Source organism: Erythrolamprus reginae, chromosome 1, assembly GCF_031021105.1.
Source record: "Erythrolamprus reginae isolate rEryReg1 chromosome 1, rEryReg1.hap1, whole genome shotgun sequence".
Classification (NCBI taxonomy): Eukaryota; Metazoa; Chordata; class Lepidosauria; order Squamata; family Dipsadidae; genus Erythrolamprus; species Erythrolamprus reginae.
Genome location: NC_091950.1, coordinates 210,915,959 through 210,988,047, shown reverse-complemented (window position 1 = coordinate 210,988,047; position 72,089 = coordinate 210,915,959). Strand labels below are relative to the sequence as shown.

Sequence of the window (72,089 nt, the reverse complement as noted above, 5' to 3'; positions counted from 1 at the left end):
CCATTGTCAGTGGGGCACTTGGTACAATTGCCAAGAATTTTACAAAATACATCAAGAAATTACAGCTTCCTGCAATAACACCAGTGGAACTGCAAAAATCTGTGCTACTCAGAACATCATACATCTTAAGAAGATGCTTGGTTGATACCTATGATGCTGGCAGCAACCAGTATCAACCATCAGCACCAGTATCTAGGACACATTAATGTTCATTTGACTGAGTTTCATATTTAATGAGGAGGAGGAGGGGAGGAGGAAGAGGAGGAGGAAGAGGAGGAGGAAGAGGAGAAGAAGAAAAAGAAGAAGAAAGCCAAGGTTGAAGAAAAATAATTGAAAAAAAAACCCCCAAAATATTGCAACCTGGCCATCAAAACTACAAGATTATGATGAAACATGTAACAGTTATAGCCATTGTCAACCATTAGCACCAGTCAATGGTATTTGTGATGCATTTTTAAATGTTTAGTTGACTGAGTTTCATATTTAATGAATAAAAGAAATAACAACAACAACAACAACAACAACAACAACAATACTAAATTTTCCTCTTGTCATCTTAGTATCTTCTGGCCTTGAGAAACTCTTTAAATGTCTGCTTTGCCTCTCCCTGAGTTTTCCTTGATGGATCTAGGAATATTTTATATCCATAAAACATATAATCAATTAACATAAGCTACAGTCATTTAACAAAAATGTCTCCCTGCAGAATTTAAATATGTTAATGAGTACCCATAATAAATAGTCAAATCTTAACCTGAATTAGTCAACAGAGAATGATTCTTTTTACTTAGAATGGCCTTTTAAAAAAGCCTTGCCAACTAATTGCTTATCATAATATATCTGTATTTTATTTGGGTGGTTTTACATTTGCGACAGACACCGAATGACACACGGACACATAAGCTGGGTAAAAGGGTCACTTTATTAAGACAAAACCATAAAGATTTGCAGAGGTAGCTAGATCGGGCGGAAAACCCTATGATTAACATACTTGGGCAACTAAATGGGCATAACTCTTTGCCTGGGCAGTGCGAGGCTATCCAAAGCCTATGTCCAGCCCTGAAAGCCACGCCCAGCGTGTGTGAGGGCTCACCCCCATAACCCGGAACTGGAAATGACGTGAGTGAGCCCCAAGGGCATCCCCTCTCTACCGCTCTGGTTGTATATGGCAGCTTGAGTTGTGAAAAAAGGGAAGCCAATCATCTTGCATAAGATGCCCCAGGGAGAACACACAGTTGCTACTGATACCCTTTTCTGCCCCGTTACTGCCTATTTAAAAACTTTAGATACCCAATAACCCTGAAATCACTTCTCCAACCCCTCCAGGGTGGAGTAGGCAAAAAACCCAATCACGAATAAAAGTGTGCAGTGATTGCAAAAAAATCCTACTCAGCCCCCCGATTGAGTGACCCTTTTAACACCCTGGATTGAGCTGAGGGTGGGTGGGTGTCTGCTCTCCTTCGCAGCAAGCAGGAAAAACGGAGGAGCTGGGCAGCAGCAAGCCTTTAAAAATCCCGCTCGCCCCGCCCAGCTGGCTTCCTGATCTCGGGACTGCATAGGAATGCCAGTAAAACAGGAAGTCAGTGCGGTGCTATCAGCGCCGTTGCAAATGTCACCCCGGTGCTGAAAAGCACCCGGTCTCTCAATTCTGTTGGCTGCAAAATATGTAGAAGATGCATGATCATATTTTTTTTTTAAAAAATGCACCATTCCTAAGAGGGCTTGCCACTACTTCATTCTATAGTCAATTATTCACGTCTGGCAGTTTTTTATACTTTCATTAAACCTCATTAACCTAATTCTATTGTATCTCTCCTAAATAGAATAATCATCAAGTCCTTCCCAGTTCAGTTTTTTTAAAAAAATAGCAATACAATTTGGGGTTGGAAGTCAAAATCATAATTTTTGAACAATGTTATTATTAGATCAGTCAATGATGTTCAAGCTAAGAATGCCACTAAGCTTCCATAGGCAAAATGACCCCAACTATATAAAAGAGTGTGGTGTCAGCAAAGCTTCAAGGAAAGAATAATGTTATAAAATCCTTAATATTGATAGAATCCAAATGCACCAAATTAAGATGGAACTGATTTAATATTCTAAAAAAAATCAGGAAAAAATATGCATGGAAGGGGAAGGGTAACTGGAACATTTTAAAAGACAGCACTGCTGCCCAAGGAGACAATAATCCAGGAGCATTCTATATTTTGTTATAAATCTGTCCACAGTATTTATTCCCCTTCTTTAAAAAAAAGAAAGAAAATCTTCTCTTTTTTTAGATTTGCTTCATTCTATGATCTAACTTTTTATCTTGAAAGTATTTGAATCTCAGTAAAGGTGAAATCCAAAAAATGATCCTAAATAATAAGATAGTGACTCAACAAAGCTGAATATTTTTGGGGGGGAGAGGGAGGTTTATTTTGGAAATCATCAAATGACTTGCTACTCAGTAAATAGCTCATTTTCAGTTTTTAGAAAGTGGTCAGCAAAAAAAAAGTTCCATGCCATGAATGACCTCATCTTCAGTCATGGCCCATGAGGTTCAGTTAACAAGAGTAAGTGCCCAATTGTCATTGTAAATCAAACAAATTGTGTGAAGATCTAGTTCTCTGGAGAAAATGTCAAAGATGGGAAAGGTGGCATGGAAAAGAACAGGATGACTAACATCTAGGTAGATATACTCAAACTGGCAGTAGGTTCTTCATTTGAAGACTTGTAACATCAAGTTTGGGGCATGTCATCATGGAGACAATCTATGTGATTGCCAAGAATTGACAATGACTTGAAGGTACGTAATAAATCAGTTAGTAAATCAATCATTATATAAGGAAAACTATGTTAGTCTGTGGCAGCCAAAAATCAGGAAAAGTCTAGTAACATCTTTTCAGACTAACAAATGTTATTAGAAAGCACACGCTTTTGATGTATCTGCTGAAGTGAGCTATAGTTCACAAAAGCTGAAGTCTTCAATAAAATCTGCTGGAGTGAAAAGGTGCCCAGTAGTGTGTGACCTCCTAAGTGAAGGCTTATGAGCAACAAAATACAATGCCCTTGAGCATCTAAGGGAACCAATAGTGAGACAACTGGATTCAACAGACATATTGCCTATGAACAAAAATTCCCTTTACAAATGCTGTCAATAAGATAGACAGGCTTAATTCATCTTTTTACCCATTACTTACTTTCTTGCAATGTTAAATTTTGCTCTTTTTGCTTTCTGACTAAATTAAGGATAGAAGATATAGATAGATAGATGATAGATGATAGATATAGATAGATAGATAGATAGATAGATAGATAGATAGATAGATAGATAGATGATAGATAGATAGATAGATAGATAGATAGATAGATAGATAGATAGATAGATAGATAGATAGATAGATAGATAGATAGATAGATAGATAGATAGATAGATAGATGAGAGAGGTGGGGGGAGAGGGGGAGAAATGAAATTAAAAGGGATGGGAAGGAATCAACATAACTGTTCAGTTTGGATTCTCTGTAACTGGTATATATTCCTTTCAATGTTCCTGTTTCTGTTGTTGATTCTACTACCAGAATAGACAATAACCACAGTTCTCTCACAATGAGCAACATAAGACTAATCTACAAATACTGAGGGTGTGAAAATGTGCCAATAAACAGCTTTCAACACACACCCAATTAATTTTTACAGATCCCCAGTTGTGCATAATAGCTCTGAATCAATAAAATGAGCAAACAAATTATTCTTCCTAGACAATCCTATGAGTTCACAGCAACTCTAAGGGCCAATTCATGGAATTGTTTCATTCTTTTGTAACAGAGTTAAAATCATAAGATTCTGTCATCGGCCAAATTAGGTTTTTGACACGCCACCTTCCTATGGATTCATCTCTTATCTGAACACACAATGAAGCTGCAAGACCATGCACACTGACTTTCTAATCCCATACATATCCACGCCAAAATACCACTTGAAATTAAGTTGTAAACCTAACAACAGCAACCCTAATTTAGCTCAGTAGAATAGATTCCCTTACACAGATTGGGCTTCATGGGAGTTGAAGGAAACGTACATATCCAATTGTGTCACGCGAGGGGGTTCAAAAAGCAAGCTTGCCTTTTCCTTAAATACGGAGCAAAACAAACAATGAAATTGATGGGCCATTCACGTTACAAAATAGATTGATAGAAAAAATATTTAAAATCATCCTTTTCTTATGGTTCACAGCCAGTAGCTTTGCAAAGGGTTTCTATCTCTATTTAAACCTTGGCAGAGATAACGGAAAACACAACCATAATAATACCCCAAGGGATTTCTCAAGTACCTCATTAAAGGCTGCTAAAAGAGCATGAATCAAAGCAGGTGGTAATTTGGCAGGGAGTAAGTGCACTTTTCCCCCAGATCTCAAGACCTTTCAAGCCCATTTTCCTGTCAGACTCTCTCACTCCCACCTTCACCCTTCACTTGTTACATTTTTCCCGTCAGTCATCCTTGTCAGGTCCTTTGAATGAGCAGGCATATTCAGAGGCTGATAGCTAATGCCAGGTAGGCATTTGACTTTTTAAAAAAATCCGAGATTTGTTTTTGTCTGCCTGCATTTTCCTACCCTGACAGTGATGAAGTTTCATGGATGGAGAAGTTTGGAAAATGGAAACTGTTAGGTCAAATTGCCCCCTTGTGGTGGCAAATATCTTAAACAAACCTTTCTTCCAGGATCCCAATAGCATTCTATGAATCATGCCAAGCATTTCTCAGCCCACTGAATTCTATGAAAAATATATACAGCATTTGCCTCCTCATCTTATGAAAGGTAAAGCTCTGAGGGAAATCCTTCTAGGATCTTTGTTGACATTTATTTATAATATTTTATATCACTGTTCAGTGTAAATGCTGGAACCGGCAGCGACCCAGGTCTACCACATCCTCCAACTGGCTCTCTCAGCAGCACCTATAGTGCAGCCATCTTGTTTTTTGTTTCTGCGCATGAGCAGAAGCTGTGTTTTTAGCATTGCACATGCGTGCATGTAGCGCACCACTGAGCGAACTGGCAGTGATGAAAACTGGAACCCATTCCTTGAGGGAAGAAGAGAAGTGATCTTGCTGTTAGAATTACAATTAAAGAAGGAATGAGAAGCAATAAGAGAAGAAGATGACAGAAAAAGGAGGGTGGGTGGGAAACCACCAGTCCTTAAATCTAATTTCCTAATGATTGAGTTAGAAACATAGCAGATACCATGGGTATAATTTGATGGACTTTAATTCCTATATGAACCTATCTAATATGCCTTTGCTAAATCTATAGGTGAAACAGAACAGAAATGTGTAATAAAATACACATTTTTCAAAAGAATTTAATGAAGTTGGAAATGTAAAAAATTGCAAATAAAATCCATATATGTTGAAAATATGACCCAAATATATTATGCTGTATAAACCTCTGAAACAACTTCAGATAGTAGGAAAAAAATGCATGCAAAAATATTGCCTGTATGTATGTATGTATGTATGTATGTATGTATGTATGTATGTATTATTATTATTATTATTATTATTATTATTATTATTATTATTATTATTATTATTATTATTTATTGGATTTGTATGCCGCCCCTCTCCACAGACTCGGGGCGGCTAACAACATTGGTAAAACAACATGAACAATCCAATTAATAAAAACAACTAAAAAACCCTTATTATAAAAAACCAAACATACACACAAACATACCATGCATAACTTGTAATAGCCTAGGATGAAAGGATAACTTAACTCCCCCATGCCTGGCGTCAAAGGTGGGTCTTAAGTAATTTGTGAAAGACAAGGAGGGTGGGGGCCGTTCTAATCTCTGGGGGGAGTTGGTTCCAGAGGGCCGGGGCCGCCACAGAGAAGGCTCTTCCCCTGGGGCCTGCCAAACGACATTGTTTGGTCGACGGGACTCGGAGAAGGCCAACTCTGTGAGACCTTATCGGCCGCTGGGATTCGTGCGGTAGAAGGCGGTTCCGGATGTATTCTGGCCCAATGCCATGTAGGGCTTTAAAGGTCATTACCAACACTTAGAATAGTGACCGGAAACCGATCGGCAGCCAGTGCAGGCCGCGGAATGTTGCAGAAAAGTGGGCGAATCTAGGAAGCCCCACGATGGCTCTTGCGGCCGCATTCTGCACAATCTGAAGTTTCCAAACACTTTTCAAAGGTAGCCCCATGTAGAGAACATTGCAGTAATCGAACCTCGAGGTGATGAGGGCATGAGTGACTGTGAGCAGTGACTCCATGTCCAAATAGGGCCACAACTGGTGCACCAGGCGAACCTGGGTAAACGCCCCCCCCCCTCACCACATTGTTTTATGACAGTGTGCCGAGAGATTCAATGGTATGACAAGTTTAATTGATGAAGTAATTACAGTGGTACCTCGGTTCTCGAATGCCTTGGTTGTCGTACATTTCAGATATCGAACAAAATTTTCAGCAAAAATTTCCTTCAGCATCCGAACAAAAATTCAGATACCGAACAGCCACAGAAAATTTTGTTAATTATCTGAAATGTTACCGGTGGGGGCGGCTGTAATACCGGCAGCTTTGGTGGGGGGCTCCTTTCCTCAGTGCTTCATCTTCTACCTGTAGGCAGCTGCACCAACTTTCTCCTTCCTGGCGGCGGCAACGGCAGCGGCTTCCTTTCAAGGAGCAACAGCGCTGGGAACGTCACATAATGAAGGGAAGCTGCTGGAGTGGCGGCAACTGCTGAGATGGCTCCAGCGGCTTCCCTTCATCACGTGACGTTCCCGGCGCTGTTGCTCTCGAAGGGAAGCCGCCGCCATTGCCGCCGCCAGGAAGGATAAAGTTGGTGCAGCTGCCTACAGGTAGAAGACGAAGCACTGAGGAAAGGAGCCCCCCGAAGCTGCCGGTATTGCAGCCGCCCCCACCCTTCCTGCAGCTTGGAGTGCTTAGACTATAGCACTCCTCAGATTTTTTTATCCCATATAAAATAAAGAAAATAGATTTAATTGGTTCCCAGCGAGTCAACAGGGGCTGGGAACCAATTAAATCCATTTCCATTATTTCCTATGGGATAAATTAATTCGGTACTCGACCAAATTGGTTCTCGACCACACTTCTGGAATGAATTGTGGTTGAGAACCAAGGTACCACTGTAATTAATTGTAAATGCAGGTATTTTTAATTGAAATTTGCAAATTAATGCAGAAACACAGTCAAAATGTGCCCAGCAATTTCACTTTAGGTTCCCATCATGGTTGACAATTACTGACCCATCTATAACCTATTTGGGGGAAGGCAGGATCACATAGCTATGAGTATCATAAGTACTCCTGTTCCAGAAGGAAGCAGATTATCCAGAATCACATTGATCAAGACCCATGCCTTAATTTAATACTGAAATGCTTTTGTACTGAGAATTAAATGAGGGGGTGGGTACACTACTGTAAGATCTGTGGACCTTCACAACAAGTTGGAAAAGATGGAGCTGGGGGCCTCATCTTACAGGGGTTCAGATTTTACGTCATTGGTGAAACATCTCTCAAAAAGATCCATTCTTCTTATTTATTGATTTGATTTGATTTGATATTTCATTTGATTTGTATGCCGCCTTTCTCCTCAGACTCGGGGCGGCTAACAACAATGATAAAAAACAACATGTAACAATCCAATTTAATAAAGCAACTAAAAACTCTTATTATAAAAACCAAACATACACACAAACAAACATACCATACATAACTTGTAATGGCCCAGGGGAAGGAATATCCTAACTCCCCCATGCCTGGCGACAAAGGTGGGTCTTGAGTAATTTGCTATTATTGAGTAATTATGCTATTCAATGTTAGCAGCCTATCTTTGATTATGACTTTGATGAAGAATATCTGGTGCTGATATATCTGCCCAAGAGACGGAAGCAGTAAGACCGTTCAAGTGAAGATATAAAGAGTGTCTGACATTAAGAGCAGCCAGAATCAAAGCTTCTCTGGCAGAGGCATAGAGAAGTTTGAGAACAAGTTATCAAATCCCATAAATCCAGGCAACTGGATATATATATGGTAGCATCCACAGGGAGGTCAGATCAGCAAGGTAGCAGATTAAGATTTGTGATGCATGCCAGTCTCTTTGGACTATGGCTGCAATGTTCACACATACAGAAAAGGAGGTGTGCTTGAGTTGTGATATTCCAGAAACTAACTTACTAATTTTGACAATATTGTAACAAAAAAAACCCAACCCATTTCTATTTTATTAACTGAATCTCATCTAGCTCCTGTTCTCATTGTTTTTATGGTAGACATTTATTTTCTCTCCACCCTCCACTCTCGGCTATTGCCAGCTTTATTTAGTCAATCTTCTCACCTTTCTGACAATGTTGTAAATACTTTCAATGAAAGTCTCTTTAAAGTGTGATTTTAGATTCTGGTTTTAATCACTTGTTTAGCTGCTTGGAGTAAGTTAAAAAAAAATGTTGACTGGGAGATGGGGAGGAGAAAAATGAGTAAAACCATAATCAGCTTTGCATCTCTAGTTTGCTTTGAGTTTTGCAGCCTGATGGAACTGCTGTTGCTTTGTTATTTTTACGAGTCTCTCATTTGCAAAAAATACTTTGCAATATTGCTACAAACTGAATCTGTACTCTAATGCTGAGTTCATGTTATTTTGGGGTGCAGGGGATACATAATATGCTTTCTGTAGAGCTTTCTCCCCTTCGTCTTTTTGCCCTTTCATGATGCATGTCGACTTCATTTTCCTCTGAGCTTGATGATTATACTGGTGAAAAGCCAGGCAGAAATTATTTCAAATTGTATAGGCTTTTTCTGCTCCAATGTATTCAGGATGTTCTACCTCCACCGCATAAATGTTGAGTTTCCTCTTCTCTAAAAATAGCATGGTAATTGGAAAAAAGATGAGCTTGTCTAACCTAACTTTAGTACTTTATGGTCACATAATATGTTTAAAAAGCAGGGCTGTCTCAGTGATTTTACTCACTGTAATTCTGTGTGCCTTTCTGACAAGGTTTAGTCTCCATTTTCACAAATGCAAAATTACAGCTTCAGAAACTATACATTTGCCAAACAAAGCAAAAATCAAATTTTATTCCTAGGAGTTTCAAGAAGTGTCCAAAGATTAGGCCCAGCCACTTTCTAACTGATATACCTAAATTACATTCCAAGACGGCCCAATTTGTATTTGCTAAAATTGTTTCAAACTGATATATACTTATGATACAGTCAAGGATTAAAGGCTAAATAAAATAAAAAAAACCACAGTCTCTTGACTTGGCTTTTGCAGATTGAAGAGGAAAGCAGAGATGAGAATATTTAGCTTCAGAAAAAATGGCTTTTGTGTGTATCTTCCAAAAAAATGCTTGCCCCATTCTTAAAGAGCCTGCAATGAAGTGAACGTGCTAAAAATAACACCATCCTTGGTATTTATGAATTAATCATCCCCACTCGAATTCTTAGTGTCTAAGAATTCCAGTATTGTTTTTCAGCATTCCTTCTGCAGAGAGAGCCTCCTCATAAAGTATACATAAAGTAGATGTTATGTCCTGAAAAAATTGGGAAGTTTTCACTCCAGTCCAATAGGGAAGTAAAGTAGGAAAATTCTGATTGGTTCCCTGACAGATTGGCTCCCTGTTTAAGCCCCCTGCCTTTTGTATACTGCTGCTGGACATTACTCCCCGTAACCTAATAAAGAGCTGAAGTCACTCCACCAGGTTTCTGTCTCTTCAGTATCAGAACCAGTGGTGGGTTGTTAAGGTGGAACGGTGATGTGTGCTCGCCCCTGTGGCTCTGAGTGCTAGTGGAATCCAGTGCAATTCTTCTACTGCACCTATACAGGTAGCAGAATTGCATGGGAAGATGCAGGTGTGCCTGTGTTTTTGTGCTTTTTTTGCTTCTATGTTACAAGTTGACTGAGAACTGCAATGATGGCAGAATGTCTGTTTATGACCAAAAGGTTGCCAAGTCGATAACAAATGTCTCAAACCCCCAAGGTTTGTAAAGATGGCTCCAAACTGGGCGGCAGCAAAGCTACTCACTCTATTGTTCAAGAGCTACAGTCTTTCGAAACACAAGTGTCCGAAAACTGGGTTCTTTTAGAGACAAAACTCCAGGTCTGTTTCTTGTTCTCTGTTAACCACAAACAATAACTCCTGCAAAGAACCTCCCACAAAATGTCCCCTTTTAAACCTGCTGCAGCATTCCATAATTACTCCAAGCTGTGATTAGGATCTTCTTCTGCGTCTGCGCAGATGCTTCTGTCGTCCCATCATCCTTCACAGCCAGACATTGAGAATGGAGTCATTAATCACCCCCTCCTCATCTGACCCAGATGAGGCTCTAACTGGGGGTTCCACAGGCACTGCAGGGGCATCCATTTCTACCTCTCCAGCACCTTCAGCTTCCATCTCTCTTTCCCACACTGTCTGAACCCTCCAATGCTCCGACAGAGCTCATACAGTCTTTTATTCTATCCAATATTCGATATAAGATATTCTAACACTTGCTGAATCTGGGCTGGGGTTTGTAGCTCTAATCACTATAAAAAAAGCAACATTAAGAATATATAATTAAATTAGTGGAAGGAATGTTCAGTGCTTATTCTTTTGTCACGAAGTATAAGATTCCCATGACTATAATTTATGCAGGTCAAATTATTTGATCTATATTAGGAGTGTCAAACTCGATTTCATCAAGGGATGCATTCAGGTTGTGTTTGACCTTGGGGGGAGGGGTGGCCATGGCTAATTTGACATCATTCATGTCGTGGACACCTGTGGTGGCCAAGTGCTAAGACCCTCAGACCCTCCCTCACTCTCATTATAACTTCCTTCCTTCCTTCTCTTCTCTCTTCATTCTTGACTTTTTTTTTACAGCCTCAGTGAACACCTCTGCTGTAATATGAGCACAACTTCCCTTTCCCCCCAAAATAAAACATCCCCTGATAATAAACCCAATCAGGCTTTCACATGCATGGCAATAAGGCTAAATACTTATTTCAGGGTTCAAAAAAGTATAAGACGGAATCTTATTTTGAGGAAAACATGGTAAGTTTGCAACAATATATTATTATTACATTGTCATTCATACTAGAATGACTTCTTTTTGGCTTCTTCTATTTTATCTGAACCACATTATGAATTATTTACCTAAGCATGTGTCAAAACTTTAAAGGTGTACAATCACAAAAGGGGTGAAAGAGTATAATCTTTTAATGAAGGCAGAAGGCAAGTGTACTCACAGTATTGCAGTGAAAATGATGACTTTATTTGGAAGAATTTATTAAGAAGGATTTTGCTAATAATGACTGCATATTTGCAAATATGTACATTCTATTTTGTTGTTGTGAGCCGCCCCGAATCTTCGGAAAGGGGCGGCATACAAATCTAATAAATCAGTGTTAGTATTAGTATTAGTATTACCATATTTTCCGGCGTATAAGATGACTTTTTAACCCCTGAAAATCTTTTCCAAAGTGGGGGGTCGTCTTATACGCTGGATACTGCGCCCATTCGGTGCCGAAGTCATTCATACGCAGCAGCCACAGCCGTGGGCGGGAGGAGGCCGGGAGCGGGATTGAGGAGAGGGGGGAGCGGACCCGCGCTCACTTTCGGCTCCGGGGACTGCGGGTGGCTATGGCGCCGAAAGGAAAAAGAAGTTGCTGAGCGTCCCTTCGTCGTAAACCCAACGGGAGGCAATGCCGCAAGATGCCGTCTCCTCGAGCGCTCCCTTGCCAGCCAAAAGCTCCCCGAACTCCCGCCTGTGAAGAGAAACCAAAGGGGGAAATAAAAAAACAAGGCGTCTGGCGAGCACCAACCGATTCCGGAGCTCCCTCGCCGGCTTCATCGACGTGCTGCTGCTGCTGCTGTCGCTGCCGCCTGAGGCGGCGGCACTCGAATCTGGCGTGGTGGAAAATCTTTGCCTGCCTCCAGATTTTCCACCATGCCAGATTCGAGTGCCGCCGCCTCAGGCGGCAGTGACAGCAGCACGTCGATGAAGCCGGTGAGGGAGCTCCGGAATCGGTTGGCGCTCGCCTGACGCCTTGTTTTTTTATTTCCCCCTTTGGTTTCTCTTCACAGGCGGGAGTTCGGGAGGCAAGGGAGCGCTCGAGGAGACAGCGTCTTGCGGCATCGCCTCCCGTCGGGTTTACGATGAAGGGACGCTCAGCAACTTCTTTTTCCTTTCGGCGCCGTAGCCACCCGCAGTCCCCGGAGCCGAAAGTGAGCGCAGGTCCGCTCCGCCCGCCCAGTTTGCAAGCGGCGGAGATCCCGGGCTGCTTGGCCGAGCGGGGCTTCCATTCAGGATGGGGGCAGGAGGGAGGGAGGGAAGGGAAACGCAGCCCTTTGCCTCAGCCCGCCGGCTCCACCAACACCCCGTTGATCGCTCACTCGTTCGTTCGTTCCTCCCCCCCTTCCTTTCCCTTGCCGCCGCAGCACAGAAGGGGAGAGAAGGCATGTGCGTCAGAAGAGGGCTGCTTGGCCGAGCGGGGCTTCCATTCAGGACGGGGGCAGGAGGGAGGGAGGGAAGGGAAATGCAGCCCTTTGCCTCAGCCCGCCGGCTCCACCAACACCCCGTTTCTCGCTCGCTCGCTCATTCCTCCCCCCCTTCCTTTCCCTCGCCGCCGCAGCACAGAAGGGGAGCGAAGGCATGTGCGTCAGAAGAGGGGTAGTCTTATACGGCCAGTATATCTCAAATTCTATATTTTAACCAGAAAAGTTAGGGGGTCGTCTTATACACCCAGTCGTCTTATACGCTGGAAAATACGGTAGTATTAGTATTAGTATTAGTATTAGTATTAGTATTAGTATTAGTATTAGTATTAGTATTAGTATTAGTATTAGTATTAGTATTAGTATTAGTATTAGTATTAGTATTAGTATTAGTATTAGTATTAGTATTAGTATTAGTATTAGTATTAGTATTAGTATTAGTATTAGTATTAGTATTAGTTTAGGAGAAACTGATGCTTAATAATATCTCAATGTTTAACTTATTTCAGTGTTCTCATTCATATTTAATCCAATGGTATAGCAGCATTTTGTCATTCCCAAAAGGCATACAGAGAAAGTCACTGGGTGAAGACTTGATTTCAGAATTGGCTTGTAAGAGTCCCAGAGGTACCTTTTCAATAGGCAATCGAACATTTTGCTTCTCGTGAGCTGAAGAAGCTTCTTGGATGAGAAGTGAAATGTCTTCAAATAAAAACCAGAAATTACAATTGCCTCTTGAAAAAGCATCTTTGGCACAACTGTGAACTGGATAACTGAGAATCGCCATAGACATTTAGATGGTAAGTAGGTTTTTTTACCTACTTGTAAAGCACAGTCTTGGCTATGCTATTATTTTCTGTGTCTGGAAAGTGAGCAGAGTGACCCAGCTCTGTTAAACTTGCCTTTGGAAATTTCTGTCAATTGTTAGAGTTCAAGTTAAGATGCTACCACCGATCGTCCTTTTTTCTCCTCTTTCATTTTCATGCTATGTTATTCTTCTTGTCCAGGGGTGGGCCACATGAGAAATTGGGATGGTTTTAGAGGTCCGGACTAATATAATTACAGTGATCTCTCGGTTAGCGCGGGGGTTACGTTCCAAGACCTCCCGCGCTAACCGATTTCCGCGTTATATTGGATGCGGAAGTAAAACCACCATCTGCGCATGTGCGCCATTTTTTTTCATGGCCGCACATGCGCAGATGGTGGAGTTTGCGTGTGGGCGGCGGGGAAGACCAAGGGAAGATTCCTTCAGCCGCCCAACACCTGATCCGCTCCGCGGCTGAAGGAACCTTCCCTTGGTCTTCCCGCTTGCCGCTTGGGCGGCTGAAGGAACCTTCCCTTGGTCTTCCCGCTTGCCGCTTGCCAGTCCACACACGCCCCCCTGGATGAGCCGGCCACAGGGGCGAGGGGTGGGGATGAAGGGGCAGGACTTCCCGGGCGGAAGGCATGCTCGGCTCTGCCGCTCCAGCCCCTTTCGGCCGAGCCTCCCCGGCCAAGCAGCCAGGGAAGTCGAGCCAGGCGTGGCGGCGGCAGCGCTGCTTCTCCGGTCGCCCGGTCCTCTCCTGCCTCCTGCGCCGATGTTCCCCGCTGCGACGGAAGGCAGTTGCTTGGCTAGGGAGGCTCGGCCGAAAGGGGCTGGAGCGGCAGAGCCGAGCACGCCTTCCGCCCGGGAAGTCCTGCCCCTTCATCCCCACCCCTCGCCCCTGTGGTCGGCGGGGATGAAAGGGCAGGACTCCCTGGGTGGAAGGCGTGCTCGGCTCTGCCGCTCCAGCCCCTTTCGGCCGAGCCTCCCTAGCCAAGCGACTGCCTTCCGTCGCAGCGGGGAACATCGGCGCAGGAGGCAGGAGAGGACCGGGCGACCGGAGAAGCAGCGCTGCCACCGCCACGCCTGGCTCGACTTCCCTGGCTGCTTGGCCGGGGAGGCTTGGCCGAAAGGGGCTGGAGCGGCAGAGCCGAGCACGCCTTCCACCCAGGGAGTCCTGCCCTTTCATCCCCGCCGACCACAGGGGCGAGGGGTGGGGATGAAGGGGCAGGACTTCCCGGGCGGAAGGCGTGCTCGGCTCTGCCGCTCCAGCCCCTTTCGGCCGAGCCTCCCCGGCCAAGCGGCAGCCTTCCACCGGGAGGCTCAGCATTCCGTCAGTCGTAGCGCTGGCTGTCAACTTTTCTTTTTAGCACTGGGGAGGCAAGTCAGCTCCTGCCCAGTTTTAAAAAGAAAAGTTGACAGCCAGCGATTGTTCCGCTGCCGCCAGCATGGCCTGGCTGGCAGCGGAAGATGTAACGGAGCCCACGGGGGATTCGCCTTCCTCCCACCCGCAGCCGAGACTGATTGTGGGCTCCTTCGCAACCTCGGAGAGCTTCCGGGGCATGAAAGCTCACGAAAACCAGGAAGCTCTCCGAGGTTGCGAAGGAGCCCACGATCAGTCGGCTGCCGGCGGGAGGAAAGCGAATGCCACGGGGCTGGGCTCGGCTCCCCCCTCGGCTCCCCCCCTTACCAGCCCCGCCGCGGAAGGCTCCATTCTGTTCCCTGCCGGCCCGATTGAGCGGCCGGCGGTCTCCATTCAGGGAACAGAATAAAAAAAAAATATTTTTTAATATTTTATTTTTTTAAATAATATTTTTTGAAAAACCGCGTTGCGGCGTTTCGCGCTAATCGAGAACGCGCAAGTCGAGGGACCACTGTAGTCTATATTAGTTCTACCCAATACTGTATACATATGCTATCTTTTCATAAGCAAACAGTATGTTTACCTAACGTTTAAAGTTTAACATTAACTTTAGCCGACATATTTAAGGGCTAATAGCTAACCTTGGCTAATTCTTCTGATGGGAGTCCTGATTCTCTGCCCGAGTGTCAGAAGAACAGAGCACTAGTAGCTGCTGCAGGGGACAGGGGAGAAAGCACGTGGTATCTGTGTACCACTCCTGTACTTCTCGCAGTTAGGGGATTTTTTGGGCGATGATTACTCTAAAGCAGCGGTCCCCAAACTACGGCCCGGGGGCCGGATGTGGCCCGCTGAGGCAATTTATCCGGCCCGCGGCAGCCCACGAGATTTTATCAATAGATATAATAAGCTCCCGAATCTCCTGTCAACTCACCGTGGTCTGCTGCTGAGTGAGGAGGCGGTACAGAGGCAAGGGGCAGGGAGGATAGGAGGGAGATAGAGAGGGAGGGAGAGAGAGAAAGAGGGAGAGACACAAAGAGGGAGAGATAAAGAGAATGAGTGAGAGAAAGAAAGAGAGAGAGAAAGAGGGAGAGAGAGAGGGAGAGAGAAAGGGGGATAGATGGAAAGAGTGAGAGAGAGAGAGAAAAGAGAAAAATGAGAAAATGATGGAGAGAAAACGAGGGAGAGGAAAATGAAACAAATGAGAGAGAAGGAAGAAAAGAGAGAGGGAAGAGAGAAATGGAGAAGAGGGAGGGAGGGAAGGAAGGAAGGAGAAATGGAGGGAGTTTGTTGATTTAAGTTTAAATTTACTTGTTAATAAAGAAGTATAAATTGCTTTATTACTTAATTATTTAATTACTTCTTTATTTTAAATATTGTATTTGTTCCCATTTTGTTTTTTACTTTAAATAAGATTTGTGCAGTGTGCATAGGGATTTGTTCATTGTTTTTTTTTTATAGTCCGGCCCTCAAACAGTCTGAGGGACAGTAAACTGGCCCCCTGTGTAAAACGTTTGGGGACCCCTGCTCTAAAGACCCAGACCCTGGCCTGACCTAAACACCCAGACCCACAATACCGGCCCCAAATTGTTTGCTTTCCGGCAACACGGTGCACCACAGTCACTGCACTGGAGTGTTTGCATGGTTTCTGTGCTTGGCCGCTCTCGGTAGGAGGTCGGGGTCCGCTCTAGTGCGAGGATGAAAGACCTGATTCGCATCTGTCGGGACTCCTCCGGTTCCTGCTTTCCTCATGATTCAATTCCAGAAGCAATAATTTGAAAGATGGGAGGTATCATACAAAAAATTAATTAGCATTTTGTTTCATTTAAATGAAATGTAGTTAAACGTAGATGCAAAACTGTTAATATAATTATCTCATGTCAACACTAACATTTACAGTGATAGAACAGTGTTGAACTGAGCTCCAATGGAGTCCTTTGCTTTTTTAAAATCCATTTAATGAGCTCTATATAATGTTAACAAAATGCTCTTGAGATAAAATGGGCAGAATAAAATATATTGTGTGTATTTAAATTTGCTATACCGAAGATTTGCCCTACTACATTGTAAATGGCTAACAATTTTATCATTTCAAGATGTAGCAACATTTCAATGAATAACTTAAGAATCTGATACTCTATTTTTATGATGATGATGTATGGGCAATATGTATTGAGGTTTTTGAATATACAGTGGTACTGCTACTTAAGAACGCCTCTACTTAAGAACTTTTCTAGATAAGAACCAGGTGTTCAAGATTTTTTTGCCTCTAATTAAGAACCATTTTCTACTTAAGAACCCAAGGCAAGAAAAATTTCCCAGGAAATTTGAGAGCGGCACGAAGGCCTGGCCAATTTCCTGCCATTCCCCCTTTAATCCCAGCCATCTCGGGCTTTTCTGGGCTGCCAAAGGAGCCTTTCAGTGGCACTTAAGGAGGCTTTGGCAGCCCAGAGCAAATGAAGCATTTTCCATTCTCTGGGCACTTGGAGAGGGAATAAACCACTTCGCTGTAGTGACTCCCTAATGCTGCCTCCCAAACACCCGGTATGAGGTTGCCTCCCAGAGGGTCTGGGTGCGGAAAGGCAAAAGGGGGGGTTGGCCCCTGGCAGACAGTGTTCCCTCTAGGGCGGGCAGCACGCTACATGTTCTGCCGGTGCGTTTCAACCACCCATAATTACAGGGTAATTAGTCAAGGAAGACACACACCACATGATTTTTAAAAAACCCAAAAGTTTTTATAAACAGAAAACCAGAAACAGCTCCCTTTTTAAATGTCAAAGGGATTTTCTGGTACACACAAGGCACAGGTGAAATGCAATCCAATTGCTCACCCAATAACTGGGAAATTGAGTCCAATTCAAAAGTCCAGAGAGTCCACACACACAATCCTGAACAGCAAAAAACCACAATCTTGACGAAACAATGAATCAGATAAACTGCCATGAGGCTAACACACCAGGCTGCATTTTTATCTGTAGCACTAATTACAGCAGCCCCACCCAACCACAGGTGGCCTCATTTTCTCTTGTAATAATCCTTCAGTTGTTGTCTCCTATGCACAGTTATATCCTATGCACAGTTGTTGTCTCCTATGCACAGTTATCCACAGCTAACATTAGAAAACCATCTTTCAGCTGTGGCAAGGGGGCACAGTCACTCATGCCCTCATCAGGTCGAGGCTCGACTACTGTAACGCTCTCTACATGGGGCTACCTTTGAAGAGTGTTCGGAAACTTCAGATTGTGCAACATGCAGATGCGAGAGCAATCATGGGCTTCCCTAGGTCTGCCCATGTTCCACCAACACTCCACAGTCTGCATTGGCTGCCGATCAGTTTCCGGTCACAATTCAAAGTGTTGGTTATGACCTATAAATCCCTTCATGGCATCAGCCCAAAATATCTCCAAGACCGCCTTCTGCCACACGAATCCCAGTGACCGGTTAGGTCCCACAGAGTTGGCCTTCTCCAGGTCCTGTCGACTAAACAATGTCATCTGGCAAGACCCAGGGGAAGAGCCTTCTCTGTGGCGGCCCCTACCCCATGGAATCAGCTCCCCCTGGAGATTAGAATTGCCCCCACCCTCCTTGTCTTTCGTAAACTTCTTAAAACTCACCTCTGCCGCCCTGAGTCTACAGAAAGGGGTGGCATACAAATCTAATAAATAATAATAATAATAAATAATAATAACACCAGTGCAGATTTAAGTCCCAGTGAGGGTATGGCTAGCTGATGAGGCCAAAATAAGGCTGAAATAGATCTATCCTAGTCTCCCTTAATTTTCAAATTCAGCAAAAACATGTCACACCCACACACACACACACACACACACACACACACACACATATACATATACATATACATATACATATACATATACATATACATATACATATACATATATATATATATATATATATATATATATATATATTTGTTTTCGTAAATTTTCACGGGTATATGTATGTAGATTGTTCTGAGTTCGGGTTTTGCCCTGTGTAATGTTTTGCATGTCTATGCGACGTTTCGGTGAAATCACATTCACCATCATCAGGCTGGAGTTCCAATCTTTGTGTTTTTGCAAATGAATATTAGCAACTGACATTTCTTCTTAGCATGTAGTGTGGGGGTGGAGATTTGCTTTGAATGTAGCAAATAGATTGGGTGACTATGCTTCCGCGATCTGATTGGTTGGTGTAATCATGGTTATAGAAGGAATGGCATGAAGATTATGAAGTGTTTTGTTTAAGTCTGATTTCCAAATATAAAATTCTAAAATCATAATAATTAAAGGATTGACATATTGATTATAATGAAGTGTTTATTTTGTTTACTGTTCTGTTCGGGTCGTATGCGACCCGAAGCCAAGTTTGAGTCCCTGTAAAAAATTTTCCCTGCATATCTGAAACTTGAAATTTCATGCTGGTTCATCATTTCAGGGGTTCTCTCTATGAGAATTTTTTTTGGGGGGTGGGGGGCTTAGTTTTTGCTGGGCAAAAAAAGTTACAAATCTTCTGTTCGGGTCACATACGACCCGGACCGAAAACTCTTCATTTGAAGTGCTTATGTTTGGTCAATTTGAAAACTTTTTTCACTTGGAAAGTAGTCTGAACATTTCTGCACACAATGATATGAAAATTGAAATGAAAAAAGTAAATCTTATTGGTTTATTTTGCGGATATAATGCACGCCCCCCCGTTTTTGTGATTTTTTTTTCAATTTATGGATAGTTTTGCTTGCAAAATGCATTCTATTTTACTAAAGTTGGTGTGGGATTGGTAGCTTGAACATTTCTGAATATAAGAAAAATATAAAGGAACTGAAAAAAATGATTCTTATTGGTTTTTTAATATCAGAAATAAGGCCTCCCCCCCCCCTCGGCTGCTTGCAACCATTTTCACTTTTTATTTTTTTATCCTCCAAATCCGAAATATTCTTTAAAATCTTAGGCATTCATTTACTCAATTTAACAATGCTGATCATCAAAAAATATTTTTGGGGTGGTGGCTAATTGTTTTCTGGGCAAAAAAAAATCATAACTTCGAGTCTGTTTCTGTTCGTATATGACCGGACCAAAAATAATTTTTTTAGGTACTTGAATTTGATCTTTTTGAAAACTTTTTCAACTGGAAAACTAGTTTGAACATTTATGAACATAATGATATGAAAATTGAACTGGAAAAATTGAGACTTATATTTTTATTTTGATCAAAAAGCCCCTCCCCCCCCATCCTTTTTTAATTTCGTGTCAATTTCTATTTTTTTAAGGCTACAAATCCCTAAGGAATTTCCCCCCAAAAGGTTTGATATACTAAATTGAACATTTCTGAATATAAGAAAAATATAAATGAACTGAAAAAAATGGTTCTTATTGGTTTATTTTTGCCACAAAAAGGCCACCCCCCACCCCCGGCCTTGCTATGTGCCATTATTGTCACTGTTTATACATATTTGTCTAGAAATATTTGGAATATCCTTTTGAAAATCAACCACATTGTAGCCAGAGGACTAATTTTATGAAACAAATCCATTTTACTAAAAAAAAGTATGTAAGTTTGAAATTAACAGCATAATTTTTATATAAATTGAAATAATTGAACACGGGGGGAGGCATACATTTATGTGCAAAATAAACCAATATGCATCAATTTTTCCAGTTCAATTTTCATATCATTATGTTCAGAAATGTTCAAGCTACCAATCCCACACAAACTTTAGTAAAATAGAATGTATTTTGCTAGCAAAACTATCCATAAAGTGAAGACTATTTTAAAAAAACGGGGGGGGCATGCATTTCATCAACAAAATAAACCAATATGCATCAATTTTTCAAGTTCAATTTTCATATCATTATGTTCAGAAATGTTCAAGCTACCAATCCCATACCAACTTTAGTAAAATAGAATGCATTTTGCAAGCAAAACTATCCATAAATTGAAAAAAATTTCACAAAAATGGGGGGGGGCGTGCATTATATCCGCAAAATAAACCAATAAGATTTACTTTTTTCATTTCAATTTTCATATCATTGTGTGCAGAAATGTTCAGACTACTTTCCAAGTGAAAAAAGCTTTCAAAAAGACCAAACATAAGCACTGCAAATGAAGAGTTTTCGGTCCGGGTCAGGGTGACCCGGGAACAGAAGATTTGTTACTTTTCTTAAACAGAACAGCAGGGTTAAGGCTGGTTTCCAAATCTCTCTCTCTATATATATATTATATATATACACACACACACACAAATACACACACACACATATATACAAACATACATACATATACATATATAGAATTATCCTAAAAATGTGAGTTCCAGGTATAGTTATAGATAAAGAATAAAAATATTTAAAAGTTCCAGAGATCATGATGTCTATCATTTCTTCATATATATTCTATTTTAATACATATTTTTATATCTTCTAGATTTTTATAATTTGGTTAGACTCTGATGTATATATCTTCTATGCTTTTAAACTGACTGTACCCCATCTTCCTTATGCTGGTCTATCACTACAATAAACATTTGATTTGATTTGTATCTATCTTTGCAGATACTGAAGTATTGTATACATACAATTAAGTTAAAACTCAATGCATAAAATTGATATAAATAACATCAGTTTTTCCCTCTAAGGATGTAGATGGCGGTGGGCAGTGGGGTTACTCTTATATAATTCCTTTGCCACTCCTCAATGATCCCAAGATTGCTATTTTGCGTTCCTCATTTCAAAGGTGTGGTTTTGTCAATTTTCTTTGGAGGAAACTGGACAGTTTGTAAAAGTAGGAATAAAAATTATCATATTTCCACCCTTAAGATAAGGTGAATGGATTTTAACATAGGTAAAGCAGGACACCATTGACGAGGGGAGGTCTTAATTAAAAATGTTGTCTATATGGAACAACAAAAATTTGCTTGCTCGCTTGCCTTCGCCTTTCCCTCCCCCTTTTTCAGGCCTGTGCATTTGGTGCCATCTGATGTCCCAATACTTCCTGGGTGCAGAAAGAAGAGGTTGCCGGTAGAGAGAAAAATAAGACCCTCCACGCATGCTTGCCTTGTTGCAGAACTCTGAAGACTATCCGTCGCCTTCCATTTCCAACTCTTCCCCTCCAGGAAACAAGGGTGGGAGATTCCCGTACAACATCATACACCCGGCTTTCCACCTATACGCATCAATGTAGACTTTATGGGTTCCAGAAGGGAAGGAAAAGTGATTATTCTTTGTTCTCTTGCCTATGAAGAACAGTGCTGTGGTAAAATGACTAAATATTAACTTTTTATTTGGATTGCATCATTTGGCAATAAAAATGTGGCTGCTCACTTTACGATATCAATGAAACCATAGTCATTCAAAGAAAATATTGGAGCAGGGGAGGCTAAAAGGCAATGCTCCCAAAGCTACAGCTTCAACCAGACCTGATCTATTCATGGCTACTTTTGCAAAGAGGAAAAAAGAGTTAATGATCAAGTTAAGTGCATATCAGGTACTGATTGCTTTCTAAAGGCCACTTGTCAATCCAAAGACACTTCAGTGTTCTTGAAGAACCTTGTAAAGACATGAGTAAGATCTGCACCAAATCAAACAACAAGCAAACGGCATAAAACAAAACACTGCAGTTATAAATCTCTTTCTCTCATCCTATAATTCCTTATTTGGTCTCATGGGCAATCAAAATAGCATCCCCAAACCTATTCTATAAGCCAACATTTTTCCTGTAATAATTATACTGTTTATTATCCTGTTGTCAAAGTAGGTCTCCCACTTTCTCAGACCCAGAAAAAAGTCCAAGAGCAAATAGAAAACAGAAGGTGGAGGAGGAGAGGTAATGGATAAGAAAGCCCCTGGGTTTACATGGAGGTGAGGCTGGAGAACCTCTTTTCCTGCCAAATCAATGGAACAAGCCCTGGACCTTTGGTTTTCCCCTTCAGGGCATTGCAGCCAGTCCAAAAGGGGAAAAAACAAAAGCAGTTGGGAAGGTTTGGATGCAAAGCGTCTGATAATTGCCCTTCCCCACTTTATAATTTATGCATGCAAAAGGAACTAGAATGACACACAGAGGGGCAAAGGAAGAGGAGAGAGAGAGAGAGAAAGAGAGAGAGAGAGGATACCAGTCTTCTGAAAGTGGGTTTACTCCCAAAGAATATGTGTGGGGGGAAAACCCCACCACCAAGACAAACAAATGCCTCCTTCCCAGCCAAGTCACCCAACCAGTAAGTGGTCCCATGCATGAACAATGCAAGCTGCCATCTTTCCTTTCTGCTCTGGAAAAACCACTGCAGGAGGCCGAGCAATAAAAGGGACTGGCAGATCTATCAGCCTGCACACTTTGAGAGCAAAACGCACCACCTGAGAGAAGAACCAGGTTGGTACAAGAGGGCGCATTTCCAGCCCTTTAGAAAGCTCAATCAGTAACAGCTGCTAAAGTTTGAGGTTCTGAGGCTTGTTCCTCAAGAGGTGGAAAATGGTAGAGAGAAGAAAATTGGTTTGGGGTTGCAGAGACTACATTGTGAGTTTATGGTGTGTAGTGTATTCCCTGTTGGCTAGGCAAAACTCCTGTGATCACCAACTGCCAAACCCCCTTAGCAGGATCCCAATTTTTCTGGCCCAACTGCTCTGATACATATAATGAGCTGGAGAAGGCTGCATAATTTTGTTGCCTTTTTTTATTTCTTGGTCCCCCCCTTTAAATACCCAAAAGGTTGGAATTTGGGTCCGTCTTTAAGATTGAACTTCTCAGACTGCAATCCTACACAGGGTTTCCTTAGAAACAATTCCCATTGAAACCAATGGGCAAACTCGCTTTCTCTAAAAGGAGTGTGTTGCCCATGATTCTCCCTGCCAGGAGCAACCTGCATGGCTTCTTAGGCTACCTGGTGTGATACCCGTTTGCATGTCACCTGAGCGAAGCAGAATCGATCCCACCAGCCTCTCGTCCTCCCCATTCAAAGTTGAATTACCTGGAGGAAAGTTGACTAAAGCAAAACCTCCAACATTCTCCCATCCCTCCTCACTCCCCAATTCCCCTCGATACAATGAATGGGAATGGTCGTGTAGCTGCGGCTTCCCCTTCTCCCAACTTACCTGCTGCCCATGGCTGCCACTCACAGCCTCCTTCCCAGAGCCGGGAAGAAAGTGCCACCTCCACGGAGCCCTTCGGGGTCACCTCGGTCCAGAAGCCATAGCCATTCAAAGAATATATTGGGGAAGGGGAGGCTAAAAGGCAATGCTCCCAAAGTGTGATCAGTGCTTCACCATTCTTCGCCTCCACGGAAAAAGAAATCAGGACTTTAAACACCATGGGATGTGGGACAAATTGTTCAAAAGCGGGACATCTGGTCACCTTACCTTAAGAACCCAGCAAAACCATAAGATAAGCCAAAAGAAAAACTCTGACCCTTCCAATAATGTTTCTACTTTCTAAAGAAATGTTGTTCCTCCTTCCTTTAAAGTCCCAAAGGTGCTTTTTCAAGAAGCAACTGGACTTTCTGATATATTTTTTTAAGACATTAAGCTTTTCATCCAAAAGCTTCTTCAGCTCGAAGCTTCCTTGAAAGATTTCATTTATATGCTTAGGATAAGATATTATGCTTTAATATTTTCACAAATGAATGAAAGATAATAAAGTGTTGCCTTTTTGGAGGCTTCTCCTCCATTTTAGAAGACTTACCAATTAACAAAAATAGTCAGCTGTTTATTAGTTATAATGAAGGAAATGTGCATCACTAGATGAAAGAAAGCTGAAAGGAACAGGAGCAGGTTGCTATGCTGACATTTTAAACTGAAATAAAATGCAGGGAAAGGAAGCATACATGTACCATTTAATCATGAGAAGATTAGACCTGTATAGAAACATAGAAATGATTTGTCCAATCAGCCTATCCTGAATATTTTTTGAGATCAGGCAGGAACAATATCATATTACAAATATAAATTTATATAGACTTTTGTAAAGCCTTTGATTCAGTAGTACATGACAAACTACTTTGAAAACTAAAATCTTATCGCATGTCTGGCCCCCTTCATGACCAATACTATTTATTCTAGTGATCATATTATAAGTAACTGTGTTGCTGAGAATGTTAAACTATTCAACACCACAAACAATATTTCTACCCTTCAAAAAGGCCTGGACTATGTATCACAATGGTCTGATAACTGGCAACTTTGAATCTCAACCAATAAATGCTCTGTCTTACACATTGGCAAAAAGAATCAGAACACAAAATACAAACTTAGAGAACACAACCTTGTAGATGACCCTCAATCTATTAATGACCTTGGAGTACTCATATCTAATGATCTAAGTGGCAGAGCCCATTGTAACAATATTTCCAAAACAGCACTAAGAGTTGTTAACTTAATCTTGCATAACTTCTTCTCTGGCTTTCTCTGGCAATAACCAGAGCATACAAAATATTTGCCAGACCAATCCTCAAATACAGCTACCCGTCTGGAACTCGCATTGCATATCGGACATTAATACAATTGAGAGAGTCCAGAAATATTTCACAAGAAGAGTCCTCTACTCCTCTGGTCGCAGCAAAATACCTTATTCCACCAGGCTTGAAATTTTGGGGTCAGAAAACCTAGAGCTACATTGACTTTGATCTGATCTAAATGTAGTTCATAAAATCATCTACTAAAATGTCCTACTGGCCAATGAATATTTCTCCTTCAACCGCAACAACAAACATGCACAAAATAGATTCAAACTCAATGTAAACCAAGTGCAGAAAACATGACTTCAGCAACAGAATGGTCAATGTATGGAATGCACTACCTGACTCTGTGGTTTCTTCCCCAAACCCCAAAAACTTTAACTTTAGATTGTCTACAGTCAACCTCACCAACTCCTAAGAGGTCTGTAAGGGGCGTGCATAAGCACATCATTGTGTCTACTGTGCTTGTCCTACTGTCCTATTGTCCAAATTTACCTATATACCTACTTTGCTTTTGTTTATGTTTATACCAAACCTATTATCCTGTACACATTTTGACAAATAAATAAATAAAAATAAATCATTTTATCTGTATCCAGGAAATCATCCCTGCCATTTTCTGCTCTCTATTAAAAATGGCATTTATTGGCCACTTCATTCCTAGCTAATTTAGGTATGAGTCAAAGCAGTCAATACTGTAAGAAGGAAAAGCTCATAATCAGGACTCATTGTATCAACATTTTGCCCTTCCTCTACTTCTAAAGTAATTTTAAACATTAAAAAAAAACCTTGACAAAATTTCACCTTGGCTATCAAAATAGATTGATTATTTTATCTCATCTTATTAAAAACCGTGTGAGTACACAACATAATTAAGAAGAGCTTTGTGACTTATAAGGTTGGCTTCTCCAGAGAAGATTATTATTTGTTCAGAGGATCAAGAAGTTTAGCTGTTGAAATTAAAGACATTTCTTCATCTAAAAAAAAGTAATCTTTGTGTTACATATACAGCTGGGAATGAAAAAATAATTGGATGGTGAATGGTGAGTGTAGAAAAAATAACTTCATGTACTATAAATGTCCCTCAAATTGGCATTCTTTAGCTAGCATTAATCCTAGCTAGAAAGTCAAAGGTGGCTGGAGTCTGTTATTTCTCTTATCCAACTTATCTAAGAAGTATTGTTTTAAAGAGAGATGCTCTATTTATGTACTGTTTCTTATTAAAGACCTTCAAATATAATAATGCAGATAATGACCACAGACTCCATGTGTTTAAGTATCCATGAAAAAATAATTATTCAGAATGACTCAGCACTAGCTGTGGATCAAGTCCTTCCTTTGATATTTAAATGCAGTATTTTTTGCTACTTCATTTGGTTTCAAATTGTTTGAAATAAATCTCCATAAATAATGCTTAGTAGCAGTTGCAATTTTAAAAAATTACATTCGGATTTGGATTTAAAAGGTAAACGCAGTTCCTTAGATTCTGAAGCCATGATGTTTTTCTTCTGCCTGGACCTCATTTGCCCTCATTCTTTCCTTGGAGGATTCAATGAAGTATGCCATATTTTTCTGGGTGTTGCATCACATGTCCAAAATATTCTAACTTTTGCTTGTTTATGGTTCATACGACATGGAATCTATTTGTCTTCTATTGCTCAGAGGACTAGGTTAAAACTAATGGGTGGAATTCTTAGAGAAGCAGATTTTGAATAAATTCCTAATGATCTTAAACAGTGGTGGCGAACCTATGGCACAGGTACCACAGGTGGCACGTGGAGCCATATCTGCTGGCACGTGAGCAGTTGCCCTAGCTCAAGGTGATTTTTGGCTTGCACAGAGGCTCTAAGAGGGCATTTTTGGCTTCCAGAGAGCCTCCAGGAGGATGGGAGAGGGAATTTTTGCCCTCCCCCAGCTCCATGGAAGCCATTGGAACCTGGGGAGGGTGAAACACAAGTCTACTAGGCCCACCATAAATTGGGAAACAGGGCATTTTCAGCCTCCAGAAGGCATCCAGAGGGCCTCCAGGGGCAGGGAAGCTGTTTTCGCCCTCCCCAGTCATTGAATTATGGGTGTGAGCACTCGTGCATCCACAATAGCACTTCCCATGCTATTTCGGCACCCCAGGAAAAAAGGGTTCGCCATCACTGATCTAAAATCTTCAAAAGTAGAACAGACTGTAGATGTTTAAGCAGAGGCTGGATGGCAATTTTAAGGATGTATAGCTACATTGTGAGATGAAGGTTTTGCACTGAGCAGACTTTGGGCTGCATTGATTGCATAATCTGCTTTTGGCCTTAAAAGTATCCTGTGATCTACTCAGGCAAACCATTTTAGCCTAAGACCCAAACAGTGATAGAAAACTATGAAAATTAGGAAATAGTTTTTAAAAAATGTAAACCTCAGTGAAATATAAGTTTCTCTGACATTTTTAATTACATCCACCCAGTTTGTTCATAAAAAGTCTCTGCTTACATAACAATAGAAGTTTGATCTATAAGAATTCATTATCTGGACTGGTGCGGTAGCCAGGGTTAAAAAGATGTGAGTTATGATATTTAATTATACTCTTTTTTCCTAATGTGTGCAGAGGTCAACAAGGATGAAAAACTATTCAATTAGTAAAGCAGAGTAAATGTGTTCAGAAGTTACAAGAATATACTCATGTTTTATGGATGGAAAATTGGCAATTAAAAGCTCTGGAGGTGCTGATATTTTCCTCTATTATCATTTGATACATTTCATTTAAAGTTGTAGAATTACAATTATTTAGCCTGTCCCACAATCTTCTGAAAGAAATTGAGTTGAAAGACAGAGACTTTCTTTCCCAAGACAAATATATTTTTCAGCAAATTAAGAGCTAGCAGCAGTCTAAACTATCATTTAAACCTGAAAATATATTGGTGGGCACAGAAAGAAAGTGTAGATTAGATTTATTCACTATGTAAGCGTTGGAAGGAAAATCCATCTGGTTCAGTCCCAAGCTGGGAGAAAGATGCTGGAAAGCAATGGAGGCTGGAGGCTGATTGGAAAGAAGGTCAATTTACCGGTGAACAGAATCATCAGGGTTTGTGGTTCTAGGAAGCTGACAAAATGTAATTGAGAGTGGATGGGTTTTTAGACCTTCTGAATTTCTATGGAGTCATGTAGGCATCATAGCTGGCTCTATAGGCAAAAGGGGAAATGCAAATCCTAGGTTTTCGTCTGAACTAACTTTGTCAACTTTTTGTTTGTTGCTTATCTGAGTTTCTATCTTGACCCAGTCTTTCTGAATGGATTACCAGATCTGCATTTCTGCTTGAGGCAGGGAAACTGGGGTAGGTTTCTGCCTCCCTTAAGATTTGTTTTTATTTCTCCTCTGGGAAAATATTTTATCCTGCCTTTTTTAAATATATCCCAAAATATTTCATTCTTTGTGTAGGGAGGCGTCCCACATTACTTTACAGAAGAAAGCAGGCCATACTGCATTTAATATTTGTAAGTAAATATGCAAAGCTTTTCCCTGTTAGATTATATTGGATTAAGTACCTTCCTTCTTGGATCCTTCTTTCTTTTTCATTTCCCACAATGATCTTAACAGTACATTGGTGTTGTGTGCCCTTTAATAGTAGCTATTATTAATACTAACTGGTAGGACATATATACCAACACTTTAAATAGGCCTGAAATGACCACTGTGTAAGCATTTAACATGTGAAATACAAGCACAAGTTAAAATAACTGAGGAGAGGTGCAAGAAATTTAAGGAAAAGAAAAAGTGAGAAAGGAGCTAGGAAATACATCCTCCCCAGCTTAATCTTGACCCTTAAATATTAGTCTTAGAGCAAATTGCTTGAGCAAATATGCTCTTCAACTTGATAGTTTCCATTTTTCTGTTTAAAATGTGTGCATGTGTGTTTTACTGACAAGCAGAGGAACACAGATGTTGTTCAGAAATGTCTCTCATGGTATTTACTTTTATTTATATTGAACCATTCAGTGTACACGAAGCAGAATGTTTATTGCCCAGATATACAATAGGTAATGAACTCACCAAAACAAAGCAGGTTTTGTAAAATGTGTGTTATCTTCTCAATGAAGTGAATAACAAGCTACAATGGAGACTTATAAAAGCTCTCCATGACCATTCAGTATCATTCTCCAAGTTTCACTCAATTCTACTTGGAGATTTTATTACTCTACCTGAGATGTCAAACCGCCAGGCATAGACTGAAGGTTGAAACAATAAAAACAGAAACAGGCTCCCCCTTAGCTTTTCCTCAGACATTTCACCTTTTGTAAGAACTATTATCCTTGAACATCAGTCTGATCACCCCATATCTGGCAATGTTTCCATAGAATGATGTCCATTAGAGAAAATATATAAATAATGGCAAACTCTTCTAATAAAACTTTATGGACTAGAGGTATTACAAGATAGCTTTTCTATTTTGAAGGAACCCATTCTGCATTAAATTGTACCCTTAGGAATTTAAAAAAAACCTCAACCACTGATAAGTCACTGTATGAAGGAAAGAGATATACTATTAAGACCCAGCACGGCAAAGCAAGATCTCTGACCAATGGATGCTCACTAAATTAGGTTCTGTAAAAATATAAAAATTTAGAGGGAAGAATACTAATTGTAGAAATTCAAAAAAATCAAGAGGCAATAACCTTGGTTAATGTATATACACCCAATGAAGCCCAAGAAAATTTTTATAAAAAATTACATAACAAAGTTAGGGAATTCCCAAATGAGAATTTATGTCTGATGGGAGATTTCAATTGAATAATTAGTAGAGAATATGACTACAAAAATGGGGGGCTACAAAAACAAAGGAAAAAAATCTTACCAAAAGCCTTCTTTGAAATAATTAAAGAATTTAAGCTAAAACACGCTTGGAGAGAGAGGAACCCCCAAACCAAAAAATTTACTTACTATTCTAATAGTCAAAAATCTTGATCAAGGCTAGATAGAAATAAATACTCAAATAGCTAATATAGAGATAGAAACTAATCTTGCTTCGGACCCTAACGCATTAAAACTATCCTGGACATGCAAAAAGTCAATTCTAAAACAAGAAACCTTCAAACAAAAATTAGGAAAATAACTAAAATTTTACTTTTAAGAAAACAAAAAAAAATAGGTTCTGTAAAAGCCATAATACAGTGGAACCCCGACATACGAGCAGCTCTACTTACGAGCTACTCGAGATACGAGCTGGGAGAGTAGAGAAATTTTTGCTCGACTCACGAGCTTCCATTCGGGATACGAGCCGAGAAGAGCCGGGCTGGCTTGCTTTGCTTCCGAGCTGATGCAGAGCCGAATAAAGCGTCACGCCCCTCTGACGCTTTCGGCGGCTTCCGAAGCGATGCTGGGCTCTTTTGCCGCCAAAAGCGTCAGGGGGGCGTGACGCTTTATTCGGCTCTGCATCAGCTCGGAAGCAAAGCAAACCAGCCCGGCTCTTCTCAGTATCCAGCTCTTGGTGAGTCCTTGGCTTCTGCTGGGGGTGGAGAAGCGGGTGGTGGGGGTGGCAAAAAAACTGCCCGGACAAGCACTCGCTGCGAGAGGCGGGCGGGGGGGGGTGGCAAAAAAAAACGCCCGGACAAGCACTCGCTGTGAGAGGCGGGCGGGGGGGGTGGCAAAAAAAAACGCCCGGACAAGCACTCGCTGCGAGAGGCGGGCGGGGGGGGTGGCAAAAAAAACGCCCGGACAAGCACTCGCTACGAGAGGCGGGCGGGGGGGTGGCAAAAAAAAACGCCCGGGAGGCGGGCGGGGGGGGCAAAAAAAAACGCCCGGACAAGCACTCGCTGCGAGAGGCGGGCGGGGGGGGGTGGCAAAAAAAAACGCCCGGACAAGCACTCGCTGTGAGAGGCGGGCGGGGGGGGGTGGCAAAAAAAAACGCCCGGACAAGCACTCGCTGCGAGAGGCGGGCGGGGGGGTGGCAAAAAAAACGCCCGGACAAGCACTCGCTACGAGAGGCGGGCGGGGGGGGTGGCAAAAAAAACGCCCGGGAGGCGGGCGGGGGGGGGCAAAAAAAACGCCCGGACAAGCACTCGCTGCGAGAGGCGGGCGGGGGGGGGGGTGGCAAAAAAACATCCGGACAAGCACTCGCTGCGAGAGGCGGGCGGGGGGGGGGGGCAAAAAAACCGGGGCACTTTCGCTGCGAGAGGCGGGAAAAAATAAGCAAGAAAAAATAAGCAAGAAAAAATAAGCAAAAAAACCCGGGGCACTTTCGCTGCGAGAGGCGGGAAAAAATAAGCAAGAAAAAATAAGCAAGAAAAAATAAGCAAGAAAAAATAAGCAAGAAAAAATAAGCAAGAAAAAATAAGCAAAAAAACCCGGGGCACTTTCGCTGCGAGAGGCGGGAAAAAATAAGCAAGAAAAAATAAGCAAGAAAAAATAAGCAAAAAAACCCGGGGCACTTTCGCTGCGAGAGGCGGGAAAAAATAAGCAAGAAAAGATAAGCAAAAAAACCGGGGCACTTTCGCTGCGAGAGGCGGGAAAAAATAAGCAAGAAAAAATAAGCAAAAAAACCCGGGGCACTTTCGCTGCGAGACGCGGGGGGGGAAGCAAAAAAACCCTTCTTCTAGCGGCCCCCGCGCGCGTTCGTGCCCGCGCTCGTCCCTTCAGCAGCAAGGGAGGGAAGTCAGAGGGCGAGGGATGGAGAGAGAGAAAGAAGGGAAGGAAGGAAGAGAAAGAGGGAGGGAAAGGGAGAGGGGGGAGAGAAAGCGAGAGAGAGTGAGAGATGCTCAGTGAGCCTTTCTTTGAAGTTGCCTTTCTTTCTCTCTTTATTCATTCTTCTTTCTTTCTCTTTCATTCTTCTTTCTTTATCTTTCATTCTTCTTTCTTTATCTTTCATTCTTCTTTCTTTCTCTTTCATTCTTCTTTTTCTCTCTTTCTCTTTAATTCTTTCTTTCTCTTTCATTCTTCTTTCTTTTGCTTTCTTTCTTTCTCTCTTTCTTTTTCTCTCTTTCATTCTTCTTTCTTTCTCTCTTTCTTTTTCTCTCTTGCTCTTTCATTCTTCTTTCTTTCTCCTTCTTTCTTTCTTTCTCTCTTTCTTTTTCTCTCTTTCATTCTTCTTTCTTTCTCTTTCATTCTTCTTTTTCTCTCTTTCATTCTTCTTTCATTCTTCTTTCTTTTTCTCTCTTGCTCTTTCATTCTTCTTTCTTTCTCTTTCATTCTTCTTTCTTTATCTTTCATTCTTTCTTTCTCTTTCATTCTTCTTTCTTTTGCTTTCTTTCTTTCTCTCTTTCTTTTTCTCTCTTGCTCTTTCATTCTTCTTTCTTTCTCCTTCTTTCTTTCTTTCTCTCTTTCTTTTTCTCTCTTGCTCTTTCATTCTTCTTTCTTTCTCCTTTCTTTCTTTCTCTCTTTCTTTTTCTCTCTTTCATTCTTCTTTCTTTCTCTTGCTTTCTTCTTTCTTTCTCTTTCTTTCTTTCTTTCTCTCTTTCTTTTTCTCTCTTGCTCTTTCATTCTTCTTTCTTTCTCTTGCTTTCTTTCTTTCTCTTTCTTTCTCTCCTTCCTTCCTTCCTTTCCTCCCTCCATTTCTTGCTTTCCTTTTCCTTTCTCCCTTCTTTCCTCCCTCATTCCCTTCTTTCACTCCTTCCTCTCTTACTCTCCCCTTTCATAAGTTTCCTTGCTTCCTTCCTCTGTTCCTGTCCCTTCCCTCTTTCCTTCCTTCCTTCCCACCCACCCTCCGTCCATTCATTCACCCATTCCTCTCTTGATCGCCCCTTTTACGGCGCCACTGACAGCTAGCTCCCCACCACCACCGGGCCATGGAAAACTGGTCTAGCTTAAAGCCGGTCCCTGGTGCAAAAAAGGTTGGGGACCTCTGTCCTACAGGATTGGGTGGCAGAGAAGTTGAAAGTTTGCCATGTTGATTGTTTTGGGTAAAAAGAGGAAGGGAAGGGAAGCTCTCAGCTTATCATCTTATTAAGTTCTTGTAATGTCTACATTTCCTGACTTGGCCTAGCAAGGTCAGAAGAAACATCAGCTTTAATGATTTATTCATTCTGCACTCCATTTCTGAGACCATAGAATAAATAGGATTTCTACATCCACTTTCTCTAATTCTAGTCCTATCAAAGGATGGTCAGAGGCTTCCCCCAGAAGGAGCAAATAGGCTTGTGGGCCAAAGTGCTGACCAATAGGACCTTCTAAGTGTTGGCATTAAAACTTTCTTACTTGGCTGATTTTAATTTTTCTGGTTGCAGGCAAATTCGGGATAGGAGCCGAACTTCCTAGTTGGCTTCCAGTTGTCTCGGTGGTGTCAGTGTTTAGAGCGAGGATGGCTCCAAAAAAGGCCGCTGAGAAGAAGAAGAAGATGATGATATCCATAGAAGCGAAGCAGGAGATCATTAATTTGCACGAAAAAGGGACTCGTGTTGTTGACCTTGCGAGGAAGTTCCAACGCAGCACATCCACCATCTGTACAATCCTGAAGCAGAAGGACATCCTTAAAGGTGTTAAACCAGCAAAAGGAGCGACAATAATTTCCGAACTCAGGACGTCTGTTCATGAAGAGATGGAGAGGTTATTGCTAATTTGGATAAAAGAAAAGGAGCTGGCCGGAGATACAATAACAGAGGCGGTCATCAGCGAGAAGGCTCGTGCGATATTCGCCGATCTGAAGAGCAATGAACCATCCTCGTCGGGAGATCCAGATGAGTTCAAGGCAAGCCATGGGTGGTTTGACAGGTTCAGAAAAAGAAGTGGCATTCACTCAGTGGTTCGGCATGGGGAGGCAGCGAGTGCAGACATCAAGGCAGCGGAGGAGTTTGTTGTGCATTTTGCTAGCCTGGTTGAACAAGAAGGCTATGTCTCTCAACAGATCTTTAACTGTGATGAGACTGGGCTGTTTTGGAAGAAAATGCCCCGTAGGACTTTCATTACTGCCGAGGAAAAGAGCCTGCCAGGACATAAGCCCATGAAGGACCGTCTAACCCTTGCATTGTGTGCAAACGCGTCGGGTGACTGTAAAGTGAAGCCACTTCTCGTGTACCATTCAGAGAATCTTCGCGCGTTCAAGACGCACAAAATCCTAAAGGAAAGACTCCATGTCCTGTGGCGCTCCAATGCAAGGGCATGGGTAATGAGGCAGTTCTTTGTGGACTGGGTAAATCTTGCTTTTGGTCCTACGGTGAAGGAATATCTTCTGGCTAATGAACTCCCCCTACAAGCCTTACTGCTGCTCGACAATGCTCCAGGCCACCCACCTGCTCTTCAAGACGACATCCTTGAAGAATTTCAATTTGTGAAGGTTGTCTTTCTCCCACCCAACACGACTTCAATCCTGCAACCAATGGATCAGCAGGTCATAGCTAACTTCAAGAAACTGTACACGAAGCATCTGTTCCGCCGATGTTTCGATGTAACAGAGAACACCAACTTGACACTGCGTGAGTTTTGGAAGGATCATTTTAACATCGTTTCTTGCCTTAACATCATTGACCTTGCCTGGCAAGAAGTGTCAAGGCGAAACCTGAACTCGGCGTGGAAGAAGTTGTGGCCTGCTGCTGTTGCACCAAGGGACTCTGCTGAGCCCGAGGGTGAGACCGAGGACATCACCGAGACTGACACCCCATTGGAGGAGATTGTGTCACTCGGTAAGTGTATGGGTCTGGAGGTAGACGAGGGTGACATCAATGAGCTTGTCGAAGAGCATGAAGAACCGCTCTCTACAGAGGACCTGAAGGCGCTCCATGAGATGCAACAGACGGATCTGACCCAAGAGATGAGCAGCAGTGAGGAAGAGATGCAGGAACCACAGAAAGCCATTCCTACCAGTGAGATAAAAGCGATGCTAGCGCAATGGGAGAACGTTGTCAGTTTTGTGGAAAAAAATCACCCAGAGAAAGTAGCCACGAGTCGTAGAGCAGCACTTTTCAATGACACCTCATTGACTCACTTTCGCAACATTTTGAAAAGCAGGCAAAAGCAGATGTCATTGGACACATTTTTTACAAAAAGAGCTGCTCCAAGTGAAAGTGCAGCCAAAAAGGCAAAAACAGATGATTAGGCTACTGTGTACATATGTAAATTTAAAAGTTTAAGAAAGTTTACAAGTTTCTTCATTAAAAACATGTATTTTTGCATAATTTAGACTAACTTTGTGAATTTTTTGAGGGCTGGAACCAATTAAAATTATTTACATTAATTCCTATGGGGAAAAGTCGTTCGAGATAAGAGCTGCTCGACTTAAGAGCACAGGTCCGGAACGAATTAAACTCATATCTCGAGGTACCACTGTATAAATTCTCTAGGCAGCACAGAGACATTTTGACTGACTAATTTAAATAAACATTGTGTTGGGCAAAATATGACAGACATGTCTGGGGGAGTAGTTTCTGCATTGGGTTTTATCCTTATAAGCTATTTGGAGTCACCGAGACTGAATTGGGCGCCCATATAAATTTTCTTAAAGAATACCTGCCGATGACTTCATCCCTGGCTCGTTTTGCGGCAGGGCCAGGGAGACACGGCCCTCGGCACCGCGGCCATCTTGAAAGGCCGAGATCTCGCGAGATTTCGCGAGATCTTGGCCAACTTCGGGTGGCTTCGGCCTACCCGATGACATGTCCAGGGCGGAGCCTGCCAGCCCTATAAAAGGGCTGGGCAGGCTCCAGGGCCTCCTTTTCGCCCTGGACACATCAAAGTGAACACCCACCCACCCTCCCTATCTTTCAGTGTGCCACCGAGGGTCGCCCTTAGGGGGCTGAATAGGAATTTTTGGCAGTCTCGGCACTTGCTGTGACCGTTTTTTCGCCTATTCCACACTGCGGCAATGGATAGGCAGTTAGGGGGTGCTTCGCCCCTGTTTAGGCTAATTGACTTACCTCTGGTCATTTGGGTAGGCAGGTTAGGGGCGGAAAACTGGGTGGTGGTTTAGCAACTGCGTGTTCTCCGTTGGGCATCTTTGGGGATGATTGACAGGTTCTCTCCAAAGGCTCATGGTGGAAGCGACCTGAGCAATTGGGGGGAACCTGTCTTTGGGTCCTGCCCATTTCCTTCCCCTTGTAGGGGTTAGAAGGTGGGACCTCCCACATGCAGGTGCATGGCAGTGACTCAGGTGAGGGCGTGGCCCCTCACCTGGATCAGCATGGAGCTACACCCATAAGTTGCCCCGGAAGTTTTTCTGACGTCATTTTCCACCCCGGAAGCAATTGTTTGACCCTGCGGGTCCTTGTTAGGGTTATAGTTAATTTATGCTAATTTATGCTAATTTATCTTACTAAATTATGCAAATTTAATTAATAAAAATGACCCAGTTTAAATCCAGCTCTTGTGTCCGTGTCGTTACTCCGCCTCTGCTGCAAATGAATATTTGTCACAAGTGCACACAGAGAGAAACTACAGTACTATGATTTCCAATGTGTATATCAGGAAAGATACATATAATTGCCTGTTTTTCTTGATACTTCTGTACACTTCATAGGGGAAAACAAAATAAGTTACCCAGGTGTGGGTTCTAACTTACCTCGCCACCAGTTGACTTCTTCCCCCACATTGTGAGAGGGTGAAAGTGCTGAAAACCTGATTCTGCGCATGAGCAGAAGCAAACAACAGCTTCTGTACATGTACAGAAGCCAAAACCAGGTTGGTGGCGCCTACAATGCTACTGAGCCAGTTTGGAGGCGAGGCCAGCTGGCTCTATATACAGGAGCAACCCACCTCTGAAGTAAACCCACCATAGCTGAAAATGGATACTTGCTGATTCAATTTATATTTATATTGTTAATAATAGCATTAGAACTCTAAAAAAAAATGAAGAATCCATTTGTTCTTACTGCCTTGAATTATTATTTGCTGCATAGGCTTTGTGAAACAATTTGAGACAAAAAATAGCAACTTTTAAAAAATGAAATGGAGTGTGTGAACTTCAAAATATTGTAAAGATCTTTTGACTAGTAAATGGAGAAAAGTCTGCTATGAAAGAACTTGGAGAGAATAATCTTCACCCATCGTGCTTTGATTATCAAGCCAACTTTCAATACCACAGTTGGTTTCTCCAGATGTTCAGAAGGATGAAAAGCCTTAATGGTAATTGTTTTTGTTTTGTTTTTCAATAACAGCAAGTGAATGAATGAATTTCATCTGAAACATGTTTGGTTCAAACAAAAAGGAAGTTTGCAAACTAGGCTCAGTTAACTAGCCCCCAAGTATATAGCTAACAGTACGGAAATAATCAGGGGAGGGCCACATCTTATCAAAGAAAAATCTATTTGCCAATCTAGACATGTCCCTTTATGTTACTGTTAAGACAATCACCATCCAGTACTGACATTTTAAAAGAACAGCTTTCTTTTTTAGAAGAAGAGAAATCTTTGCAGTTTTATGCTTCTGTTATTTTAATCCCTAAGGAGAGGTCCCCTAAATGAATAGCTGCAGGGATACGTATCAGTAATTGCTAGTTATCCTTCTTTTTCACCTTACATTGTTAATGTTGAACCTTTCCTTGGTGCTGATAAGATCACAAGAAGCTGGCTTCCAAAGGCACGAAAGAATGTTAAATATTAAGAAAAATTGCTAGTGTGCACCAATTAAAAATAAACCCTCCTAACTCCTTATGTGGGATTTAAATTTCCAAAATTCTACTGCCAGCTTTTTCCCACTTCTGTATTTTTCTTTATTAAACCTATTTGTTTTCTGAAACTATCTGCCATTCTATCAGATCTCATAGGATAGGCACCCTCCAGGCAGGATTTTCCCGGATCACTTGTGCCAGAGAGCCAGTCGTGAAGGAAGCATGAGGCTCCGCCCACCTGCCCAGACACCACTATTTGGGGTCTTTTACCCTCTGCAGATGCGCAAAGCATTCCTGGCATGTGCAGAGGGTAAAAGAATCCAAATGGTGACGTCCTGGTGGATGGACAGAGCCTCATGCTCCTTTCGCAACCAGCTTTCTGATGACTGATAGGCATGGGCGAACCAGGAGCATTTCATCTCTGCATCCAGATCTATTCCCTGAAATCTTGCCAACTAGTGGGAGCTCAGAAGAATTTCAGCCTTTTGGAAGGGCATCAAAACTTGGTTTTCACCCAGACTCTGGAATAGAATGGAAATAGCTGGAGTTGCTTGTGGGGGCATCCTAAACTGATGATTTCAGATGCCGTGCTTTTGCTTATGATTCAATAGTTCTTTGGTTTATAATTTTACAGTTATTTGTTTTATTGTTGTGAGTACCCAAAGTTGAGTTAAAGATGGGTGGCCATACAGATTCTTTTAAATCAACCTATCACCTTGCTTATTTTCACAGGAGTGGAAAAGTTGGGTACATTGTAAATAGTACCACTCAGAATTTCTTATCAACTTGGCTGTAGGCCCTGCTGACTCGGGGAATTCAAAGACAGCTGGAAGACACAAGGTTGGCAAAACCTGCTCTCAGCTAAGCATGTATATGAGGAGTCAATCCTATTAGAAACAGATATTACCTCTTCTGGGCCTGTCAAATGCCCTGCCTGATAGATCCAGCAAACAAATCAGTCTCAATGACTTATGCTAGCAAGCACATTCTATTGTGATCAAGCCACCATACAAAGGTTTACTTTGGTTGAAATATGAAGGATTTTCCCCCTTAGAATCCCAGAATTAAATTTCATTGAAAGGAAAACATTTGGGAGAGCCGAGGTGGTGCAGTGGGTAGAGCGCAGTACTGCAGGCCACAAAAGCTGACTCCTAGATCTGCAGGTCAGCAGTTCAAATCTCATCACCGGCTCAAGGTTGATTCAGCCTTCCATTCTTCCAAGGTGGGTAAAATGAGGACCCGGATTTTGGGGGCAATATGCTGTCTCTGTTAAAAAGTACTATTACTAACATGTTGTAAGCCGCCCTGAGTCTAAGGAGAAGGGCGGCATAAAAAAATCAAACAAACAAATAAATAAATAAATAAATTTGTCACAGAAAGTAAATGCAACAAATAAATGAAAAAGTTTGCAAAGATCAGTGCAACATTAATATGTTACTATGGTAGGAGTTGACAATCAAATATGAATCAGATCTTATGTCATATAGCTCCTGTACTACAAACCAATAGCTGTGATGGTTAAGGTTGAGGTTGGAAATCATAGTTTAGCATATCTGGGGAACAGTGGGGTGGCAACGTCTTCATTATAGGATTAATTTTGTGACTGTGAAAAAAATGCAATATGCAAATAAAAATTCAAAAAATGTAAATATCTGGGATAGTAGAAATAAAATAAGAAAATTCCAAGTATTAACAGGCTTCTTAACTGACAAAGGATTCCCAAGGCTGCGTTTCTATTTTGTTTTTGTTACGTATTTCATATATCAAAGTTTAGGGAATGTGAAATTATTGGCTTAGTTACAAAGAGAAGTTTTCAGATGTCAGAGTCTTTCAGGTTTTCATGATAGCCATGCTGAGAGCACAGTATTTTCCTATTTTAAAATTTTTTAATCCAATATAATTATAATAATTTAGTGTTAATGGCTAGATTGGTTATTTCCAATGACAACCCAGCATTAATACTGTCATTTTAATGACAGCCTTAAACAAATATTTCTGCTTAATTTTGCATTTAGTGGTTTGATGGTGGCCTCTTTAGAACCTATAAGCTAGCATATTCTTTCTAAATGAGCTATGAGTTTTACTTGTATTATATTTTATGGTTTTAAGGATGGGATGAAGTGAACCTGGCACATAAAAGGCCCTAATTTCTTCTCAAATAACTTGATCTTAAAAGAGCTTAGGAGTTTGGAAAACCATCATTAGTCATTACTGGAAAACACCCCTGCTTTCTTCCATAGTCCCATTCTCTCTTTACCTCTTTTTAAGACTGTTGCAATACCTTCCACACATCTTCCTTCTACATCTATGCCAAATGCGTGAGGGATATAGAGAAAAAGAATGGCTGCTGAGAATACAGAAGTACAAAAGATAGAAACTGAACTATGGAGGCTTAGCTTCCTTCTGATGCTAGTCCCAGTGATGCCAGAGTTGAATTGGCTAGATCACCTTCTCTGAAAGGGCATTGAGGAGGAGATACTAGTGGTACTTAAATAAATGATTGTGTGAGTGCAGCAAGGCTCGTAAAGCAATTCTCCCAAGAACTGTTTGGACAGTGACACTATGGAGAAACTCTGTTTCATGGGCAAAAGCAAAAGTATAAGAAAGATCCAGGGGCCTTTAAATGATATTATGAAAAAGAGAATGAACAGGAAGAATTTTCTGACATTGTGGACTGGGTACAGGGGTGGGCTACTGCCCGGACAGCGGGGAATGCAGTGCAGTAGCAAAAATGGAGCTCCACCCCAGAGCACCCAATTTGCACTGAAATATGTTGAAAGAAAATGCAGGGGGTCCTGCATAAGCCATGCCCACAGTGTGGTAGTAAAAATTTTGGTAACCCTTCACTGACTGGGTACCCAAATTATTAAGAGTTACAGGTAAATAAGAACTTTCTCCAAATCAATAACATTTAAAGCTGGTCTTTATAAACTTCAGAACGTTTGGAGATCCTACTGTCAAAATTCAGTGATAAACTACCAAATCACAAACATTTAATTTCTGAATAATTTTTGAAAGAAATGCAGAAGAAACTAAATAAAACTTAAAATTCAAAGAAGATCCACCTAATCATAATATATAAAGTACGCCCAGAGTCACACATTCCTTTTAATGTCAATATGATAGTGTAGAAAGTTAGCATACACCCCTCTCCTAAAAGAATAAAATGTTTTGAGAAATATTAAAAAGGCAGAATATGGCATTCCAGGACATAATGTGATTAACCCACTAAGACACAGAACTCACTACATTGCACAATTTCTTAAGAACATTACATCAGGGTCCAAACTTCAACTAAACCTGAGAGCTCAGACTACCTACAGAGCCAGCTATGACCCCTACAACAACTAATAGAACATTTGTTCTTGCACAGGAACAGGAAGTTCAATTACAAAGCCCAAGTTAAGTATAAATACCCCCCCCTCTCAACTCCATGTGGTCAGCTATCCAGAACCCATGTGGTTCTGTTTCATCATTAAACCATCTTTCCAATCAGGCTCCAGGTTTCCAGTGTTTTTCTCCTGGCTTGAAACGGAACCAGGTGGACATTTCTTCTGACAATTCAGTCCCAATTATTTTAGCTTTTAGGCCTGTCCAAAGCTCCAAAATCAAGATATGTGAGTGAGTGAGTGAGTGAGTGAGTGAGTGAGTGAGTGAGTGAGTAAGTGTTTGTTACAGGGGGGTTGAAAACACACACAGGTACAAATATAAAGTTCATTTGCACACAACTGCTCATCCACTCTCTTAGAATTCCTTCATTTTCTTCACAATTCTTCTAGATCATTTCAATGTTGGAAACACAACCCTTCTCAAGGCAACTTGCACAATTCATAAAACATCAGTAAAGCCCAAATAAAAGGCAAGTTTAATGAAAGAAATTCAGACAAGAGAACAAAGCTGAACAAATGCAAATGTTTAAGTCAACAGCACACTTCAATTGTGAATTGGGAGTCAGTAATAAACTAGCTTCCCTGAAAGCAACCTGAAATAGCATTCACTAAATAACACAAAAGGGTTTCTGTTGAATTTCTCTCCAGGAATCAGATTTTCTTCCATGCATCTCACTGTGGAAAAAGACAATATGTGTGCCTGTTAGAGGCTACTGTCTTTTTCCATTAGGGGATCTTTTCTGGTACATTTAAAGCCTCAGTACTTTGAACCACCTATTATCTGATACTCCTAGAAAGAGAACAGGATGGCATTCATTAAGTAGAATAAGAGGGAGGCTTAGCAATTTTATGGTAAAAAAAATAATAATTATCAGGAACTAAATTAATCCTCCTCCTCTTCTTGGTTGAACTTCAATTATTTATTTAAAAAATCATAGTTGTCCTTCTGTAAATTTAATATGGACTGAAAGCAATGATGGGCTCCTATGGGTATGGTCAGGTATGCAGTACCGGTAGCAAAATTTTGATTCCCCCCCCCCCCCCTTCTGGGCTCTGGGTATGTTTTTCCTATCACAGTAAATGAGGTTGAATGTGTATAATTTTAGAAGAGCTGTGCGTGCGTGTGAGTACATACACTTTATATAGTAGATAATCGGGTGGGCTACTGCCCGGATGGGGGGGGGGGGAAACACAGTGAGATAGAGAAAATGGAGCTCCACCCCATAGCATCCAATTTGCACTGAAAGATGTTGAAACAAAATGCATAAGCCATGCCCACAGTGTGGTAGTAAAAATTGTGGTAGCCCATCACTGACTGAAAGGTAGTAGACAGGAGATGTAGTTAAAACATATCTGCTTTTCCTCCAGGAACTTATCTTGGCATCCACCGTTTTCCGACAGTTGTTTTTTTTTATCCTCACAATAGCTCTGTGAGATCTGTAAGCTTGAGAAATAAGGTGAAATAAGGTGAAATGACCCAAAGTTGTTCAGTAAACTTTATGGCTCAATGGGGATTTAAATCTGAGTAACTCCATTTCTTTTACAAATGCTCAAATCACTATATCCCACTGGTACCATGTTGAGAAAGGAATTACCTGCTGTATTTTACTGCTGACTTTGTGGCTCTAGGGCCTTACCAAAAAGTAGTGTGTATTGTGTACTGATCATGGTTGTAGAAAAGAAAAACAAAACAAAGCCAAGAGCCATGTCCACAAACACACAAAAAGTGTTTTTCCATATGTTTCAAATTCTGGTAAATCCTCCAATTTCCTTTATCAAAATTTATTGAAGTTCAGTTTGGATTTGTAGCCAGGCTACCCTCCTTCAGGTTAGCTATTAAAGATTAAGAGATCGCAGCTAAAAATCACATTCTGATCTTGCCTATTGCATTTTGTACTCTCTGGTCACTGAGCTTCTGATTTGAAACATGGAGATGAATTATTTATTTTATTTCCCTGTTGATGATTGTCATGAGTGGGGGGGGAAGCAATGGGCTGAATGGTTAACCAAAATAATAGAGATTATTTGCCTTAATCTTGATTGTACCAATAATCTGCATGCCTTTATAAGAATTATATAAGATGGCTTCTTTTAGGACAAACCTTTGCTTGAAATTGTTGTGCTTTGCTCTTTGCCTCCTGGTCTTTTTTTCCAAAGCCAGACTATACTAAATTCCAGTGCCAAAGGGTACCTGGATTCTTTGATATTTTTTTTAATGTAGTTATATTTCCTCTGTTAGCCCAGAAACATGATTTCAAGCATGAAAAAAAATCAGTTTTTTACTAAGAAAACTAAAACAAAATTCTACCTTTACAAATATAAATTCAACTTTCAAATACCACAATGTATTTTCTCAGAATATTTTAATTATCTTCAAAGAAACAGCAGCCTTAAGCCTTACAAATTCCTCTGGTTAAGACTCAAAGCCAGTTTTTTCACCAGTAAAATTAATAAAGTTAACAATTCTCAGAAAGCCATTTCCTGCTTCCTCTTCAACCCAAAGATAGTATCATTCTTATCTGCTTGGGAAAAACATTGGCAAAATCCCACTCCATCTCAATTTCATCTTCAGCAAATAAATAGAAGTACATTGAAGGTTCTTTCCCCCCCCCCCCCTTTTGGTCTTATTTTAATTGGTGAAATATGATGGTGAAAATCCTGCAGAAAACCAACTCAAAGAAAATTGCATAGTGTCAGCTGTGCAGTGATATCATCATGCTAACGCCACCAGAACACCCTTGCGCCTGGTGTCTGGCTAGCGAACAAGTCATACCATTAGCATATCACCCAGTTAAATTTGCCCACTTCTTGCTCCTCTTGTGGGTATCCCTTCCATTATCCTTTCCTCTAAAAAAAGCATGGTGGATCTTTTGTTTAATTCATCTATTTTGCATTCTGGAGGTAGATGATAATTGATTGATTTATTAGATTTGTATGCCGCCCCTCTCCATAGATTCGGGGTGGCTAACAACAATAATAAAACAGCATATGACAAATCTAATATTTAAAATAGTTAAAAAACCCTTATTAAAAACCAAACATACACACAAACATACCATGCATAAATTGTATAGGCCTAGGGGGAAAGGAATATCTCAATTCCCCCATGCCTGACGACAGAGGTGGGTTTTAAGGAGCTTACGAAAGGCGAGGAGGGTGGGGGCAATTCTGATCTCTGGGGGGAAGCTAGTTCCAGAGGGTTGGGGCTGCCACAGAGAAGGCTCTTCCCCTGGGTCCCGCCAAACGACATTGTTTAGTCGACAGGACCCGAAGAAGGCCAACTCTGTGGGACCTAACTGGTTGCTGGGATTCATGCGGCAGAAGGCAGTCACGAAGATATAATATCTAGATATAATGTCTGAACCTAGAATCTTAAATTTGGCATGAATTTCAAAGGTGATTTCTTCATCATTGACTCTGAACAGAGGTGTATTTCCTCAGACTGAGCTGGTGTGCAATTCCTGGATTCTCCTGACCTTCTGGTTCCTGCTTAAGTAGCAAGTTGCAACCATGGCTAGAGGCACCTTTGCACAGATTTGTCTAGTGTGTTAATTGCACCCATTCCAGGACCAGAAGACCTTGTTCACAGTCACTCATGAATTCATCCAGTTTGGATGCACTCTACTTGGAGCTGCCCTTCAAGGCAACACAAAAACTTCAACTGATCCAGAATTTCTGTCCTCTCTCCCTTCCTTCCTTCCTTCCTTCCTCCCTCCCTCCCTCCCTCCCTCCCTCCCTCCCTCCTTCCTTCCTTCCTTCCTTCCTTCCTTCAATTTATATTCAGTATCTTGCTACCCAAAGTAACTGTGTGCACTAACCACGTGCACAGTAATAGGGGCCCTTAGGTTTGCCCACATAGCATCTCTGTGGGACAAATTGTTCTATCTTCCTGGATTTTTTTCAGGCACTGTAGCTCATAACTTTAAAAGCCCTTATGGGACACAGGGTCAGATTATCTTTGGGACTGCCTTTCCCTAAGAAAATCTATCTGTCCTATCAAGTCAGATAGGATGGGCACACTCCTAGTCCTGTCCCCTATTATTACAATCTGATGGGAGCTAGCAAGGTGCTTTTTCTGTGGCATCCGCTGCCCTATGGAACAATCTGTCCCCTGAGGCTTGGCAGAACTCTAGCCTCTTAAAACTTTGAAGGCCTGGCTTTTCCCCCAACATCAGGATAAGAGATTATATGGCTTGATGCCAGGTATTAATTTTGTTATAGTTTTTTTTTCTTTTTATTGGGAGCCACACAGATTTAGTTATAAGATGGTTGATATATAAATATTGTAAATAAATACATGTTGATTTTAATCTTAAACTGCTTTTGGTAAGCAAATATGCCTGAACCAAAAACCTGAAGTCTAATTACCTAAGAACCTGAAAACAGTTCTGCATTCTCTAGGCTTATGTTAATAGACCTAATCAAACAAAATAATGGTGAGGCCCAGCAAACATGAGGAGAAATAGTCTATTCTTGGGCAGAGTTGAGCACTAAATTCCAATACAAATAACAGCAGTAAAGCACAAGATCACACTGTGCTGGACTTAACAGTGCAGGATAGTGACAAAGAAAATGCATTTTTTTCTGCTGATTTGTTTGCTTTACAAACTCTTTGGAATAAGACCATGTTAGTAAAATTCTTAGTGACAAAGTAAGCTGTGCTTGCATTTCTCTAGCTACCAAGTAGACAAGAAGAATGAGGGAATGTCACGCCTTTCAGCGGTATGCAGTGTGTAGTCTTGAGTTTCTTAAAATTCAAACATATCCTGTGAGAGATGGTGCCTACAGAGCGGGAGCTGGTGTAATGGACTATAACAAAGGGGGCAGTTTCACAGAAGGGAAAGCATAGTCCAGAAATGGGGGTGAGACAAATGGCAGTCCAACCCAGATCAGATAGGAGGCATAAGAAGATATTTGGGATAACCCTCTCTAGAACCTCCCAGGGTATATCCACTAAGGTGAGAATATAAAAGTTTAATCCGGCAAAATTCTGTCTGATATTACATAACTAAATTCTGAATTGCAGCTGGACTATTTTGGGTCACTCTTGGGAATAGGTGAAATATTCTAAGAGGGATATCATGAGTAAACTTCTTCCTGGGCAGAAAGGAGAGGTATTATAATAGTGCTTCTACTGTCAATGCTAAGGTGGCAGCCTGCCATTGAAAAACGGCTGGCTGAGTTTTCCTTTCCCAAGGGGAATTTCTATCCCCCGCAGGAATTCAAAAACCATCCATCAGTCTCTGTCCATGGTTCTCATGGGAAATTTTGAATTCTGAAAAGTCATTTGTATTCACCAAGGTAGAGGTTGCAAGAAGAGAAGGTATGTTACAGAGTACAGAAATGAAATAAAGTCATTCTCCAAAGGTTTCTTGGTTTATTCAATCCAAGCATATTTTGGGAGGATTTTATTCCTATTTCTGGAGTCAAAATACACAATAAAAATACCAGTTCTGATAAATATATTGCTACAGAGATTTTTATAATGTATGAAGAACCAAATTGCATAGCTATATTTAAAGTATTAAGTATAAGTCACCAATAAAAGCTAAGACATCATTAAGTATTCTATTTCTCCCAGCAGAATATTAAACAAAATGACGCAAAAAACATATAGAATTCCATGGGTAAAACATACTCTCTCACATATAGACCTTGATTTTAATACACACTGGTTTTTGTAATTCTTCCTGAGTCAAAATGAAGATGCAGCTCATAAAGTTGCTTTTCTTAATCTTAATCTTAGATGAACATAAGTGAATAAAGACCAAAACGCAAGTATCAATAATATTAAAATTAGTTGGTAAATGTTATGTCCAAGTAACATAGGCAAATTAGCTGTTACAGAGGACTGTAAATGGGCAGCTCTTTGAACATGTGTGGCTTAGATTTTTATTAGTTTCATCTCTTGTCCAAAAATATTTTTTCTCTGGAAAGTTTATTTTCTCTGGAAAAGACAGCAGAGGCAGAAGCATAAATGTTGCCAAAAATTAGAGAAATGCCCAGATGGTTGTATCGAAGGTCAGAATCCAACTATCCATGATTTTCCTCCATTGATTAAATTAAGAAAGTTGCCTCACGAAACTGCAGATATATGGAAGTTAGCTAGGATATCAGTATCAAAATACTGCTTGTAAAAATACTGTACTGTTTTTTATTTTTTAACCAAACTCAAGACCCAGGTTTTGGTAGAAAACATGATCCAAAATTTTAATCTTTCGCTGATCTTTACTAAACTGATCATTAAACACCCTGATTTTTTGTTCTAAATTCCTCCACCAAAATTATCCCCAGACCCTTGTCAAATGACTTGGTTAAAATACTTGATGTTTTTATGGTCATTCAACTATCTTTATATCAGACAGTTGAACTGAGTTGTTTGAGTTGAATTGAGTTGGGTTGGGTTGAGTCAAGTTGAGTTGAGTTGATTCTGGACTATCTTTCAGCCAGCCAATCAGATTGCTATTAATCCCCCACCTCCATAACATTTCAGAATATTTTATTTCATGCATTATTAGATGTTGCACATAAAATATCTGCAATTTATTCCAGGTTCAAAAATAGGTGCCCAATTACTTTTTTTTTCTTTTCAAAAAAGTTTTTTATTTTTACTCCCATAGATATATTTTTACATATTTATCATTTCATTTCTCCTTTCATTTCTTTTATAAAATCTTTACACATATGTTTTATAGTTACTGTATTTTTCAGAGTATAAGAAGAGTATATGACATGCTTGATGCCATTGCACTGGTAGCAAAAATGGAGTTTCCAGCGACCAGTCGTCGCATGCACATGTCCGCATGATATTTGGCTCCTGTACAGGTGCAGGAAGCCAAATCTCATGCAAAGATGTTCTTGTGCATGAGATTTTGCCAATTTTCAACATTTTTTGCTTCCACACAGCAAGAAATGCTGAAAATTGGCAAAATTTCACATGGCTACACATCCTTGCATGAGATTTGGCTTCATGCGCAGAAGCCAAATTTGCGCAAGTGCATGTGCCTGCCCGTCGGTCACCCAGAGCTGCACACACAACTGTACTGGTAGTGGCAGCGACAAAGAACCCTTGCCTGCCCTACTCCAATGTTTTAATCCTCTTTTCATTTTCTGTTTTGGTTGCTTCCCCTATATTTCTTTTAGCTCTCTCATTTCTGTCTTTAACTTTCTTTTTAATTAAAATTTCTAACTTTCTCTCTTCTCTTTTTCATTTTTTATTCTGATATGGTTTTCCTCTTTTCTAGTTTTGTCTTTCTTTCCCCTTTAGCTTTCTTTTCTTTGTTCATCTTTCTCTTATTAAAAAAACGGTCCCCTTATGCTTTACTACCTTTTTCTCCCCCTGTGTTTCAGTAATCCCTTCATTGCATTTTCTTTCATGTTGCTTATTTCTTGGTTACTCTGTTTCTTTGAGTCCTCCAAAGTTCTCCATATTTTCCTCCATTGTCTGAACAGCATTTGTTATTTTTTCCATTATATTTTCCAGTTTCAGATCTATACGATTAATAATTTGAAGTATTCTTTTCATTCCTGTGTGCTATTTTTCAAAGGTCTTGATATCCTGGTGTGTGCCCTCCATTTCTTTGCTTCCAAATTATGTCATTTTAACAATAGGGTTCAACTCATGCTATATGTCCAACAAAAGGAAAAAGTCTGAGAGTTACACCCACTCTTTTCCCCCAAAATGGCACTTAGGCTTCAAATCGGAAATTTCTGTTTATTATTCTTGCTCAATTTATCATTTTAAGTTTATCAATCAAATGAATATAACAGTCAATTTATAGTAAGGCAAAGGCAACTTCCAGTTCAAATACAAAGATTCTTCCCTCTTTAAAATAATAAACAGAATACCGCCGGCTGACTTACCGGCCCCACGGCGATGTTGCAGAAGGGCCGGGCAGACTCGGACCCTTGTAATGGCGGCCGCCATCTTGTTTTCGGCCGAAATCTCGTGAGGCGAGATTTCGGCCGGGAATGCCCTGCCCACGTGGCTGGGCATGACGTCAGGTCCGGGCGGGGCCTGCTGGCCCTATTTAAGGGACAGCAGGCCGGGAAGAAAGCCTTTTCGCCCGGACCTGGTGACAAGAGCAGACACTTGCTTGGTGCTGCTCGGTCGCCATTTTGGTTCCCCTCGTGTCGCGGCCGCCATTTTGTGGCCTACCGAGGGGGCGAAAAGTGCTGTTAGCTGCGGAGGATCTCTGCATTTTGGAGCTGCTTGCTGCAATCCCCCTCGGGCCTGAGGGGGACTGGTAACCTCCTCCCGGCTGGGAGGAGGGCGCGGTGGGGGGCGTTTGGTCTGGGGCCCCTGGTCTTGGGAGTTGGGAGGCCTGATTGCGGGCCTCTAGGGCCTACCTGTAGTGGGGCTTGCTGCCAGCGCCCGAGTTTAATAACCACATAAAGGGGCACGGGGGTCTAGCGGGGTTTTTTCCCCTTTACAGCAACAGGCCCTAGGTAGGGCCTAGCGGGTGTGTTCTTTGCCTCACTCAGGCAGTGGGTTTGGTCCTAGTTCGTTTCGGGGGTTGCTCCCTGCACATTTGGTTCAGTTGGGATGGCTCCTAAAAAGAGGCCTGCCACTGCCCCTATGGCTCCGCCGGCTGCGCGCCCCAGGAGGGCCCTTAGGCCTTCTGCCCGGGCTCGGGCCAGTAGGGAAGGGACTGCGGGGGTGGTCCCTGGGCAAAGGGGGGGTGGTCTCGTTGCCACCTGCCCCTCAACCTGATCTTTCTCCTGCCGTGTCTTGGGCCAGGGTGTTGGAGAGGCTCGACGAGCTCGAGCAGTGGAGGAGCGGTGCGGTCCCCGGAGCGGCCATCGATCAAGTTCCCGCGGCGTTGGGGAGTGATCCGGCGGCGGCCCAGGCTGGGCAGATGACTCCGTTTGGACGACAGGCCCCGGCAGGGCCTATGGCGGCTTTTCCGGGCCCTGCACAATTGGGCCCCCCGTGGATGTCATCAACCCCGTACGGGACAGGTGAGGCTGCACCACACACTACACCACTGTCCTTTCTTCCTCCCCCCGCCCCGGGTTTTCCCCCGGCGGGGGTCGGGAGTGGGTCCAGTTTTTTGGGGTCCTCCGCGGGCACCTGCAGGCAGGTATGGGCACAGCCGGTTCCTCCTCCGGTGCCGCCGGCGGCCGGCACTGCCCCGCTGCCCGGGACGGGTCCTGCGGGGATACCTGCGGTGCCAGGTGCAGGGGGGTGGGTCCCCCCGGCCCCTGCTGTTATGCCCCCGCTCCTCGTGTGGCCCTACCCCCACGGTGCGGGAGTTTTTGGCGTAGCGGCCAACTCGGTATGGGACCCGTTCGCTTGTATTAAAGCGGGGGCCATACCTTGCGGGCTGCCGTCCACCCCTCTAGGATGCCACCTTCACCCGTCAGTCAAAAAGGCTATTTGGCGGGGTGAATACGTGGATCTTTTTTCGCTTTTGAACCGAGAGGTTCCTAAGCAGGAGAAAGAGATTGTCCCGGGGGAGAAAGCGAAGAAGACCAAGGTAACGAAATGCTTCAGCTCCTGGCTGTATGCTTTTCTTACTTATGGGTCTGTGGTAATACAGCGGCAGCCGGCTATGGCCTCTGCCATGTTTAAGTATATAGACTTGATTGCTAGGGCCCACTTCGAGTATAAGGGCACCATATGGCACCATTATGATAAGGGTTTCCGTATGAGGATGGCTGTCGAACCTAACTTGCCATGGGATATGGTGGTCCCGGACCTGTGGTTCCGGGCCACGCATATGTCTGGAAAGGAAGGGTGCGAGCGTACGGATAGTGGGCACTTCATGGAGGAGGAGCCTGGCGCGGCTTCACCGGCCAAGGCGACTCCGGGTGTGGCTGGCAAGGGGGCCTCGCCCGCTTGTCATGAGTTTGCTGCAAAGGGGGCGTGTTTTCGTCCCTTTTGTAAGTACAAGCATGCCTGCGGGAATTGTGGGGGGTCCCATGCAGCTTCAGTCTGTCCCCGCCCCAAGAAAGGGGCGGAGAAGAAGGGCGGGGGTCCAGGAAAACCTCCCCCACCAGCTGGGGGAAAAGGGGCCCAGCCCAATTAATGTATCTGTGCTCGAGGGTTGGTTGTTCGACTACCACCCTCGCCCGAGAGCCGAGTTGCTCTTGAGGGGCTTTTCCGAGGGATTTAGGATCCCTTATGTGGGCGTTAGGAAGGCTTTCATGTCCGACAACCTCAGGTCGGTTGTCGGACATGAGGACATTGTGCGGGCTAAGATTCGAAAGGAGGTGGCTGAGGGTAGGGTCCTTGGGCCTTTCCCGGAGCCGCCCTTTTCGAATCTTAGAGTGTCCCCCCTGGGGGTGGTCCCCAAAAAGGCGAGTGGTGAATTTAGGTTGATTCACCATTTGTCTTTTCCAAAAGGGGAGTCAGTGAATGACTTCATTCCTGACGAACTTTGTTCAGTCCGGTACGCATCTTTTGATGCGGCCGTGGCCATGGTTAGGGAGTGTGGGGTGGGAGCCCTTATGGGTAAATGCGACATTAAGTCGGCATTTCGGCTCCTCCCCATTCACCCAGGCGACTTCGAGCTTCTGGGCTTCCATTTTGAAGGTGGGTTTTATGTGGACAGGGCTTTGCCTATGGGCTGCTCTGTTTCCTGCTCCCTTTTTGAGAGCTTCAGTACCTTCCTGGAGTGGGTGCTCAGGAGGCGTAGTGGCCTGGGTTCAGTCGTTCATTACCTTGATGATTTCTTGATGGCCGGGCCGGCGCACTCGGAGCAATGTTTTGCTTTGATGCGGGACTTCGAAGCCCTTTGTGCTCAATTGGGGGTGCCTTTAGCCCCCGAGAAGACCGAAGGCCCTGCCACCAGGATTACCTTCCTCGGTATTGAATTGGACTCAGAGGAGCAATCTTCCAGATTGCCCCTGGATAAGTTGATTAAAATCAGGCGCAAGCTTGAGGCGGTCTTGGGCTGCCGGAAGGTTACTCTTCGGCAGCTTCAGGAATTGGCCGGGATCCTTAATTTTGCCTGTCGGGTAGTGGTGCCAGGCAGGGCTTTTTCTCGCCGGTTGTATGATGCGATGAAGGGGCTAAGTTTGCCCCACCATCGTACCCGCTTATGTGCGGGGGTCAGGGCTGACCTCTGCGTGTGGCGGGAGTTTTTGGAACGCTTTAACGGGTTGTCTTTCTGGCGGCAGGAGCTTCTTTTGGAAGCGGAGCTGCAGCTGTGTTCTGACGCCGCAGGGACTTGCGGTTTTGGGGTAGTTTTAGGTGACCAGTGGTGCTGGTCGGCATGGCCTCCGGAATGGAGTGCCTGTTCATTGGTTAAGGACTTGACCTTTTTGGAGCTTTTCCCCTTAATAGTGGCCTTAGAGCTCTGGGGAGAGCAGTTCAGCGATAAGACTGTGCATTTTTGGTGTGACAATCTAGCGGTTGTCCATGTTGTGAACGCCCTGTCCTCCAAGAGTGACAGGGTGATGCGGCTTGTCCGCCATTTTGTGCACAGGTCCTTGTCTTTGAACGCCTTGTTTTTGGCTAGGCACATCCCTGGTTTAGATAACGGGGTGGCTGACGCCTTGTCCCGTGGTCAGTTGTCCAGGTTTCGGACCCTGGCCCCGTGGGCCCGAGAGTCGCCAGAGGTGTTTCCGGCCCACCTGTGGAGCCTGGGCGGGCTCTAGAGAGCTGGAGAGACGAGGCCTCCAGGGCGATCGCCTTATCGGTAGCTCCTAGCACCCTGCGAGCTTATCAGCGTGCAGGTAAGGAGTTTGGGGATTTCAGGCTGGGTAGGGGTTACCCCCATTTCTGGCCTGCCCCGGTTGAACACCTAGCTGAATTTTGTGTCCTGCTGAAGGGGCGTGGCTTTTCAGTTAGGACTATCAGGTCTAGGTTAGCCGGCCTCGCCTTTCTGTCCAAGGCGGGGGGGTTTGGTGATTTTTCGGGTGATTTTCGCATCCGGAGGATGCTGGAAGGCTGGGTGAGGGAGCGACAGGGGTTCCCCTCCGACACTCGTCAGGCCCTGACGGTTCAACAGCTGTCTCAGATTAATCAGACGTTGGACAGTCTGTGTGCCTCTCTTTACGAGGCTCGGCTGTTCAGGGCAGCGACTTGTGTTATGTTTTTTGGGGCCCTCAGGGTCAGCGAGGCAATGGCCTCCTCGCAGTCTGACTTGTCGCTCCGCGCCTTCCAGCTCGCTGATCTGACTTTTAGACAAGGGGGTGTCTCTCTTTTGGTGAGACACTCCAAGACAGATCAGTTACACAGAGGGGTTAGACTTGAACTTAGTGCAGCCACCGATAAGTCTGTTTGCCCGGTGGCTGCTTTGCAGCAATTTTGTGTTTTGCGCGGGTCAGGGCGGGGGTACCTTTTTCTACACCAGGATGGCACCCCCCTGACCCGGTATCAATTCTGGGCGATTGTGTCTAAGGCAATGTCTCAGGTAGGCATGGATCCCGCCGGCTATGGAACGCATTCGTTCTGTATCGGCGCCGCCACTAGCGCGGCACTTTCCGGTTTCCCGGCCCAACGGATTCAGGAGATCGGCCGCTGGCGGTCAGCGGCATATTTGGGTTATGTTAGGCCCGCTGAGGATTCTGGGGAGGGTTTAGGCTAGGTAACCTCTCTGTGTGTGTCCTCTTCCAGGTTCCCAGTCCAGGCAGAAACCGACGGCGCTGCTGTGTGGCCACAGCATGGTCTTCTGGGCCGGCCGCTCCGCAGCCAGAAGCGCCATCGGGACCCAGCTGTCGTTGGGACGGTGGGTCAATGTGGTTTGGATGGGCCGGAGGGGTATGCGGTGGGAGGGGCTCCTACCGACGTTGCTGGGTACTCAGCATCTCAGGGCGGTACCCGGCGCTGCTGGGCGGGCGGCTACCCAGGGTCGCGCCCAGATGGGACTGGGTGGTCGGCAGCCCATAGCCGCACCCAGATGGCTGGTCTTGCACCTCGGTGGCAATGACCTATGCCTGCTTGGCGGTCTACCGTTGATCGTCCAGGCGCGCGAAGACCTGCGGCGGCTTCGCACGGTATGGCCCACCACGCAAGTGGTGTGGTCAGAGATCCTTCCAAGGATCGTTTGGAGGGACGCCATTTCCCTTAGGGCCATCCACCGGGTTAGACGCAGGGTGAATAAGGCCGTGGGAAAAACTGTCAAAGAATTAGGTGGGGTGGTAGTGGCCCATCCCCTCATCACTGTAGATCGGCCGTGGCTTTACCGGGCCGATGGCGTTCACCTGTCAGAACAGGGGAACGCCATTTTCTTACAGGACCTGCAGAGGTCTCTGCGTGAGCTGGCGCAGATAGAGGGGGGAGTCGGGGGGCCAAGATAGAGATCTGACCCCCGCTCCGTGGCAGGTTAGGGGCGGAAATCTGGGTGGTTTCAGCAACTGCGCGTTCTCCCTTGGGCATCTTTGGGGATGATTGACAGGTTCTCTCCAAGCCCATGGTGGGTGCTACCTGCGCACTTGGGGGGAACCTGTCTTTGGGTCCCGCTATTGAAGTCCCAGGGTAGGGGTGAGCCGGCGGGACCCCCCTCATACGAGTGTATGGCAGGGTCTCAGGTGAGGGAGAGGTCCCTCACCTGGACCAGCATCGACTACGCCCATAGTTGCCCAGGAATGTTGACCTTTTACGTCATTTCCGCCCCGGAAGTTTTTGTTTGACCCTGCAGGTCCACTGTTTCCGGGTCATAGTTGAATATGTTGATTTATGCAAATTTTTGCTAATTCATGCTAATTTAATTAATAAATTATGCAAATTTATTATAATAAAAATGACCCAATTTTAAATCCAGCTCTGGTGTCCGAGTCGTTACTCCGTCTCTTCTGCAATACCGCCGGCTGACTTACCGGCCCCACGGCGATGTTGCAGAAGGGCCGGGCAGACTCGGACCCTTGTAATGGCGGCCGCCATCTTGTTTTTGGCTGAAATCTCGCGAGGCGAGATTTCGGCCGGGAATGCCCTGCCCACGTGGCTGGGCATGACGTCAGGTCCGGGCGGGGCCTGCTGGCCCTATTTAAGGGACAGCAGGCCGGGAAGAAAGCCTTTTCGCCCGGACCTGGTGACAAGAGCAGACACCCACCCGCCCTTCCCTATTTTGAAGTGTGCTTAGTGGGTCGCCTTCGGGGGCCGAATGGGAATTTTTTGCAGCCTCGCCCATTAGGCCAGGCTGTTTTTTCGCCCATTCCACACTGGGGAGATGGATGGGCGGTTAGGGGGTGTTTTGCATTTAATTAGGTTAATTGGCTTACCTCTGGTCATTGGGTAGGCAGGTTAGGGGCGGAAATCTGGGTGGTTTCAGCAACTGCGCGTTCTCCCTTGGGCATCTTTGGGGATGATTGACAGGTTCTCTCCAAGCCCATGGTGGGTGCTACCTGCGCACTTGGGGGGAACCTGTCTTTGGGTCCCGCTATTGAAGTCCCAGGGTAGGGGTGAGCCGGCGGGACCCCCCTCATACGAGTGTATGGCAGGGTCTCAGGTGAGGGAGAGGTCCCTCACCTGGACCAGCATCGACTACGCCCATAGTTGCCCAGGAATGTTGACCTTTTACGTCATTTCCGCCCCGGAAGTTTTTGTTTGACCCTGCAGGTCCACTGTTTCCGGGTCATAGTTGAATATGTTGATTTATGCAAATTTATGCTAATTCATGCTAATTTAATTAATAAATTATGCAAATTTATTATAATAAAAATGACCCAATTTTAAATCCAGCTCTGGTGTCCGAGTCGTTACTCCGTCTCTTCTGCAACAGTCTTTTTTATCTCAAATTGCAAATAACTCACTTTTCCTCCTGCACTATCTTGTTGCTTCTGACTCTCCTTCAACTTGTGACAGCCATGTTTGCTGCCTCAGCTCTGCACTGTCACCTGGGGTTCACCAGTTCAGGAAGAAGAGGTGTGGCTCCCTTCTATCCTCCTGGCAGTCTCCCTTTGCTTTGCCCCCTCAATGTGGGTGCTTAGGTCCGAGTTCAGACCATCAGGCACAGAGTGTTCAGAGCCTGCCACTAAGGTCACAGTCCCAGCTTCCGATCATGCCAAAGAAGGAACCGGAAGTCCTACTTATGGTTGTAAGAAAAGAAAAATCTCAGCTCTTCAGCTATAAGACTTCAGCTTTCAGGGGAGATGAAAGGTGAATTGAACCTTCATTCTACTTAGGTTTCTTTTAGACTTCTTTTAATTATTTTAATTCAATTTTTGAATAATAAATTAGCTCATATGGAATCCAATTATCATAACATTCTTTACATATGAAGCTATTTCAAATGCTGACATTTTGAGGAATTTTAAGCTAACTTTTACACATTGAAACATAAACACCTTCTATGAGGACATAACATCTTATTTCACAACAGTCCAAGATTGGTATATCCAAAGTTCTTTATAGATTGAAAGATTCCAAACAAAGCTAGTTAACATTTAATTCTACCTGTATCAAAATGATTCAGTTGCGATAGTTTCTGTAAAATATCTGAGAGATACAGAACTTATAAATTTTGATGATTTGGTTCATTTTCACATTGCTTAGACATAACATATCTCATTCCAGTCCCCTCTAAATATGCAATCCTCTGCCTTTGTCTCTCTGTTTTACTGTATTGGCTATGCTGGCTAAGTAATAGGGGCATAAAAAATGGACATCCACATCCATAAATAATTATTTTTATTCATTTATTCCTTTTTATTTATTTATTGTTTATTTATTTATTGGATTTGTATGCCGCCACTCTCCAAAGACTCGGGGCAGCTTTTATTTCACTTTTATTTGGCATTTACAATTTCCTGCATCAAATATTGGAAACCTTGGTCCTTCATCTCAAATACCTTATTAGGACATTTGTCTTTCATTGGCTTTTTTATTTTAATTTTCAATCAATCCATCCATCCTCTATCAGGTTATGTAATTGTACCTTTTGGTAAAAGCTAACTGATCAGAAAACTCATTTCATTTTAAAGCAACCATTGAGTTTATATATTATTGTATATTTGAAAGCATATAAAATAAAATATTTGTGCTATAAAATATTGTGGATAGAAAATAGTGGTTTGTTTCATGTTTGAGGAACAAAATTGCACTTTATCTATTTTTGTTTCATTATACTATTTTCCTTAACAAGCTTGGCAACTTTCCCAAAAAAGGCTCTGCAGGAATATGTTATTTATAATTCACATGAATTCAGAGTTGTTTGCTTGTAACTATCTTTGGGGCTGTCTCATATGGCAAAACTGATTGATTTTGTCAATTTATATGCCATCTAGTCAATATCAATTTTTAGTCACCACATAGGTAGATTTTCTCCATGATAATCTGTTCCCAACCTGGTCTTCTAACAGTGTCCCCATCACTTCTACAACTGAGTCAGCCACCTTTGTGCTACTTGATGTCTTGTTCTTCCATTCAGAATAAAACTTTCAACTTTCAATGGTTGTTTTAATGTATTATTAATTGGATTCATATTATTGTTCTGTTTTTGTACATGCTGTGAGCCGCCCTGAGTCCTTGGAGAGGGGCGGCATACAAATCCAATTAAATAAATAAATAAACTTCTCCAAGATTGTGGACTCAAGTTGGCTGAGTCTTCATATTAAGACTAAAATATTATAATTTGATGATAACTCTGTATTGATCAATTTTATGATCCTTTAGTTTTCTTGGATATTCTTGGAAGTTTTCTCTAACACCAAATTTAATAGCATCAATGCTCATTTAGTCCTGTTTCCTCCAAGTCCAATTTTCAATTCCATCGTCAATGGAGTATCATAGGGAAACCACTGCCTGCACAAAATGATTGGTGTATGCTCACGATAATGAAAGTTAGTTTTTTCTTCTTTTGCTTCATTTGTAACTTGCACATGAGTAGTTCATGAACTGTTCCACAGTCAACCCCTTCCCACAACTTTATTGTTACATATGCAGGGGTGGGCTGCCCCGATACACCTGGGATCACTGTTCCAGTAGCGGAAAGAGTGATCCATGCCCACCACACACAGCATCCCCCCGTGCATCCCCACACAATCACCAAAATTTCATGAGAGGATGCTTGCATGTGTGAGATTTCAGCAATACTTGATATATACAGGAGTGGTGCATCATGTCCTATGCAATATTTGCTATTGTCCTCAAAATGATCACCTCAAACACCTTTAAATATCTCTTCTGCTTAATATAAACCCTGTCCTTCCTTTAGCAGGGCAACTAGAATGAACTTCATACCTTGAAATGACCATTTTGGGAGGATATACAATGAACATATACTATAATGAAATAGCATATTCCTGGTATTCTTCATTCGCACTTCCTAGGAATGAACATACACAATACTGATGCAAGTATAAGTAGGACATGGGTGTGGAAGGTATGTTAGGCAAACTAAGCAACTCCATATAAAACTTTATTTTCTTAAAGTTCTTAGATACATTTTTTGTAGTAAGCATTTTACTTTTGCTGCAGATTGTAATGCAAACAAATATGATTCTCACTTTCCAAACTAATATGAGAACCAGAACACAATTCTGCCTTGGTTTTCACACTTGTTCAATTTTTTCAATACAGCTGATCAAATGATATGTACTGTGATGAAATTGCAAACTGATGCAGGATTAAGATAAAATAAACCTATGCTTATGCAATGCAATGTAGTAGGCAAAATAATACACTCTTCACTCAGAATGAAAAGGTGAATCCTTGGCTCAGTCACACTCTCTTACTTAAGCCACATTACTTAGGTGAATGTGAAGATAACATAGGAAGAGTAAAGGAATGTATATGGGGGAGGGGAAGTGCACATTTTCAGTTGTTCCCCCCACTCCAAATGGAAGCAAGACATGGGCAGAATTGAACCCATGTCGATTCATGAGATTCACAATCTAAAGGTATGAAATGGACCAGTATGTGGTGAAAGATTTTAGCTTGGCCTCAATTTCTCTACATTTTGCCCAGCAACATCTGTGGAAGGAGGGCAAAATGCAAATGGTAAAGAACCCTTGAATACCATTTGTTGGGGGTCAGGGGAAAGGGAGGGTTTTGCCTTCTCTTTCAGCTCAAGATCCCCATGGACAATTGATGGGCCACTGTGTGACACAGAATGCTGGACTCGATGGGTTTTGGCCTGATTCAGCATGACTCTTCTTATGTTCTTATGTAGGTTCTAATGCTATATCAACAAGTTACATGCTCCACCACTTTTATACATTTGATGTGAGGACATATACTCATCATTTTGACAAAAGCAGTGATTCCTGCAGATGTCTCAGTCTGTGCCTTCGGTACTAAACTTAAAGATGAAAAATATTACCTTTTCATATAGCCAGCCAAGAAAGAGTTACAGTTACTACTTGATTGTCTAGTAGAAACCATTAGGTTGAACAAGAAAATGAACCAATACACTGGATAATTTTTTTTCAAAAGTTTTATTCCCTAATCCTGAAAAACTTTTGGTGAAGAATGGAATGGAATGGAACGGAACGGAACAGAATAGAATAAAGGATGGGGATGGGGATGGGGATGGGGACAAGAATGGGGAAAGGAACAGAAACAGGAACAGAACAGCAGAGTTGGAAGGGACCTTAGAGGTTTTCTAGTCCAACCCCCTGCTCAGACAGGAAACTCATATTCTTCAGAAAAATGGTTCTCCAATTTCTTCTCAAATACTTCCAGTGTTGGAGAATTCACAACTTCTGCAGGCAAGTTCCACTGATTAACTATTCTGTCGAGAAATTTCTCCTTAGTTCTAAGTTGCTTCTCTCCTTGATTAATTTCCATCTATTGCTTCCTGTCAGCTTAACTCCCTCTTCTTCATGGCAAACATTGAGATATCGGAACATTGCTGATTGCACAGAGGTGGGTTCCTCCAAGTTCTGACAAGTTCTATGGAACCGATAGTAAGTTGGCTGCCTAGGTCACCAGAATCAGCAGCAACCCAGGCCTACCATGCCCCCAAACCCTCTCTCTCATCAGCATCATAGGTGCTGCCATCTTGGTGTTTTTCTGGTTTTTTTCTTTCTGCGCATCAGCTGGTTTTTAAGCACTGTGCATGCGCACATCCATACACCACGTCAATGAGTGAACTGGCAGCAAAGAAAAGCAGAACCCACCGCTGGACTGCACCTAGATTTTTGAGAAAGGTCTAAGTGTCTAAGTGTGAATGCAGAAAATAAATCTTTAGACACAGGTTGCACTTCATGGTTTTGTATGTGGTAAGAAGTTGGTCATCCAGTTGAATAAAGTTTGATGCTTTGCAGTTGCCATTTCTCTGGTCCCACTAACAGATCTTTGAATTACTGATCAATTGATGACATAGCTTAATCTCTGCATTAGTTACTCTTGGAAACATCTGCCTTACATAACCAAAACCTTCACCTTCCTTGTTCATTGTTTTCACAAAGTTTTTAATCAGTCTAGGTTTTATGTGAAACAAAGGCAAAAAATAACTTAGTCGAATGAAGAAGTAGTTCATGTGCCACATTTTTCTGTCCTGGAATCAAATTCTTTTGCAGTGGCCATGAATGTTTAATTTAATTTAATTTAATTAATTCAATTTATTTGACTTATGCCTCCCAATCCCGTAGGACTCACGGCATCTATGCTATGTGCCTCTCTAGCATGGTTGTCCCATTTGCATATGTAAATAATAGTATTTGGTATATCTCAGTTGATTCCAAGCTGCAGAGTTACTCTTTTTAGATCTTCACAGGTATTCCAGTTCTACTAGGTGTTCTGGATATGCTTCAACAATACGTCCACGTTTTCCTATGTGCAGCACACCCAACAGATACTAAAAGGTGTAAACAAATAAAATAAATAGGAAATGAATGCTAATAATCCCTGTAATTGAAAAAATGCTTTATTCAACTTTCTAGAAAGACTCTTTATGACTTTGAGCTAGGAATGGAGAGCACATGCTGCAAATGTATAAGACAAAGAAATGAGGATTCTCAGTAAGTGGTACAAGCCATAAAATAATCTCACAAATCACTCGCTAATCATCTTTATAAAACCTAATAAGCCATGTAGAATGAGGGCAGGGAAGTACTTCTGAGCTACTGGAAGTCATCAGCCAGTACCTGTCAGAAATAGCCTCCAGTGAACATGAAACTGCTGTAAAGAAATCTGTGGCCTACTAAAGTAGAGTTTTATTACTGGTTATTAGTGGAATGTTAACTTTTCTCCTTGTGACAGGAAAGCTGGGGGAAAAAACTTGTGTTGATAGGTAAAAGGGAAGGGTACCATTGAGCATACTTTATTTCAGGGCTAGTTCCTCAATAATGTTGGGCGCTAAGATGTCAACTTTGGCTGCTGGTGACAAGAAACTGCTCTTTCTCCCTAATTTTTTCTCTGATTTTATAATCATTGAATAGTAGTGGGTTGTCTCAGACAGCACAAAAGGACTGTATTTTATTCCATTCTTGCACTTTTATTACTAGGCTAGGGCTTAGTCTTTCATATCTTGCTTTCCCTTCAAAGCATAAAATATCAGGTTCACCATTACTGCAACAAACCATTCAGTTTTTTCTATGCAGAGTAGGGGTGGGTTGTAACTTACTCTGCTGCCAATTTGCTTCCTCCCACAACATGTGGCTACAGGTGCTTCACGCATGCATGCGCATGCATAGAGCAGAAAACATCACTTCCGTGCATGCGTGAAAGCAAACATTAGCTTCTGCACATGTGCAGAAGCCCAAAACAAGATGGTGGCACCCATGGACCAGCGCAGAGAGAACCGGCTCCATGACATCACTACCTGTTTACTAACAGTTCTAAAGAATCAGTTAGAAGCAGTAAGAACCCACCTCTGATGCAGAGATGGTCACTCTGGATACTTGAATAAATATGAAATATTGGTTTAGAAACATGAAATATAAACAAAGAAACAAATTTCCCACATTGGCAATTTGCATATCTTACTTTAAGAAAAATCCTCTTGAAAGACATTTTGAAAAACAATTATAAATATATCTTAATTTGTTGGTACTTAAACTGCTATTTTGCTCTAATCTTACTAATCAAATAATTTCAGGATAACATTACATTTATACTATTTGTATATAGACCACATCAAGCTACTTTATTAGAGTGATGCTCACCAGATGTGTTGGTATGTCTCAGAATACTCAAATAATTCGGGGGGAAAAAAGATGAAAACAAGATGGAAATTAGGTGGAAGGTAAGAATATGATACAATTCAACCATAAACCAAATCTATAACATAACTGTTCTTACAAATTTATTTTTACCCAACTACCGGTAACTGAAACAGATTCATATGATTCTGTGTAAACTAGTCAAATCCCCCTATTTTTCTTTCCTAAAAATGTCCTGGTTTCAGTCTCGCAGAGGATATGTGATATTTTGGGGGCACTGGGTTGATTTCAGAAGTCAGTCCAGAAAATCTGTGTATTGACGTCTTTCCATAAAAGATAAATAATATTTTACTTTCATCTCAAAGATGACAACCACATTTTATTTTATTTTATTCTATTTAATATAATATAATATAATATAATATAATATAATATAATATAATATAATATAATATAATATAATATAATATAATATAATAAATATAATATAATATAATATAATATAATATAATATAATATAATATAATATAATATAATATAATATAATATAATATAATATAATATAATATAATATAATATAATATAATATAATATAATATAATATAATATAATATAATATAATATAATATAATATAATATAATATAATATAATATAATATAATATAATATAATATAATATAATATAATATAATATAATATAATATAATATAATATAATATAATATAATATAATACAATAAAATACAATACTATACTATACTATACTATATTGTAATAATATACAATATATATTATATTGCAGACAGAAGCTAAGATAGTTTTTAATTTAACGTATTTCCAAAAGGCAAAAAAGATGCTGTCATTTTCAGTACAAGTTTTTTTGGCAGGACTAGATCTGGATAACATTTCTGAGGACTTCATTCTTCTTAAAGCAGGGTGGAAATCTTGTGGTTTGAGTATACAGAATAGGTCCTTCTCCTTCCTCTAGGGCAGAGGTCTGCAACCTTAAACACTCAAAAAGCCATTTTGACAAGTTCCCCACAGGGGGGGAAAAACAGGGAGACATAAAACCTGGGTGGGCATGGCCAACTCTACATCACTCATTTCCAGTCACATGAACCCCTAGCCACACCTACCCAGCTGGTCATTAGGGCAGAGAACTAAGAACCACAAAACACTTCTCTCTCCCCCTCCCCTCTCATCTATGTCTCTTTCTCCCTTTCCCTCTCTTCCCCTCTCTGTATCTCCCACTTCATCTCCCTTTCTCTGAATCTCTCTCTCTCTCTCTCTTCCTTTCTGGGTCTATCTGTCTCCCCTCCCCCTCTTTATATCTCTCCCGCTATAGCCCTTCCTCTTGCCCACTCTGTATCTCTCTGTGTATCTCTCTCCATCTCTCTCTCCCTCTTTCTTTGTGTGCGTGCGCGTGTATGTGTGTCTGTGTCTCTGTATCTCTATATCTCTGTATATCTCTCTGTGCATTTGTGTCTGTGTCTCTTCTCACTCTCTCGGAAAGCCCAGAGACCTCTCCTTGGAGCTCTTCGCTACTCCTTTTCTTTCTTCTTTTTGGAAATCTAGGCTGGCTCAGGAATGAGCACAAGGCATGACAGAGGCTTCCCTCCTCCTCTTCCTCCACCCTCCCAGCCCTGCCACAGCCAGGTGGTCACGAGAGGAGTGAGAAGAAACACAGAGACAGAGAGTGAGACAGAGATACAGGCACACACATATACACACAGAGAGTGAGACTAGCTGATGGGTGAGCATCTTTGGCAAGGCGCCTCTGGCTTTCTCTGAGCCTGAAACTCTGGTTAGGCATATGAGGTTTGGCAGGGCAATCCCCCTTTTTCCACTGCCCTGAGCTTCTTAAAGCTGAGGCTTGGTGCTGCGGCCTGCCCCCTTTCCATTGCCCCTTCATTCCCATGCAACCAGCCTTCTGTTAGTGAGGCCAGCATTGGTCACAGTGGGGTCAGGCCAGTGTCTTGGAGTGGAGAGCAGATGCGCATCTCTCCAAGCAACTGAGGCATGCCCATCATCAACAAGGACCAGAAGAAGATCGGGCAAGAGTGAGATGCTGGAAATCAGACCCAGCCACTTCTCCATACCTCACTGTTGACCTTATCTTCTCAGGCCAAGTGAGGAATGACAAGGAGGAGAAAGGCTAGCCAGTGATGGACAGGGAGCCGCAGCAGAGGCCCAAACAACTGCAAGCGACTCAAAAGCCATGGGTTGCTAACAGCCATTCTAAAGATGGTTCAATGTCTCATTCTAACACCATTCCTAACTGAATAAAAATGACTAATGAAAAGCTTAACAGGATCAAATTAAAGAAATATCTGGTTCAACACTATATTGAACAATACTGAAAGCATATTACTTCCTAATCTGGAAATCACACCACCATGACTAGGAGCAATGCTCCATGAATTCTTTAATCCCTAAAGTTTCAGTCTGGTATGTATCACTAAATCTAGTGATCTTTACAAAGCAAGGGGGAGTGTCATGATGATGATGATGATGATGATGATGATGATGATGATGATGATGATATCATCCAGTAGCTAAAAAGCTGAAGCTAGATGGGCAATGAAATGTTTATGTATATTTATAGTAACTAATTAGTGAAAGAAGTTATCTGAGACATTTACAGTTCTTACGTTTCTCTGAAATAAAAAAAATAGTGTCTAATTTCTCAAATAAGCTGTGATTTAACAAAATTATATTTTTTGCAAGTAGGAAGAATTTACAGTTTCATGTTGTAGTATTAGAAGTTTGAAAAAAGTTCTTAGGAAAAAGTTTAGCATCTGATATAATTTGAATATGTAACACATTTGGCAACTGTAATTTTAATTCAATTTCAAGTTTTCTCTTTTTCTGTTAAAATTCAGTTTTAATCGATTCATCCTCATATTGTTGTTTTTAAGAGTATAAAAATAGAGGAGTATAAAAACAGAATAGGGAATTTACCCTAGCTTTCTTTTTATATATGATATCTTTATTAGATTTCAACATCAAACATTAAAACACAAACTAACATAAAGGAAAAGGGAATAGCAAAGAAATTAAATGTGACAAAAATATCATACATCACGCAAATATTGCAAAAATGACTTCTGACTTTTAATACAGGGATATAAACAATACAACATCTCTCTAGTTTAAACAAATATCACCCATCTATAAAATATCTTAAATACTAATACTAAACATACTAAAAGAAAACAGTATTTATAAACTGTACTTCTCTTAGTTTTATAAAGAAGATAATAACCTGGTGTTTAAAAAGCTACAATATTTCTCTAGTAAATTGATTATTTTCTTTCTCTTGTAAGAAATGTAACAATGGTCTCCAGGTTGCATTAAATCTAGTCAATAATCTCTAAGCAATGCAGTCAACCTTGTCATCTTGGCTAGTTCTATTAATTTCAAAATGCACTTCTATTGTGGATATATATTTCCATAGAATGTAGCAACCCTGCCACCAATGTCATAAATAAAAATAAAGTTCCATGTTTTTCTCCCCCTGCTTAGCTGCCATCCCTATAATAAAAACTTCAGGTTTCGGTGTTCCACTAATTTTCAGACTTAACCAACAAAAATATCTGATTCTAAAATGTTTTGGCCTTCTTTAGATCCTCAAAATTTATTTGGAGTTATCTTATGTGTCTTTAACAATTTATCTGGAGTTAGATATTACCAGTACATCATTTTATAATTTATATATCTAAATTATAATTCAATGTAAATTTCAAACCTTGTGTCCACATATGTTCTCCCTGATCAAGCAAAATATTATGACCAAAATATTTAATCCATTTAACGATATAGTATTTCACAAATTCAACTTCAAGTTTAAACTTCAAGAATAGTTATATACTTTTGCAATAAGATGCTCATCATTAGTACATTTTTTCAAAGTACATTTTTTAATCTGCAAACACATTTTACCCTGTTTAAATCTTTCTGACATACATAAACCAATGACAATTGTAACCATACCTTACCAATTTTTCTCTTGCTTTAAACCTAATCCTAATCATGGCTGACATAAATCAACAAAACAACATATGTCAGCCATGGTTGTTTAACAGTCTCTTTTCTTCTAAAAGTTATCCATACTGGCAGTTTAGGAAACAACTTTCAGTATGGCATATCTTACAAAATAATTCTTAAAAAGTGTGTTCCCTTCTAATTTCTCATACCATAATTAACTGCCACCCAAATCTCAATTCATGACCTTCTAACTCCAGTAGCCTTTCATTTTTTTAAAGTCATCCAATCCTTTATCCAAACTAAACAACATGCCTCCAAATATAATTTTAGATTGAGAAAAGCCATCCAGCCTGTTTACTTGGCATCTTGAAGCAATTTATATTTAACGCTTGGTTTTTTTTATGTTGTAACAGAAACTTAGAAAGGAATTTTCCCAAGCGTTCTTGTGCACAGGCAGTATCTTTATATTGTATCTTTCTGTAAGCTTCTACTAATATGAAAAAAACTAGATGTAATTCTAACAGGTTGTTCTGGAAATCTGCTGGCAGAATAGATAGAGAAGCCGAGAAAGTCTTTTATTGGAGAATAAATAAAGGGTGGGGGTGGGAGAGGGAAACTTTTTCTAACATGACAGGGACAGGCTAAGTAAGTAAAAATTGTAGGTGAAAGAAACATTTTTATTTGGCTTCAAAGGTTCGTTAAGTCGGCACCAGTCATACCTCAGGAGGCCAGGTACATAGTGACTAAAACAGGCCTTCTCAATTGCAATATGTAAGTCAGATACACCATTCCCATAGGAACTCTGTGATTTCAAGTGGCTTCTATTCATCCACTGTTTTGCCATCAATTCTCCTGGTGTGTTTGCTTGGCTGGATTTCAGCGAACAGTACGGCTTTTGTTAAACCAAGCTAAACAAAAAAGAAAAAAAAACTGACAGAGGTTTTCATCAGATTTCTCCTAGCCAATAAGTATAAAACCAACTTTGTTTCTTCAGGAATATATTTCACAAACAATTTCATCAATGAGTCCATTCATTGTGTCTTTGCAGGAGACGCGGAGTAACGACACGGACACAAGAGCTGGATTTAAAACTGGGTCATTTTATTTAACATAAATTTGCATAATTTATTAATTAAATTAGCATAACTAGCATAATTAACTATGACCCTAACAAGGACCCGCAGGATCAAACAATTGCTTCCGGGGCGGAAAATGACGTAGAATAAACTTCCGGGGCAACTTATGGGCGTAGCTCCATGCTAATCCAGGTGAGGGACCACTCCCTCAACTGAGACCTTGCCATGTGCTTGCATGTGGGAGGTCCCACCGGCTAACCCCTAGAAGGGGACTTAAATGGGCGGGACCCAAAGACAGGTTCCCCCCAACTGCTCAGGTCGCCAATACCACAAGCTTGGAGAGAACCTGTCAATCATCCCCAAAGATGCCCAATGGAGAACACGCAGTTGCTAAACCACCACCCAGTTGACCCAGTTTTCCGCCCCTAACCTGCCACGGAGTGGGGGTCAGATCTCTATCTTGGCCCCCCGACTCCCCCCTCTAACTGCACCAGCTCGCGCAGTGACCGCTGCAGGTCCTGTAAGAAAATGGTGTTCCCCCGTTCTGACAGGTGAACATCGTCAGCCTGGTAAAGCCACGGCTGATCGATGGTGATGTGGGGATGGGCCACTACAACCCCACCTAATTCCCTGACTACCTTACCGAGGGCCTTATTAACTCTCCGTCTAACCCGGTGAATGGCCCTAAGGGAAATGGCGACCCTCCAAGTGATCCTCGGGAGGATCTCAGACCACACCACTTGCATGGTGAGCCACACAGTGCAAAGCCATTGCAGGGCATCGCAAGCCTGGCATATCAAGAGCAGACCTCCAAGCATGCACAGGTCATTGCCACCAAGGGGCAAAGGCCTGCCACCTGGGTGCAGCAATAGGATGCCGCCCTCCCAGTACCACCTGGGCACAGCAATGAGATGCCACCCTCCCAGTACCAACTGGGTGCAGCAATGGGATGCCGCCCTCCCAGTACCACCTAGGTGCAGCAATGAGATGCCGCCCTCCCAGTACCAACTGGGCGCAGCAATGGGATGCCGCCCTCCCAGTACCACCTGGGCGCAGCAATGAGATGCCGCCCTCCCAGTACCAACTGGGCGCAGCAATGGGATGCCGCCCTCCCAGCACACCTGGGCGCAGCAATGGGATGCCGCCTTCCCAGCAATTGTGGCAGAAAAAACTTCCCCACCACACGCCTCTTCTCCCCAGCCAGACGACATTGACCCATCAGCCCAATGACAGTTGGGTCCCCCTGGCGGCCCATTGTTGCTGAGCGGTCGGCCCCAATATCACGCTGTGACCTCAAAGCAACGCCGTCGGTCTCATACTGGCGGGGCTAACTAGAAGAGGGCCAAAAGAGGTAACCTAGTCTAAAACCTTACCCCAGACCCATCAGCCGGCCGTTTGTACCCAAAAAACAGGCCGCTGACCGCCAGCGGCTGACTTCCCAAATCCTCCGTATCGAGAAACCCCTAATTGCCGCACTAATTGCGGCGCCGATACGGAACAATGTGTTCCATAGCCGGCGGGGTCCATGCCTAGCCTTGCCAGAACCCTGGACACTAACACCCAGCTAAACTAAATAAGCGAACTGGAAGGCACGGAGCGACCTGTCAGCCTGCGATGAGGCCATAGCCTCACTGACCCGCAGGGCCCCAAAAAACATGACACAAGTCGCTGCCCTAAAAAGACGGGCCTCGTACAAAGAGGCACACAGACTGGCCAAAGCTTGATTAATCAGAGACAGCTGCTGCACCGTCAGAGCCTGACGAGTATAAAAAAGGGTCCCCTGCCACTCCCTCACCCAGCCTTCCAGCATCTTCCGAATGCGGAAGTCACCATAAAGGTCCCTGACCCCCCCCCCCCTTGGACAGAAAGGCGAGACCGGCTAACTTGGACCTAATTGTCCTAACTGAAAGGCCACACTGCCTAAGCTGGACACAGAATTCTGCCAGGTGCTCCACTGGGGCAGGCCAACTATGGGGGTAACACCTATCCTGCCTGAAATCCCCAAACTCCTTACCTGCATGCTGGTAAGCCCTCAGGGTGCCTGGTGCCACTGAGAGGGCCATAGCCCTGCAGGCCTCCTTACTCCACTGCTCGGGAGCCCGCCCAGGCTCCAAAGGTGGTCGGGAAAAGCCTCTGGTGACGCTCGGGCCCACGGGGCCAGGGTCCAAAACCTGGACAACTGACCACGGGACAAGGCGTCAGCAATCCCGTTGTCTAACCCGGGGACATGTCTAGCCAAAAATAAGGCATTCAGGGACAAAGACCTGTGCACAAACTGGCGGACAAGCCACATGACCCTGTCGCTCTTAGAGGACAGGGCGTTCACAACATGGACAACTGCTAGGTTGTCACACCAAAAGTGCACAGTTTTGTCCTTAAACTGCTCCACCCAAAGCTCTAAAGCCACTACCAAGGGAAAGAGCTCTAAAAAGGTCAAGTCCTTAACCAGGGGAGAGGCCCTCCATTCCTGAGGCCAAGCAGATCAGCACCACTGGTCACCTAACACAACCCCGAAGCCACAAGTCCCCGCAGCCTCTGAACACAACTGCAACGCAGCTTCCAAAAGAAGCTCCTGCCTCCAAAATGACAAACCATTAAAGCGTTCTAAGAACTCCCGCCATATGCACAGGTCAGCCCTGACCCCGGCGCATAAGCGGGTACGATGATGGGGCAAACGGAGCCCCTTCATCGCACCGTACAACCTCCTAGAAAAAGCCCGGCCGGGAACAATAACCCGGCAGGCAAAATTCAGAATCCCTGCCAATTCCTGCAGCTGCCGAAGGGCGACCTTCCTGCAGCCCAACACTAGATCGAGTTTACCCCGAATCTTGTCTAATTTATCTAGGGGCAATCTTCCAGATTGCTCCTCTGAGTCCAATTCAATACCAAGAAAGGTAATCCTGGTAGCAGGGCCCTCGGTCTTCTCGGGGGCTAAAGGCACCCCCAGCTGAGCACAAAGGCTTCGAAGTCCCGCATTAGAGCAAAGCATTGCTCTGAACGCGCAGGCCCTGCCATCAGGAAACCATCAAGGTAGTGAACGACCGAACCCAGACCACTGCGCCTCCTGAGCGCCCACTCTAAGAAGGTGCTAAAGCTCTCGAAAAGAGAGCATGAGACAGAGCAACCCATAGGCAATGCTCTGTCTACATAAAAACCACCTTCAAAGTGGAAACCCAAAAGCCCAAAGCCGTCGGGGTGTATGGGGAGGAGCCGGAATGCCGACTTAATGTCGCACTTACCCATAAGGGCTCCAACCCCACACTTCCTAACCATGGCCACGGCCGCATCAAAAGACACGTACCGGACTGAACAGAGTTCGTCAGGAATGAAATCATTCACTGACTCCCCTTTTGGAGAAGACAAACAGTGAATCAACCTAAATTCACCACTCGCCTTTTTGGGGACCACCCTGAACGGGGACACCCTAAGATTTGGGGAGGGCGGTTCCAGGAAAGGCCCCAGAACCCTGCCCTCAGCCACCTCCTCCTTTATCTTTGCTCTAACTATGTCCTCGTGTCCCACAACCGATCTAAGGTTGTCGGACATGAAGGCTTTCCTAACCCCCATATAAGGGATCCTAAATCCCTCAGAGAATCCCTGCAGGAGAGCAGCCGCTCTCGAGCGAGGGTGGTAGTTTTTTAACCAACCCTCGAGGACAGAAAGATTAATTGGGCTGGGCCCCTTTACCCCCAGCAGGCGGGGGCTGCTTTGCCAGACCCCATCCCTTCTTGTCCTTCCCCTTTTTAGGCCAGGGACAAACGGAAGCAGCGTGGGTCCCAGCCAGTCGGCGGGGCCCACACCTGGTTACAGGTGCCCACCGGAGATCCTTAAAAAGTAACCCCAGTCCTAAAACCCGGCGGGACAAAGGCCTGACCGGGTAGAGGGAGGAGCGGAGTGGATGTCGCGTGTGGTGTAACCTCACCTGCCCCGAAAGGGGTAGAAAACATCTAGGGTAGCCCCAGTCCCATGGGGCCAGGCAATGCCGCCATCTGCCAGGCTGGGCCCTCTGCCCGGACTGGGCCGCTGCCTCCTCCGGGTCCCTTCCAAGGGCTGCAGATGCCGATGTGGAGGCCCCTCCTACGCCGGATCTGGACCGCCAATGTTCGAGTTCTTCCAAACGCTCCAGGACCCTGGCCCAAGACAAAGAAGAAGAGTCAGTACCAGGCCCAGGGGGCACGAACCCCCTCTCTCCCATCGGGGATCCCCCCTGAGCCACGTCTTGGCTCGCTCAAGCCCGAGCCGAAGGCCTCAACACCCTCCTTGGCCTTACCACTGGCTGGGCCGGTGGAGCCGGACCCTTCCTCCTCTTAGGGGCCATCAAAACTAACAATCTATTAACCTTAAGAATTTGTTAATTACCAATATTATTGTAACGTTTTATTTGTATTAATATTATAAGTATATTTTATTATTATTATGGTTTTTTTAATTATTATTATTATATTGGTTATAATTTGCTTAAACCAAGAGCCGGAGCCAAAACTGGCCCCAGCCCCAACAAAGAAACCGGTGAGCCCTGCCCAAGGAAGGCAGGGAAATAGCAGTGAGCTGCTACTATCCAGAGAGGGCCGAACTGACCCACGCCACTCTCCTCGATCCCGAGGAGAAGCCCCAAGCACTGGGAAGGAGTGAAAGCCTTGAGTCTGGCACGACACAAACCCTGCCGCCCGAAAGGCCGCGGCCACCACCCCTCCCTTCAGGGCCCACGGAGCGGTCCCCACTCGGTCCCGATGAAGACCGGCTCCCACGAAACTCTGCCTGAAGGCAGAGACAGGGGTGGCCTTTCCGCCGGACCCTAGCCGCACAGACAATGCCAACAGCCTCCGATGAGGCTCCAAGATGTCCGCCGCACCACGAGGCCACCCAAAATGGCGGCCACGAGCAGACACCCAGCCGAGTGTCTGCTCGCAATGACGGTCTGGGCAAAAAGGCTGAGCCCGGGTCTGCCCACCCTTTTATAGGGCTGGCAGGCCCCGCCTGGACACGTCGTTGATCAGGCCACCCTGGCCTGATCATCGGCCGAAATCTCGCGATCTCGCGAGATTTCGGCCAAAAAAACAT

General features: G+C 42.9%; 1 protein-coding gene across 1 annotated transcript; it reads left to right on the top strand.

The window, feature by feature from the left end:
- Positions 1–33,347: 33,347 nt before the first annotated feature.
- On the top strand, positions 33,348–67,654 carry LOC139170503 (tigger transposable element-derived protein 1-like). The gene is made up of 6 exons (XM_070757854.1): positions 33,348–33,734; positions 33,927–34,916; positions 35,526–35,611; positions 49,713–49,933; positions 50,052–50,149; positions 67,580–67,654. The coding sequence occupies exons 1-6, from the start codon at positions 33,348–33,350 to the stop codon at positions 67,652–67,654; spliced, it is 1,857 nt and encodes a 618-aa protein (XP_070613955.1).
- The last annotated feature ends 4,435 nt before the right edge of the window (positions 67,655–72,089 follow it).

Excerpts from the sequence above, each read along its gene's own strand:
- LOC139170503 (XM_070757854.1), top strand. The coding sequence starts at position 33,348 with ATGGCTCCAAAAAAGGCCGCTGAGAAGAAGAAGAAGATGATGATATCC. Across the intron at positions 33,735-33,926 it reads GAGATCCAGATGAGTTCAAG|AAAATGCCCCGTAGGACTTT; the intron begins GCAAGCCATGGG and ends CTGTTTTGGAAG. Across the intron at positions 35,612-49,712 it reads GAGATCTTGGCCAACTTCGG|GGTGTTGGAGAGGCTCGACG; the intron begins GTGGCTTCGGCC and ends GTCTTGGGCCAG.